Source organism: Lutra lutra, chromosome 5 (assembly GCF_902655055.1).
Source record: "Lutra lutra chromosome 5, mLutLut1.2, whole genome shotgun sequence".
Lineage (NCBI taxonomy): Eukaryota > Metazoa > Chordata > Mammalia > Carnivora > Mustelidae > Lutra > Lutra lutra.
Window position 1 is genome coordinate 128,611,740 of NC_062282.1, and position 72,089 is coordinate 128,683,828.

The window sequence follows — 72,089 nt, forward strand, 5'->3', positions numbered from 1 at the left end:
AGAGAGAGAGAGGGAAGCAGGCTCCCCGCTGAGCAGAGAGCCCGACGCGGGCCTCAATCCCAGGACCCTGAGATCTTGACCTGAGCCTAAGGCAGCGGCTTAACCCACTGAGCCACCCAGGCGCCCTGTTCTTTAAAGTATTTATATGAATATTTCTATATGCTTCCACTTCTCTTGGATAAATAGAATCGGAGTGAATGGATCTCATGGTAGGTGTACAAATTCTCTCTCTCTCTCTCTTTTTTTTTTTTTTTAAGAAACTGACATTTTTCCAAGGTGGCCTATCACTGTGCATTCCTCTCAGAAATGTTAAAGGCACTTTTCACATCTTTTCTAACACTTGACATGGTTTAAATTTACCCATTCTAATAGATGTACAGTATTATCTCATTGTCATCTTAATTTGTATTTCCCAAATGACTGAGGATGTGTAGCATCTTTTCATGTGTTTTTTTTCTATCTATACATATTATTTCATAAAATATCAAAATATTTTGCCAATTTTAATTGTTGTTTTGTTGTTGTTGTTTTCTAAAGTTCTGAGTAAACTAGAGAGTTTGGGGATGTACACAGTTTCCAAATACTTTCTTCCAGTTTCTATTTTGTCTTTCCTCTCCCTGTGTTTTTTTGGACAACATAAATTTTAATTTCAATGAAGACCAATTTGTCAACTTCTTTTTTTATGGATTGTACTTTTGGTGCTGTATTTAAGAAATTGATGCTTATTAATAGATTTCAAAGGTCTTCTCTTTTCCTCTAGGAGTTTTACAGTTTATATTTTACTTTTAGAATTACAAAAGATTTTGAATTTATTTATTTTTTTTTTTTTTTTTAAAAGATTTTATTTATTTGTCGGAGAGAGAGGAGAGCGAGCGAGCACAGGCAGACAGAATGGCAGGCAGAGGCAGAGGGAGAAGCAGGCTCCCCGCCAAGCAAGGAGCCCGATGTGGGACTCGATCCCAGGACACTGGGATCATGACCTGAGCCGAAGGCAGCTGCTTAACCAACTGAGCCACCCAGGCGTCCCTTGAATTTATTTTTGTATATGATATGAAGTATAAGTCAAAGACTTGTTTGTATATGAATACTCAATGGTCCCCAAACCCCTATGCAACAAAACAATCCTTTCTCTAACGATTCATCTGACAAAATTTACACACGTGCCTATATATACAACACACACATACATTTTGTATTATAAGCAAAACATATACATATAAAAACATATTGATAAATCATACATATAAATTGTTTATTATATATAAAGTTTCCTTTATCGTTACATATAGTTTTATTAAAGAATCAGTAAACTTAGCATGTTCACTCAATCAGAGCTCTGCTCCATTATATGGAAAGTGAAACAGAAAATATTTGTGTGCATATATGCTATATTCATTGAGCACTACTATGAGCGAAAGAATATTTTTAAAAATTATGTGGAATTGGGGCGCCTGGGTGGCTCAGTGGGTTGAGGCCTCTGCCTTCAGCTCGGGTCATGATCCCAGCGTCCTGGGATCGAGCGCCGCATCGGGCTCTCCGCGCAGCGGGGAGCCTGCTTCCCCTTCTCTCTCTCTCTGCCTGCCTCTCTGCCTACTTGTGATCTCGGTCTGTCAAATAAATAAATAAAATCTTTAAAAAAAATTATGTGGAATAGACATTACTAGATGTTTTAAAGAAAAATACTTGCTAATCAGAGATTACAAAGGTCTTTAAAGTCATAGATCTTTTAAGTTGTGGGGGTAGAAAGCAAACCCAGATGCCGGAGACTCTTTCCAATACAGCCCATCATGAGGGATTAAATCATTACATCAGTAAACTGACAACCACAGGTGCGCAGTAAACTGAGCACTTAGGTGGCTCAGTCGGTTAAGCTCAGGGAGATCATGGGCATGAGATCAAGCCCTGTGTAGGGCATCCTGCTTATCAGGGGGCCTTCTTCTTCCTCTCCCTCTGCCTGCCACTCCCCCTGCTTATACTCTCTCTTTCTGTCTCTGTCAAATATATTAAATTAAATTAAGTTAAATTAAGTTAATTGAAAACCACAATATAACTGTACTTTGGCCCATAGCTGTTCTAAGATGGCCAAGATGAACCAATATTTTGAATTTTATTACTTTCATTCTTCAAAATATAATCACTTGTTTAAGCTCTAGCTACATAAGGAAAGTGAAGCAGAGAGAGGAAATATATTGTGAATTTTGATCAGGAAGTCTGCAAGTCTAAATTACAAAAAGCCAGGGGCATTTGGGTGGCTCAGTCAGTTAAGCATCTGATTCTTACTTTCAGCTCAAGTCATGATCTCAGAGTCCTGGGACTGAGCCCTCTGTCAAGATCCACGCTCAGCAAGGAGTCTGCTGGAGGATTCTCTTTTGCCCTCTCCCTCTGCCTCTTCCCCCTCTCACATTCTCTCTCTTTAAATAAATAAATATTTTAAATTTTTTTAAATTAAAAAATAAAAATAAATACATTATACACACACACACACACACAATAAACAAAATCCACTTCCTCCTCACTACAGAATTTTCTCTTAATGTAGATTATAAAGTCATTCTTCTTAAATTTTAGGTACATAAAGCCTAACATAGTGGAACTAGTTAAGTGAACCTAACTGAATTCTATATGAGTTTGATTTTCCCCACAACATGAATGCCTTCTTGAGTGATCCCATAGAAGCAACATAACTGACATTATGTGTCCTGGAGAGGGCAGCCATTCATTGATCAATGGCAGTGGTTTTGGCGTTACAGTCTAAGTCAGCACTTTTCCTCATTTCCAAAGCAGAGGTCATCTGGCAAAGTTCAGAGTCAAGAGGGGTGATTGTCTCTGGGAAGCATATCTGCTCTAGGCACTTCATTAAAATCCCAGGTCATCCCTTCATGAAGGGTATGTGTTCCACAAAACGTTTTAATGGTCAAAGAAAATATCTCTCAGTATGTGTCACTCCAGATTTTTAACACAGAGAGAGATTCTTACAAGGACATTGTAGTAATAATTTCAATAAACCCTATGAAGATTCACTTTCAAAATCTTGAGTTAAAGACTATATTCTAAAACACCTGACCAACAAAACCTAAACTGCTCACTAATCTGTCTTATAATTATGGTAATGTGACTCCAGTCACATAGACATGCATTTGATCTAATTTTTCTATAAAACATTTAAGATTATATTCAATTACATAGTTTACTTATTTATTTATTTATACAATTCAAAGCTAGTTTTTATTTTTTTTATTGTGTTATGTTAGTCACCATACAGTACATCATTAGTTTTTGATATAGTGTTCCATGATTCATTGTTTGTGTATAACACCCAGTGCTCCATACAATCCATGCCCTCCTTAATACCCATCACCGGCTCACCCATCCTCCTATACCCCTCCATTCTAAAACTCTCCATTTGTTTCCCAGAGTCCAAAGACTCTCATGGTTTTTCTTCCACTCTGATTTCTCTCCTTCATTTTTCCCTTCTCTTAATGACCTCCATGCTATTCCTTAGGTTCCATAAATAAGGGAAACCATATGATAATTCACTTTCTCTGTTTGACTTATTTCACTAGCATAATCTCCTCTAGTCCCAACCAAGTTGATGTAAAAATTGGGTTGCCCTTCAACAGACGAATGGATAAAGATATGGTCCATATACACAATGGAATATTACTCAGCCATCAGAACAGATGAATACCCAACTTTTGCATCAATTCCATGGTTTTAAACCTTCTGTAATTTTTACTCATCCTTTTTTTGTGTGTTCATTTCAATACTACAGGCCAGAAATAGTATTAAATAAAGAAATTCATTTATAAGCAATTGCATACTCTCTGTGAGCCTTAGTTTCTTCACCTGAACTTGAGAAAATAAAATATGACCTCAAATGGACGTTGTTAATATTCTACAATGGTGTAGTGAGGAAGTTAATAGATACTCTTCTCAGTAAAACAACTGATTAAACAGTACAAACTATTTTTTAAAAAATGTGAGATCTCTGGAAATTTTCCTAAGGACATATATCAAATGTAAATTTATTTAGGAAAGTTTTCTAAAATTCATTAAGAATGGCAAGGGAATGTAGCATTTGAGCCATGAATTTCTCCCACATCATCCTCTTCCCAACTACATGACTGAAGTTCTGTTGTGGATGTAGACTCTGGAATGTATGACCAACAAGACAGAAATTCTCTGTTTTGCCAGCTCCTGGGCTAGGGCTATGGTGATATCCCAGGAGGGGGTAGTGCACCAGAGTCTTTTGTCCTCCCCAGGCCTATATTTAGAAGTGCTATCATCGACAGGCACAACTGAGAAGACTGGGGCTCCCTTTCCCCACCCAACTCCCAATCCTAGGATAAGGGCTCCAAGAATACAGCCCAAAACAGCTTGCTATAGAGTAGAGGATCCACACCCAGAGGAGCAATCCAAGAAGACTAGAGGCTATCACTGTGTTGTTCCTCTATTACCTCAATGCCCATTCTTAGAGCATTGGTGTCACTCAAGGAAATGTGGGTCACTGCCCTCCCCTGCTAACAGCTTCAACAGAGAGGGGTAGAGGTTCTGCCCTGGGGGAGAAGAAAGGCATTACAGATGGGAAGATCTACAGTTCTGTCTTAAAAATTTGATTATATAATCACTTCACTGCTTAAGCCAGTACATGTTACATGTAAGTGGATGCATCCTAACTGGTGTATGCTTGTTGGTAATTTATACATGGTTACCCATGTCTGTTTTTATCTTCTCCTTTAATAATTAGCTATTTGGAAGATTGTTATGCAATTTAAAATAGATTGGAAGTCAGTGTTTGACATGAATGCCGAGTTGAATCTTCTGAATGCCACAGTACCCCTGTTAGGTAACAGCAATCTCATTCTCCTCAGGAAAACAAAGGTTAATAACGCTTGTAAGCCTAGTAACTCCTTTCTTTGCCTCTTGATCTAGTGATATGAGAAGCACAAAATGACTGGATGATGGCTTTAAGTTCAAGTTTAGTGGAACCCCTACAGTGTCTTCTGATAGAAGCATTTTCCCTATTTGGGAATTATGAATTCCAGTTCATCAGAGCCAAAAGTTGTGGGGAAGAAAAGCTCACGTTTCTCAGGGCAATCACAGGAAGAGACAATGAACAGGGACTGTTCTTCTGCCCCTTGAAGACACAGCATTATACCGATCAGGGACTTTTAATGAAAGAAAATGCGACATCTGGAAGGTCAGCACTCTAATTCTACAGGGCATCCAGTGGAATCGCCCATTGGGTCATCCTCTCACAGAACAAGCTCTTGTACATTCTAGCTCCTACCACCCACAAAGAAACACATGGCAAGCAGGTAGGCCTGCTTGAGGTTTGGAGATGTTGCCCACTAAAGAAGGAAATATTACTTTAACATATTCATTACGTGATTTGGAAGGCTGTCAGACCTGAATGACACCCAGATCAAAACACAGCATTAAAATAGCTAAACCTCTGATATAAGTAGCATGCAACATAGGCCATTTAACCAAAAGAAGTATGGCTTTAAAGAACTTGGTGGTAGAAAAGATGCTATGAGGAGTTTCTGCTTAGTTCTTGATAATAATAATGTATGCCTTGTCTCTAATGGTTAAGTATAGTCAACAGGTCTCAGCTGTTCAGGACACTGTCTTTACCACTAACAGTATCAAGTGAACTTCCACAGCAGGTTTCCCTGAAATCAGCTCTGGCCTATAGAGGATGTCACTACTGAACTTCTCAGTGATATTGGTGTCCCCTTCACTAGTGCATTTTTTGTTGTTTTCATAAAAGGATGGTCCTCTGGACCCTCTTCAAAAACACAGCTGGGTTTTCTAGTCTTAGGTAATAAATCTGTTTTAGTATACTTATATCACTGAATATATTGCTCAATATTTTGTCAAGGCCATGACAGGATCTCCATTTTATTAACTGTAGGCCATCATTGTACCCAGATATTCCTACCAAGATGTTAAATACTGACACTTAACTTTTGCTCATCCAGGTTTTTTGTCACATTCTTGATGTCCACAACAGTCAAAGTCATTTCCCAGTCATGTTACCCTAGTACTTTCCAGTACATAGCCAAGTTATTTCAGTTCCTTTCATGATTAGTCTCTTAACTCCTGGATCATAAACAATACTTCTCCAGTTATCCCATGTTGAAATTTGACCCTCGTTATCTAGAAGCAGTAAAGGGCATTTATTTCAGACCTTGAATAAATCAAGTATTAATCTTACAAAAAATCAAGTGAACTCTTCACATGGTCATAGTCATGGTCAGGCCACTTAATCACTTTGTTAAGCTCAGAAGTTCCAAGAAATCTGGGGGTTCAGTTCTCAACTATGTCAATGCAGAGATCCTTATCCCAGATCTCAGGCTTCTACTCCAACCATATCATTGTTCTTACTTCAGCCTCAGAGACTTGACAGTACTCTTTATTTAGCTTTATTTGTATCATTTCTCTTCTTACAATCAGAGGTTGAGCATGAATTTCAGCACAAACTTGTCTTTCAATACAGAAGATCAAGGTCTCTTTACAGTGTGCTAGAGGTTCTTTAACTTTACATCATGTTTAAGATAATAGCTGATTGACCTGACTTTGTTACTTTCTTCCATAAGTGCTTCAGTGATACTTACAACAAATAACTAATTCCATGTTCCTTATCATCACCACTGCCCCGATATCTTTCCATTGTTAGAAGTATCTTATAAGTCATGGATCCTCTTCTGTATGTATTATATACCAACTCATCACATGTGAGAGTTCCAGAAATTGTGATGCTTTAGCCCACAGAGCCTTATCATGACCCACTTACCACTAGTAATATAATCCTCATTGTCATCTGGATACTAAATTACTCAATTTTGAAATCTCATCCTGAAAAACTGCTTCCACAATCCATGACTGTTAATAGTATTCCTAAGTTTGGGTTTTGTTAGAAGATGACTCTTAGGCAAGTAGGATTTAATGCAAGTAGTCTTAATGGAAGATCATCCTTTCAAAAAGTGTTATGGGAAATAAGAAGGAAAACTGAAAGGGAAATGCAAGTAATAGAGTGTGTCGTATTATCAGAGGCAACATGTACTTAAACCACTGAAGAACGCCTAGCCAAGGAAAACCATGGGCTTCAGAATGATCCAAATGGAAGGGCAAAAAAAGCAAAACAACAACAACAAAATTAGGATAACTTCTACAAGTATGTATGAAAGTCTGCTTTTTGGGGCTTATACATTTCTCCCACATTCAGCTTCCCATGTGCATTGGCAGAGAAGACTTCTCCAGAAGACTTCTCAAAAAGCTTTCAGGAGAAGAGATGGAGATGCTGGTCATGAATGTGTGGCCAGAATGCACTGAAATGGTAAGGCACAGAGAGGAATGGGGAAGGCACTATAAGTATCTGCTACATTTATATTCCATCTGAATTTTTTACGTATACCCCTCTTTCTTTTTCATTTTGTTTTCTCCTTCTATATTCCATATTACCAACTGAGCTTTTAAAAAAGGGATCTTTTCTTTGTTTCACTCTTGTAATTGAATCTTTATTTCTGAAATAATTTTCCCATCAGTCTCTTTCCTAAATTCTTGCCATTTATGTTTCCTTTGTTTCCTAGATACCACCTCTTGTTGTTTGCCTGAGTACCTATATTGGCTTTGAGTTATTTCATCACACCTGTACTTGCTTCATTAATTTTTCAAGTTCATGTTGGATTCTTGGGGGATAATATTCCTGTATTTCAGGATAAATTTTTACTATTGAGAGAAATTGATGCTAATCATTTTTCTTTACATGCTTTTCACATACATACTGCAGTTTGATTTCATATTGTTAATACTTAAACAAGTTTGGGTTTTTTGATCACTTATCAGCAGAAAGAACTCATAATACTTTCTGCCACTTAGTTTCAATTAATATGTAAGTTGAAGGGTTTTTTGTTTGTGTGTTTGTTTCTGTTTTTTTTTTTTTTTTCTATTCAATTTGTTTTTCACTATGGCTTCTAAGAAGAGAGTAGTTGGATTCAGATCCAGAATCTGTAAATTTGAGAAGTGTTTTTTTGGTTTTTGTTTTGTTTTGTTTATTTCTGTATGACCTCAGCAAGTTACATAACCTCAATCAGCCTCCATTTCCACTCAATAAAATAATATTAACAGCACTATAAAAATAATAATGGCTACTATTTTGGGGCATTTATTAAGAGCCAGCTGCTGTGCCGAGCACTTTGCTGACATCATAACATGTGTAAAATGAGGATAACAACACCCACCTGCTCTGGTTCTTCTGCATCTTCAGTGATTTTGAATGCATCTAGCATAATGTCTGATTCATTGTGTTCAATAAATGTCAGTACCATTCTCCTATCTCCCTTTCCTTCTCTTCTTCAGCTCTAAGGTTTTCGATTAATTTGTTTAATTTTATTTTTCATTTTCAGAATGTATTAATGATTTTAACATTTTTTTTCAGCTACTGTCTTGACTCTTGATTTTTAGAACCTTTTTTTTTTTTTTGCAATAACTGTACATTCAAACGCAGTTATAAGAAATAACATAGAGAAACCCCATGTATCACAAAAGGACATGGATAACATCCATCATTCTTAGTCACACTTAACCAGCTTCCCATGCTGTGTGTATTTAGTTCTATATGATTTCAGAACACAAATTGCCATCGCAACTGCCACAGTGTAAATATAGAACAGCTCCATCCCAACCATCCCTTGTGCTATTCATGTTTGCCATAGCCACTCCCTCCATCTCTACACCGAGAGAACCCCTAGAAACAGCTAATCTGTTCTCCATCTCTATAATTGTCATTTCAAGAGTGTTATGCAGTCATATAGTATGTAACTTTTGAGATTGTATTTTATCATTAAGCCAGGATCACTCATGATATTATCATCAGCATAATTAAATTAAGATCCGTCCAAATCATAGTGGATATTGATAACTGTTCCTTTCTATTGCTGAATGGTGTTCTATGGTATGGATGATTTCGCACAGTTTTCTAAAGCTTTGATTTCACCCTTTATGTATCAGAATATCAGTATATTTATTTTGGGTCAATTTCATACCATAATGTTATTTATAGCTATTGGAGTATAAATTTTCTACTCCATTCCATCTTCTATTCTCTCTCACAAAAGAGATTGCCAACTCATGAAGTTTTCAATCTTTGGTCATGACCTTTTTTGTTTGTTTGTTTTAATTTAGCTAAACAATTACCTTCTTAGGTAGCATGGGTATTTTATATGAACCAAATAATCTTAATTTCTTCTTCCCATTCTTTATGTCATTGCTCATTTGTTTCACTTCCATATAAGCATACATAAGCATATATGTATATACACACACATAAGATATATACATAAGCCTACATAATTGAATACGTTGTTACTATTATTTTGAACAAACCTGTTAGGTCAATTAAAATTTTTAAAAAGTTTTTATTTTACTTTCACTATTTTTTCTTCAGTAATCTTCTTTTCTTATGTAGATCTGACTTTCTGACCTGTATTATTTGTCATCTCTTCAAAGAACCTGTAATTTTTCTTACAACACTCTCTTCTGGCAGCAAATTCCCTCTAGTTTTGTTTGAGAAAGTCTATTTCTCCTTCATTTTTGAAGGATAATTATGAAAGATACAGATTTCCAGGTTGGTGGGGTTTTTTTTTGTCTCTACTCTTTGAATATTTTATCCCACTCTTTTCTGGCCCACACTGTTTTTAAGAAGTCAGATGTAATTTTTTTTTTAAGATTTTATTTATCTATTTGACAGAGAGATTGATCACAAGTAGGCAGAGAGGCAGACAGAGAAGGGAGGGGGAGGGGGGAACAGGCTCCCTGCAGAGTAGAGAGCCTGATGTGGGGCTCGATCCCAGGACCCTGAGATCGTGACCTGAGCCGAAGGCAGAGATTTAACCCACTGAGCTACCCAGGCACCCCAAGAAGTCAGGTGTAATTCTTATTTATGCCCCTTTACAGGTAGAATGTTTTCTTCTTTGGCTTCCTACAGAAATTTTTGTTTGTTTTTGATTTTCTGTATTTGATAATGATATGCCAAGGCATATTGGGCTTTCTGTTTGTTTTGTTTTCTGTTTTTGTTTTTTGCATATATTCCATTTGGTGTTCTCAGAATTTCTTGGATCTGTGATTTGGTCTCTGAGCTTAATTTGGGTAAATTCTTAATCATTATTTTTTTTTCAAAGATTTTATTTGTTTGACAGAGAGAGATCACAAGTAGGCAGAGAGGCAAGCAGAGAGAGAGAGAGAGAGGGAGGAGGAAGCAGGCTCCCTGCTGAGCAGAGAGCCCGATGCAGGACTCGATCCCAGGACCCCAAGATCATGATCTGAGCCAAAGGCAGAGGCTTAACCCACTGAGCCACCCAGGCAGCCCTTAATCATTAATTTTTTAAAAATATTTCTTCTGTTCTTGTTTCTCTTTCTTTTCCTTCTGGTATTCCCATTATGTGTATGTTATACCTTTTGTAGTTGTCCCACAGTCCTTGGATGTTCTGGTCTGGTCTGGGTTTTTTGTTGTTGTTGTTGTTTTGTTTGTTTGTTTTTCCCAGTTTCATTCTCTTTGCTTTTCAGTAATGGCAATTTCTGTTGGTATGTCCTCTAGCTCAGAGATTATTTCCCCAGCCAAGTCCAGTCTACTAATAAGTATGTCAGAGGCATTCTGCATTTCTGTTAGTTTTTCATCTCTAGCATTTCTTTTTGGTTATTTCATAAGTTTTCCATCTCTCTGCTTATACTTCCCATCTTTTCTTAAATGCTGTCTACTTTATCCATTGGAGCCCTTAGCACATTGATCATCCCTGTTCTCAACTGTCAGTCAGGTAATTCCAACATTGCTGCAATTTCTGGTTCTTATGCTTGCCCTGTCTCTTCTAATTGTGTTTATTGCCTTCGGGTAATTCTTGTAAGTTTTTCTGATAGCTTGATATGTTGTGATAGTTAAAAATATCTGTTGTAAATAGCCCTTTGGTGATATGGGGTAACATGGTGGGGGAAGGGAAGAATTCTATAGGCCTATAGTTAAGTCTCAAGTCTTTTAGTGAGCCTATAACTCTGGGCTGTGAACTTCACAAATGCTTCTCAGTTCTCCTATCTTACCCCTTTGAACTGGACAGAATGGTTAAAGTGGGCTGCAGTAGGCATTCCCCTTTCCCAAGTGAAAAGCTAAGTGTTGGCTGGAGTCAGTATGTTGCTTCCCAAAGGCTGATAAGGCTTTGATAAAAACCCAACAGGTTAGGCTGTAGTTAAGTAGTTTTTCCTGAGGGTGGGCTTGTTAAGAAGACCCAGGTGCTCTGGAGTATTTAAAAATGGTTCCTGTTCCTCTCCCCCTGCCAGAGCCTACAGAGATTTTTCTCCAGCGTTTACTCTGAAAACCTCGTCCACCTCCTGGAGGTAAAACTCAAAGAAGTGTGAATAATGTGGTGGACTCTCTCTACCTGGATCCCTATGGAGTTTCTAACTCTCAGACCTGTCCTCACGGAGCCCCCAGGAGGTCATCAACCTCAGTCCAAGTTTTGCTATCCTGGCGCTGATTTCTGCTCCCGAGTGTCCATCCTGGTAAGTCGGGGCTCTTTGTTCACCTGTCTGTTCAACTTTGGGGGCGGCAGTTTGTCCCATGGCTTCCTCTCTCTTAGGGATCCAAGAAGGGCTGTTTGTTGTTTTGTTTGTTTGTTCAGTTTCTTGTTGTAGGATGCAGTGGTGACTCCAGACTCCTTAGAAGGGAACCTGAAACCAGAGGTGGCTTATTTTTTGAAGTGTTGATGGCTATGGCATGCTGGTGTGTTCTGGGCTTTAATGCATACTCACATGGTAGTTTTGGTAGTGTCATGTTTGTCCCACTTCTCTGGATATCAACCATTTCAGTTACATTAGTTTCTTCATTTTAAGGTTTTCACATTCCTTTAATAAGATGAGTGGTTATTCCACGCAGATGCTCCGTGCAGCCTGAGGTTCAGATTGCGTTTGGATGACTGGTCAAGCATAGCTCGGCTGAGTGGACAGGAAACTCTTGTTCTCAAGCAAATGGGAAGATCCCTTCTAGCCCACAGTTTCACAGAGGGGGAAAATTTTTGTGTCCTGAAACTGGTCAAACCAGGTGATGAATCTCCAACTCACACCCATATGTAGAGAGAAACTGTGTTGAAGGCTTAAAGAAACAAATCCAAAAATCAACACACATTATTATTTTTTTTCTATCAGGGAAACACATTTATATGCAAATAAACCCATACCCAAGGTTGTTCTAAGTAAAATGTAAAGACCTATACAAAGTTTGAGGTAGGGCACAGGAAAAGAAAAGTGCTGTGTGAGCTTTGACTAAAAGGGGAGAGATGTGGCTTGCCGCCGGGTGTCCTTTTCATTGTTCCTAGTACTCCCCTCCTGCTAAAACCCATCCCCATGTAATGGGAAGTGATTACTAATTTTCCTCAAAACCAGGATGGGGAAAGAAGAAAACACACTGCTTTACCAAGCTGAGCAATTGATCATTTACTGTATGTGAACATTTTCCTATTTAAAATGATGCTAGAGATCACAGCACAAGCAAAAGAGAGATGGGGCATGTTTTGGGAAATTGAGGTTGAGACCAGATTATAAGGGGATCTGATCCTAAGGAGTAAGGATTTAATTCTGTAAACAATGGGGCGTTATTGATTATGGTTTGAGCTAGGGATTAATGTGATCTAATTGTACTTCTGGAAGATGGCTTAGGAAGAACTGTAGAATTGATTAGAGAAAAAGGACTGAAAGCAGAAAAGCCTGTTAACAGGTGTTTTGTATATTCTTAAGTATAAAATACACAGCTATAATAAGAAGCAGTTAAATAAAAGACAGGTTAAATTTATGTCAAAAATGCTTCAACTGGATAATACATAGCTGTGTGATATATCCAACAACACATGAGCATTTGGTTTAATGCAGTTTTCTATGGCTAAAACTGTGTTCCTAATGAGCGCATTTCATTGGCCTGATTATTGTATCTGTGAAAGAAGTTGCAATAATAATTACTTCACGAAACAGTTTAAACTTGAGGTATGTATAATAATCTGTTATCGTAATTAGAGTGTCCTTAAAGTATTTCTTTTAAAAGTGAAATCCTATTTTCTTTAACTTATCAGACTGTTACAGTGTTGATAGGAAAATATTTTCTCTTTTCATCTGAAATTCTCCACTATCATTTCTGAAACAACCATATAATGGAAAGGTTGCTACCTTGAATGAGTTTGGGAACAATTTTTGACTGGGTAAACAAAAAATTTAAGTGATCAGAGTATTCACAAACATGAAAAATATTCTTCCATTGTAAGATTTTATAGTTAGGCTCTCCACATGAAGAAAAAACAGTAATTGTTTTAACTCGATTGAATTAAAAAAAAATCAGTTACCGAATAGTTAAATATTAATGGGCATACTATTTGTGTGTAGAATTTTAAGTCTAAATCCACTAATTCATATTTTCATCAGAAATGTTTCCTTAAAAGTGTGTTTTTACCTTGTCAGAAAAGGTCTGAAGCCTTATATGACCCAGTGTTTCTGTTAATTGTCTTTACTCTTGACTTTCCACACATTTCATGTTACCCTCCTTGGTCAGATGTGTTCTTACTGAATGTAAAAAGAGCCTCCACTTCCTATTTTGTTTAATTTTGCATTGATGGTAGTTATTTTGAAGCTACTTCATTTAGAATAGAAGGAGGTATTTGAATTTTCCAAGTAAATGACAACAATCAAAGGTAATTTGTTTTCTGTCAACGTTCTTTGCTATTACGATTGAATATTTTGCTACTCTCTTCTATCTGTTAAATAGTGTGGTGTTTTATCATGGAATCTTTGTCTTCAAAGATTAAAAACATATTTGGTATTAGCATAAATTATTTGGAGAAAGACTAATTTAGTCCACATATTGCCAAAAAAGCCTAGAGTAGAAAAATGATTCAGTAAATATAGGAGAGTTCATGATGGACACAAGAGGCCATGAAAGAGATCCTAATGGAAACTCTGAAAAAATTACCTGAACTGGGGTTACCATCATTGATTCCTGAGAGTTCTAATGTATTGTATAAATTGAGTGCTTTAGACTATCAGAATACTATATTCATGAGGGAAGGGAGTAAATAAAATGAGTAGATGGAAAAATGTATAAGACAAATAAATTTGAAAAGAAAATCACTCAAAGACAGAAAAGCCCATGGGTAAAAAAAAAAAAAAAAAGGGTATTAAGATTAAAGCTCAGCGTAAGAGAATGTAAATAATAAGGAGAGGGTAAATTTAGATAATGGTTTTCCACTTCTGATACTTGGGCCAACTTAGGACTGGTACAGCTACACATAAATCTGTTAGTGAGTGGAGTGGGGAATTTAGACATAGAGTACTTGGATTCTGTTCTAATGATGGAGTACTATGTCAAAGCATTAAATACAGGGGTATGTTCTTGTAAGGGAGGAAGCAGAAAGTGGGGACAGAGAAGTTCATGGGGAAAATATGTGTCAACATTTTTCTTATGTATGTTTGAAACACTGTCTAGGTCCTGACATACATAAGTGCTTACTAATTTGTTGATCAGTGGATGAAGTTCTGAGACCTAAATGTTCTCTTGAACTTCCTAGTGATAATGGCTTAAAAGCTGCAGCCAGACTACATAAAATATAGTAGAATCATGGCAGCTGAAATTTCTTTCAGAATTTAGCCTGTTCATTACATATTGTCCTGTTGTTCATGTGGATCATGCACTTAATCATGGTTGTAGCTCAAGCTTTAAATGTTCATAACACCTGTCAGTAGCAAAATTTTTTTCTTTAATTTTTATCAATTACTGGCTTCCCACTTGTTACTCTTACTATATTCATTCATTTTTTAACATATAATGTTCCCATGTATCTCATGTTAGTTATTTGATGAACATAATATTAGAAATGTAATATACGTGAATTATGCCAAAATTAGTATCCATATTTTTTCTGCAGAACTGATGGGTAAATTACTGAGATATATATTACTATAATTTAACTTATTTGTTTGTAAAAATTATTTATTTTCCAGGAATTTTTTATGAAAAAATTTTCTGCCATAATTTTTTAGTACATAGTAAAATATTTATCTGTTAATACAGACTCGAATGTGCAAACATTATATCTTATTTCTTAAATTTGATGTCTAAGCAGAGATGTCTCATTTTTACTTCAAATGCTTTTTTTTTTGGTCAGAGGAATACTGTTTACTAGTGTTAAATTTCCTAAACATCAGAGCTTGGGAGAGAGACACACACATACACAGTGTACACAGTGTATGTGTATATATGTGATAACTTAATGCCTTCAAGAAGCTTTGTAGCATGTGAATAATTACTTGTATAAACTGACCTTACTGGCTACCATAAAACATTCTAATTATTGCATTCGTAAAGTGACTGTAATTAATGTAATCTCCAAAGCCGTAAAATAGCAATATTTCAGGTAGCAGATTATCTGTAACATTTGTTGCACAAGATGGTAGTTGAATGTGCAATCAGTGCTATAATTCACTGTTAATCTTTTAATATGGAACCTTAAAAGTGCCAGTTCTTAATAAATTGCTGCTGTAGTATCATAGGCTTGAACTCCACTCCCAGTGGGCATGAGCAATTAAATGTGCAACAAAACTGAAACCTGAGAAAAAAAATGGTACCCTTGGAAATGAATGTTAGTATCTATAATATTTCATAAGCAAGAAATTTGGCACCAGATAAGTATCAAACAAAATTGATAGTTAAACTTTCCATTGCAAAAGCTTTGCCATCCTATGAAATTAACAATATCTGTATATGAATTTGAGCACAGTTCAGGAAAACATGATCTATGAAATTTTAAAATATATTTATTTTGGAAATCGTATTCTTAATCAGTGGGTACAAAAAATTGTCAGTTGCAATTGTTTATACATATTGCATAGTTTGGGCCTTTAACCTTGTGGCAACAAAAAAAAAAAAGTGCCAGTGTGGAGTGGGTCAATAACTAAATAAAAAGATCTATAAAGTGTTATTTTTATATCAAAAGTTATCTTAGCCACCAGTGCACCTTGTTCTTGAGACTCTGTTAAGCATGCTTAAAGGATTTGAAACTCCAAAAACTTTTATTAAACTGTGGACTACAGTAAATATGTTATTAAAAAGTAAAGAACAGGCTTCTTTCAATAAAACTGTCCTTGGCATTGGAAGACCCTTTAGGAACAAACTACAGTCGATCTTCTGAGATGATTTTTATTAGTTTTTGCTTTCTTATACTTTTTTAAAAAAAGTGTTTTTATGCTGTTTAATTATGTCAACTAAACTTTTCATTGCCTCTCAATGTTGGACTCTCTTCCATCAAATAGGCACAATGATCTTTCTGCTATCACCTATTTCTTTAAAATCTATAAACAAATTAGAATATTTATCAATTAAACCTATTTAATGTGTATATATCTCCACTGAAGCATTCAGGAAAAAAACAGTTCCTGTAAAGGAAAATGAAGGAATGAAAGAGAAATAATAGTGTGTGTGCTTCTTCCCAAACCCTACTCACCCCCAAATTCTCTATATTTTAAATCAGGAGTATTTATACCTGACAGAAGTGAGAAAGAACATACATTGTATTCAGAGGACAGGCAATAAGACAGTAGCGTAATGACTTCTAATTGGAAAATGGAAATATTGTGTGGTGTGTGGATGGCTCAGTAGGTTAAGCTCAGGTTAGTACCTGGTCATGATCTCAGGGTCCTGGGATGGAGACCCACCTCGGGCTCCCTTTTCAGTGAGGGGTCTGATTCTCCCTCTCCCATTGCCCCTTTTCCCACTGCCCCTTCTCCCTGCTCATGCTCTGTCTCTTTCTCTCAAATAAAATCTTTTTAGAAAGATGGAAATATTGTTTATATCCAAAGAAACTCTAATTTTCCCCAACTATTAGTTTTGTCAGATTTTGAAATAGGTATAGATGTGATAGGAGTTGAATTTGAAAAGTGGTTGGTAAAACTTCCTTTGAGAGGAAGTGGTAAGAGGACTTAAAATGAGGAAAATATTTTCCTTACACAGGTTTACTGTGAATATAGTTTGATTATGTGTATCAAAATATTTCAGGGATATTTAACTAATTTAATGGGCAATGGCTTGAAACTGTTGAAATACAACATACATTTCTTTTCAAAAATCATGGTTGCACATTCAATCAGTTACTATAACCTATTCCTGAGGAATAATTTTACAAATTTTTATTAAAAAAATTACAAATTATTTTCTGGAGACTGGAATTGATTCAAAACCTGAATTCTATACTTTCTCCCTCCTGCCACTTCTCTCTTTCTCTCTCCCTGTCTCCCCCTCTCACACACAAACATACTAGCTCTCTAATGTTTTATATTTCACTGTATTTATAGAAGAAATAGAAAGGTCTAATGATATTTACTGTAGATTAGATGCCTTCATATCCTATATATGAATGCATGCATCGATTTATTTTGTAGTAGAATTTATTCTCCTTAAATAGATTTTTTGTTTTGTTTTGTTTTGTTTTAAAGATCTTATTTATTTATTTGACAGACAGAGATCCCAAGTAGGCAGAGAGGCAGGCAGCAGGCAGAGAGAAAGAGGGAGGAAGCAGGCTCCCTGATGAGCAGAGAGCCCGCTGCAGGGCTCGATCCCAAGACCCTGGGATCATGACCCAAGCCGAAGGCAGAGGCTTTACCCTCCTGAGCCACCCAGGCGCAACTGTTTTGTTTTTGTTTTTGTTTTTTAGGATCATTTCCTACAGAAACATGTTTGTGCCTTAAGACTCCTTTCTATATTTATTTGTTTTTTTATAGTTTTCGATGAAAAGAATGCTTATTAGACAAACTTATTTAGTAATACCGATAAACCATGAACTATGAATAGCTGTGAGTGTAAAAAAGGTGCATTTAATCTCAGATTTCAGAATGTGTTTTCTTGTAAAATTTTCATGAAGTCAAGTAGCTTTAAGTGTAGTATTTAAAAGCTCTCAGGGGGCACCTGGGTGGCTCAGTGGGTTAAAGCCTCTGCCTTTGGCTTGGGTCATGGTCCTGCAGCCCGCGGACCTGGAATAGAGCCCTGCATCGGGCTCTCTGCTCAGCGGGGAGCCTGCTTCCCCTTCTCTCTCTGCCTGCCTCTCTGCCTACTCGTGACCTCTCTCTGTCAAATAAATAAATAAATAAAATCTTAAAAAAAAACCTCTCAGAAGGTAAACCTAATACTGTCTATATTCAAAAGTCTAAGACTTTTTTTTAATGAATTAGTTCTTTTAAACTCAAGCATCTTTAATTTTCATAGTTCTTTACATCTGAAAGATCTTAAAATACACGATTGAGTTTGACTGGATCTCTAGGTATATGTAAGTCAATTCAAGAGAACATGTTTAATAGTTGAATAAAGTTTTATCACTTTATTTCAAAAAGAAATTCATGTATATTTCCAGGATAGTATCAAAGGTTTTGCTCAGGGATTCTCAAGAAGCATTTAGGGGGAAGATATGAAAACATTTAATTCAAGTCCATTTAATTTAATGTTCATTTCCTGGACATCTTATTAGTCATAGCAATATTACTTCAGTTATCCTTAATATTGAGAGCAGATGGCAATACAAAACATCCTGAGTTAACATAAAGAATATAAGCAGATCCTAAATCCTGTTCATTCTTCCACTGTCAGCTGTGAGGTCTCACACATGTCTAGTAAGCTCCTTTGGATGCAGTTTCCCCATGGTTAAATGAAAATATTGGACTAGTTGAATAGAGTATTTTCCATGTATGCGGCTGTAGGGACCAATAAAATTGAAGACTCTGAAGGCCCAGTGTATTTCTCTAAATAGAGGACTATTGTATTTTTAAGTTCTAAGTAATCATCATGTGTCTAAAGGCGGGATTAAACCAAATACTAATTTTCAACTTGTATATAATATATTTCTACTTCATGTATAATGTTTCTATATTAGGCATTGCACGTATAAAAATAAGATACTAAAAATGTAGATATAATTTCTACGTAGATGGTATTTTGTTTCATAGTGAAGGATAAATAATACTTTAAAAATTACATTTAATTCAAGTATGGTTCACATGCAATATTATTATTAGTTTCGGGTATGCAACAGAATGGTTTGACAATTACATATATTCTGAAATGCTCACCATGATTAAGTGTAGTTATTACCAGTCAACATACATGTTACTATAGTATTATCAACTATAGTGTCAATAACATGGGTGTTAGGAGCACCAACTTCCCTTGCAGTAGAAAATCTGCATGTAACTTTTGACTTATGCAGAATTTTACCAATAGCCTAGTGTCAACGAGAGTCTTAAAAAAAAAAACCCACTTGATTAAAACATATTTTGAATGCTATATATACCACATACCATATTCTTAGAGTAAAGCAAGTTAGAGAAAGAAAATGTTAAAAAAAATACATGGAAGGGAAAATACATCTATAGTACTATACTGTATTTATTGATATTGTTTATATCCTCTTTTGATAAAATGAATCATCTGTCAGTAACTAAGTCAATATCGTCCTACATGATAAAAACACTAAAGAACTTACCCAGATTAGCAGCATTGTATATCAGAAATGCAAAGGTGATATGAAAAAAACCTAGTTATTTATAGGTGTAATGAGTTATGTGTTTATAATGAAGAAACAGCAATTTGCTTATTCTGTGGTGTCCTAATAGAATCAGTTAGATTCTTGATAGCATAGCCTATACACTAATGAATAGATCCTTACAAAATTCTTATGACCTACAGTGTTACAGTAATACAATCCAGTATTGATGACACAAGTTAATTTAAAAACAGCAACAACAAAAAACACTAGCCTGTGATTGACAGGTATGGATATTCTTGAAATATGAGACTGGTGTACTGTATGGAATGTAATTCTTCTAAAAGCAAAGTTATAAAACAGTAAGAAAACTAATCTATTATATATTGTATGTTAAATATCTCTCACTTTATGCCTATGTAAAGATAGGCTATCCACTTCCACACAAGTCTTGCTGGCATTAAATACTCCAGGCTTAGATCCTTCCCCTTCATTTTGCTTTAAGTTGTCAGGTAATGACTTGGCTTTTTCTCAAAACTGGAGACTATAAGTATGTCTTTCTTACTGCAAACCTGTACCCACATAGAAGCTACATTTTCAATAGAAGATAAAAAGGTATTTTGCAGAAAGTGCAAGGTTTTTCTACCTACCTGTGTGGCTGTAGGGAGAACCTCATAAATACTTCCCCCCCCTTTTTTTAAGTAACTGTTCTCATGCTGGATTCATCCTGAAATGGTGGGCAACCACAGCTGCAGACCTCAGAACGCAGTACAAGTACACATCCAGCATTTCAATTTATCCTTGTAATGCCAGGACTTTCCTCTGCTTTTGGGAGGATTTCCCATATCGCATCATAGTGATACTTCATATAGTCCAATGGTATTACTTAAGTTTGTGATCTTACACTAAGTTCAGTGAAAAATACATAAGAACTGTGAGAAGTCTTTTTTACTGTGATAGACAATTATTGGATTGTTCTGTGGAGATGATTAGCATCACATGGTGTTTTAAATGGATACTCGCAACACTTGAGCTCATCATAATAGTAATAGGCAGTGGCTACAAAATTATTAGAGTAGTATGGTTTACATTACAGTTAATTTTATGCACTTACATTTTACATTTAAGAGCTCTTTAAGAGAAGAGTCTGAGTATGCTGTAGTCCTGGGTCTGTCCTGGAGGTAAGCCCGGCAGATTTTCAAAGCCAGACCTTGCAGGGGCTTGTCTTCCTGGTGCAGATTCCCAGGGCTAGGGTGACCACTTTGGGTCCTAATCTTTTTGCTCCTCTTGGAAGACCTCTTGTGCCTGTGATATCCCTCCCATTTGTGGGTCAATCCCTTAGGAGTTTGGTTCCCAGCTGCATGCCTGCCCCTCCTAGCCTTCTCAGTATTGTTTTTCTTTATTTCCATAGTTGTGGAAAAGGCATTCTGCTAGTCTTGAGGTCATTTTCAGAGGGAGTTGCATTACATGCATTTGCAGCCTTGGTGTATTTATGGGAGGAAATGAGCTAAGGATCCTCCTGCTTTAAATCTTTCCTGCAATTCTGAATTAATGGTTCATAGTAATATAAATATAAACTTTAAAAACATAAGTTTTTATTTTTCCCTTTTATCCTTAGTAGTTGAATATTTACATGGAGAAGAATTTTTCTTAGGAAATACGCCTTAAGCAATTCCATAAAGGCAAAGACTGTGATTTTTGTTATCTGAAAAAATCTTTGTGGGATATTTCTACCAAAAATATGTATAACATTTCAGTACACAAAAACACTAAATATGGAATAATGCTGTTACCATGTCAGTGCATTTTACTAATTAATGTAAATAATGATTTAAAGCTCAGTAGAAAATTTAGGAAAGTATAGAAAACTAGCAAAGGAAATAAAAGCAAAAAACACGCAGGAATGTATTCATTCCTTTACCATAAAAGAAATCTTAAAATTAGAGGTATAGTTCCATCTTTCAAGTTAATAAAGATTGGTGATGAATAGTGTTAGTAGACATGTAAGGAAATAGACACTGGAGAGAGGTTTGTCAGCATGTGTTAGAAGTATAAAAATGGATATCTTGGCACATAGCAACTCCACTTTTAGGTATTTGTCTTAAACAACTGTGCACATGTGCCGTGATGGATCCATAGACTTCACCCCATCAGTGCTGCTTTTAATTCCTGAGCTATCACAACATCTTGACCAGACACCTACCTGCTGAGCTTTGGGGTTCCTGGCAAAGTTTGACTAAGGTGGGACATATCTCAAAAGATCGTAAGGTCCTGATTAGCATAATTACAAAGTTAATCTAAGATTTAATGACCTGCATTGTTATTGATGCTGTTTAAGTAAAAATGGCCAACTATTCATTTAAATCAATACAATTAGTATTATGTTTAGAGATTAAATCAAATCCCAGCTCAATCCAAGAATTATTGTTTATGCTGTTTGCAGATAACTATGCCATCTGTATTTGTAACACAGAAAATGACTTGTATCTGTTTTATAGGGAGTACTCTGTCCTTTACTGCATACATTTCTATGCTTATCTCAACCATTTTAGGAAAACTAAAATTTACTTATGGCTAGGATTGTTTATAAATGTGCCAGAATACAAATTCTCATGTAGGATGTTAAAATATGGAATTATAAATTTGAATATTTTTTATAATATTTAAATCCATTTATTGTGACCTCGGTGTCTTTCACCTGCTATTTACCAAATTTGATCCCAAAGCATAAGCACTACTTTATTTCTTCACTGAATTAATATTGAAAATTTATGATATTGATAATGCTTTTCCAAAAAATTTTCATTATTCCTTCAACAGAATAAATAATAGTAATAATAAACAGAAATAAATTTGCAGTTATGTGTTGAGAGTATGACACTGTTTTCCTCATACCTAATATTTTTGCTTCAAAAACTAGATAGAATCAACTGAATAAATCTAATATTTAAGTTACTCTAGAAACAAAATAAATTTATAATCTTGTGTTTCATTCTCTATCAATGAGGTCAACCAAGGGAACATGAATTTTACCAATATTCTTGTTACAGATATTTAGACACAAATATGCTTTCTAAGAGAAATGTTTTTTTCTTTCCTGTAGGTGTCATTTTCAAATGCAAGCATTTCAAATGCATGCATTTCAAAGAAAAAGCCTTCAATATAGGGAAAATGCTCATATTGTCATAAGTGAAAACATCTTGCTAAATCTCCTTTAATAGAATAAATACGCAGTGTAGTAGTATTCCGCATTCAAAAGGAATGAAACACTGCCATTTGCAGTGACGTGGATGGTACTAAAGTGTATTATGCTAAGGGAAATAAGTCTGAGAAGGACAAATAACATACATTCTCACTCATATGTAGAATTTAAAAAAAGAAGGCAGATAAACATATGGGAAGAGAGAAAAGAAACAAAAAAGAAAAAAAAAAGCCGGGGTTGGTGAGAAAAGCTGTAAAGAGACTTTTAACTATAGAAAACAAACTGAGGGTTGATGGAGGGAGGTGGGTGGGGGATAGGCTACATGGGTGGTGGGGATTAAGGAGGGCACTTGTTATAATGAGCACTGGGTGTTGTATGGAAATGAAGAATTACTTAATTGTACTCCAGAAACTAATATTGCATAGTATGTTAACTACCTAAAATTTAAATTAAAAACAACAACAAAAACAACAAAATAAACAAGCAAAGGACAGTGGAAGTTTATAACTAGAGTTAACAAATGCATGATATATAAATCAATTGGGATGTATACATGATCCAAGGAAAATTCCCCTTAGAATATTTTTATTGAAATAGGATTATTTTTGTTGTATTGTTTTATCATCACTAGAACGTTTCCAAGACCTTAAGACAATCTTGATAAATCTCTATTTGGACAAAGTAATTGCTTTTGAACTGATACAGAAACTGAATCAGGAAGGAAATATTTGGTAGAATAGTACAAAAATTCTTTACATACAACACACAGACACACACACACACACTCAAATACACTATGCCTATCTTCCTGGTAGCAGTTGTCTTGCTATTTTGCAGAATTTCACACTCATCATTTAGAATCACCAACAATTCTTAGTCCCTCATGTGATTTTGCTCAAAAGGAACTTACTTTGCCCTTAAATTCCAATAGTAATTATAATTACTAATATTGGTCCATGGCTTGAAGCATTATTGTACATTACATTATTGCAGTTTTTTTATTGTTGTTTTTCTTAGAGTTCTGCCACTTTAGTTCACTCTAGTGGAGTTAGTAATGGAGCAAAGTTACTACATAGTATGGTCCCAAACTTGATCCTTACTCAAAACTCCAATTTTTTACTGGGTGGTGGGCATTAATCTGTTGCCATGATGATAAAAATTTTCAAGGAAATTAAAATGCAGGATTAAAATACAATAGTCAAAATTTGATCCTAATTATTGCTTAGGGAAAATTTATTAACTGCTATCATACTAGTAAAACTTAGAGTAACTAACTCGATAACTTATATCATGACTTAAACAGAAAATATCAGAATGTTCATGACATGTTACTTTTCCACTGAAATCAAATGTAGAAAGAGATTTGATTATAACCACATGCCATTCCCCCTCCCCACCCACTGCCATGTGCATTTGGAGAAACAAGTAAAAAACATTACTTCTCTCTGTTTCCATTTTGACCAGTGCTGTTAATGGTTACAAGAGGAAAATAGAAGTTATTCTAAGTTGCTAATGATGTTTTTTGACGTAAACTGCTTCTTGAAAATACATTTTCCTGAAAACTATTAAATAAATTTCAAATGACACACAGCTTGATCAAGTCATTTAATTCTAAAAGGATATATGAAAAGTTAACTAAAATATTGTTCTTGAATTGTTCAAATTGTTCTTTTAAATTTTTGGTAGAATTCATTCTGAAACCATCTGGGCCTGCTGTTTTCTTTTTGGGAAGGTAATTAATTATTGATTCAGCTGATTGAGGTTAATAGACATTGGTCCATTCAAATTATCCATTTATTGTTGTGTGCATTTTGGTGTTTTTCATCTTCAATAAATTTGTCCATTTCATCTAAGTCTTCAAATTTTGGAGACTAGACTTGTTTATAATTTTTATTTATTTCTCTAATGTCCCTGACATAAATAGTGATGACTTCATTTCATATATTAATTTGCATTCTCTCCCCCCACCCCAGTGTGGTTAGAAATCATTAATTTTACTGTTCTTTTCAAATGACTAGCTTTTGATTTTGTTGATTTTTCTGTTATTCTCCTGTTTTCAATTTTGGTGACTTCTTCAATTTTTAATTTGTTTTCTTCTACTTGCTTTAAGTTTATATTGGTCTTCTTTCTTTACTTTCTATGGCAGAAATTTAAATTGTTGTTGTAAGATATTCCTTCTTTATAAAATATACATTGAGTATTATATGTTTTCCTCAGGACTATATTTATTGCATCCTACAAATTTAGATATATTGAGTTTTCATTTTCATTTAGTTCTAAATATTTGTAATTTATTTTTGAGATTTTATCTATGTGTTGTCTAGAAGCATGTTGCTGAATATTCACATTTTTGGGAATTTCCCAGCTATCTTCTGTTACTGATTTCTAGGTGTCTTTGTCCATTTGGGCTGCCAAAACAAAATATCAGGGACTGAGTAATTTATAAACAACATAAATTAATTTCTTATAATTAATAAGTTATTCTTAATTATAATTAAGTAGTTCTGATGTGGTAGCTGGTGAGGGCCCACTTTCCAGTTCATAGACAATGCCTTCTGTTATGTCTTCACATGGTGGGAAGTACAAGGTGTTGGTCTCTGTGGAATCTCTTTTATAGGAGCCCTAATCTCATTTATGAGTGCTCTACCTTCATGACCTAAGCACCTCCCAAACGCCCCACCTCCTAATACCATCACAATGAGGATTAAAATTTCAACAGAAGTATTTTGGAGAGACACAAGCATTTTGATCATAGTATTAGTTTAATTCTAATGTCTGAGAACATTTTTTATATAACTTTTATTGTTTTAAATTTCTGTGAATGTTTTATAGCCCAGAGTGTTGCCTATGTTGGTGAGTATTTCATGAGAGCTTGAGAAGAATGTGTATTCAGATATTGTTGGAGTATTATGTGAATGCTATTTATATTAAGTTGATTGATAATGCTGTTTGTATCAACAGGATCCTTCCAGGTTTTCTGCTTGCCTTATTTTATAATGGAAAGAGGGCTGTGACATCTTCCACATTTAGTGTTTTCACTTTGTTTTTGACTCTCATTATTTAATGACTATTACTAATGATTTCCCTTGTTTTGATTTTTTTTTCTTTTCTTTTTTTTGGTGATGGGGGGGTAAAATTCATATGGCTGTCCCAGCTGGCTTTTGATTAACACTAGCATGTTACATATTTTCCTCTTACTTACTTTCACCCAGTTCTTTGTTTAAAGGGTGTTCCCTGTACACAGCATGTGGTTAGGTCCTGTTTGTAGTACTTAAACAGAGGGGCTTCAGAACAAGGAAAATCACCAGGAATAAAAAGGAGTATTGCATGATGTTCAAAAATGGATGGAAATGGTAGAAATAGAGAAGTCTACTATTACTGTTAGTGCTGCCTATACCCCTCTTCGGGGCTTCCTTGTTTCTGATTCTTTTCTGAATAGATGTCCTCCTCCTCAGAGAGAGCAATTTAGTACCCATTCAGCTGTAATCTACTGTTATTATACTGAACCCCTTTTGATATGTTTTTCAGTTGTTAAGTAGAAGAAGCATTCTATAATCTTCTATTAAAATCTTAAGTCTTGTAATGGACTGACTCCATCCCAAGGGCCCTTCCAGTGGCAGAGTTGACTTGTTCTCCCCTTTAGATGAGGTGGGTAGATAAAGCATGCTTCTGTGGAAGGAATACCCTTCTCCAGTGGGGTAAGGTTTTAGAAGATTCTCTCTTGGAGAGTAGAACTTTGGTATGGAGAACATGCTAGGAATTATTCACAAGGATTATGTTTCTTTTCCCTCTGCTAGATCCTTCAGAGGACCTTTATCGGCACTTTACCTTGAGAATCAGCTGGTTCCTATAGTTAAAACCATTGAAAATATGGTCCCCTCTCCCTAGACTTGGGCATCCAGAGGTTTTTATTCTTAGTCTCATTAACACTCAACTTCCAGCAACTTAAAAAATTACCATGTGTTAATACTAGTTCTTCTGTAGTTACTCAGATCTGTAGGCTGATGTAAGCGTTGACTTTTTTTTTTTTTTAGATTTTTATTTATTTATTTGACAGGGAGAGAGCACAAGCAGGGGGAGCAGCAGAGGGAGAAGCAGGCTCCCCACTGAATAGGGAGCCCGATGTGGGGCTCGATTCCAGGACCCTGGGATCATGACCTGAGCTGAAGGCAGACGCTTAACCATCTGAGCCACCCAAGCACCCCAGCTTTGACTCTTTGTATCTAGCTTTCTCTCCAGATTTGAGGGTGACTGTCCTGCAGCCACAGTTTTTTGATAGTTTCAGGAAAAATAATACATGTTCAATGTGTTCAGCTTTTTCCCCTTATAAGAATGAGAATGGGAGGGGTGCCTGGGTGGCTCAGTGGGTTAAAGACTCTGCCTTCAGCACAGCTTGTGATCCCGGGGTCCTGAGATGGAGCCCTGCATCCGGCTCTCTGCTCAGCGGGGAGCCTGCTTCCTCTCTCTCTCTCTGCCTGCCTCTAATGCCTACTTGTGATCTTGGTCAAATAAATAAATAAAATCTTAAAAAAAAAAAAAAAAAAAGAATGAGAATGAGAGCTTCTAAGTTCTTCAAATGTTGAGGCCAAAACCAGAAACTGACATTATTGATTTTGTTGCTTAAATTGTTCCAATTTTGGACATTGGGAAATCTTTCAGATTTTCCTCTATTTCTTTAAATGTGACATTATCATCTTCATCATCATCTTAGCATTTCTTTACTTTCTGACAGTATAAGAGGTTCCACTCTCTTCTATTTTCACTGCCCTTGCATAGAAACAGCCATTTCTCCACAGAATTCAGGGTTCATTTACTGGAGAATAGACTTAGAAATCAAAACGTGGTCTCTAAATATGCTTATTGCTACTGCAGTTCTAGAACTTTTCAACTTTGCCTCCTTCCAACTCTACCACACAATTTTTACTTTTCCAGAAATTAACTGGTTTTGAGTGTAAGAAAAAATACACAGAAAAAAAGCAATGCTGCTTAAAATTGTGTGTTATCCTACTACCTGTAAAAACCTAACTCAGAATATCTGGGGGTGAGACAAAGTGATTTTTATTTTTCAGATACTCTAAGTTGCTCCTGTATAGTCTTCAGTTAAACTATTGTTTTAAAATACTTAATGAGGAGGTGCATTGGTTGGTTAAACACCTGACTCTTGGTTTAGGCTCAGGTTATGATCTCAGGTTATGATCTCAGGTTAGGCTCAGGTTATGGGATCAAGCCCCACGTTGGGCTCCATACTCATTGGGGAATCTGCTTGAGGAGTCTCTTTCTCTCTGTGTCTTAAATCTTAAAAAACAAACAAACAAAAAATAAAATATTCAATGATCTCCACACTAGTAGGAAGGATTTTAATATTTTTAATATTTCCTTATTACAGGAGTGATCTCTGTAAAGTAGAAATATACCCTTAGGAAATCTGAGGAAGTAGTCACTATATTCAGCCTAGCAATTTTAGGAGACTAGTAAAATGAACAAATGTGAATTCATGTTGTATTCAGGTTTAATCTATCATTTTAATGATATCAACCTTTAATTTTTAATCTATCAACCTTTACCATCCCTTTCAAGATAGAAGCACTTTTTCATACTTGTTAGGAGTGTTGGTGGCTGATATCTGTGTACTTCTGTTAATTTCCCTACTTGAAAAGAACAACTTATACCAAGGTTACATGCCTCCATTTTTAGAAGGTCAGTAGGGGGCTAGGAAGAGTGATCTTCCCTCAGTTGGGGACAACTCCGAAGAGTCATGCCAGCTCCACCACCACTTTGAGAGTAGCGTAGGCTGCTGTAATGTGAAGTGTTTCTCTGCCCAGTCCTGCTTTTTTATACCCGACTCATACTATTTTTGAGAAAACGTCTCTCTAGATCTGTGCCCAAATCTTAGGACCTCAGATTCTGTGTCTAAGGATCTCGACCTGTGACAATGTTATTTTCTTATATTATGTGATGAAACAATGGGAAGATAACAGAATTCTTAATTTTATTGTGCATTTAGGATCTGGCTGTCCTATATACTTATTATTTCCATTTAATATTTCCAGTAACACCTTGAAGTTAGTTTATGAAATAGACATCCATCCTAATTATGCCATCATTCAAATAGCATCTATTTTGAACTTTGATTCTAGTCAGGATGTTGATTAACATACTTTCAAATAAATAAAAGATACTTTCAATATTTAAAAGGCACTTTGAAATAAATAAATAATGCATCTGAAATTATTTTTCCTGACTAGAAAAAAATTAGCAACCTGAAGTTTACAAAAAGACTACAAAAAGGTTAATGACCCAGAGATTGCCAGAGCTACTTTTATTCCATTTGCCATCAGGTAGAGAAAAGAGGAAAATAATAATTCTTTTGTTAAGTGTTTTTTTCCTTTATACATTCTCATAATGATAAATGTAGATGATAAGAGAGAAGGAAAGCTGAAATAATTGAATCACTGAACTATTACCACTGTTAATGCTTTTGTGCATTTTTCTTTGTTTTAGTTTTAACTGAACTATGATTATAGTGTAAATATGTTTAAACCCATTTTATACTCTATAGTTCAAAATTTTATGATTATTAACCTATTGTAAACATCGAGTATATAAATAAAAACTATTCTGGAATACTTTGAATATAAATGTTCTGTTGAATGGGTACTTCATAGTTTATTTCCCTAGTGTTATTTTTATGTTGTTTTGAATGGCCATATTATAGTAGTGCTACAGTATGTACTTTTGTGCATGATTCTTTTATAACATTTGATTAAAATTGTTATAGTGTCTCTGAAATGGAATTAGAAGTGAAATGGTATATTACTACTTTTTATCTTGAAATATATTACATATGTTTTAACAAATACATTTTAAAATACTTAAAATGTTGTATCAGATAGATGGTACCTATTTTATAGTTTCCTCACTAGCATTATGTATTCAATACAGGATAATTTTAATAATGAATGTAGAAGTTGGTGGACAGTCATTGCATGAATGTAAATGTTAGAGTTGTTTAATTGGAATTGTATTCTAAAATAGTTACACAGTTCAAGTCATCCAGGATAGATAGGGCAAAATAGGCAACTTGAAGAATGTTAGGATGTAGATAAATGATGGCATATCTAGGTGGGTGACAAAGAAATTGGGAATATACAGGCAAATTCCAGATTGACGTTTTTAGGTGATGAATTAGGATGCAGTGCAGAAAGAGCAGCCTTAGACCTTTCAGAAAATGAGCCAGCATTTGAAAGTGAGTTTTTAGTCTGTGTCCTCACGATTTCATTTTTTGAGCATTCACACTCCAGGTCTGAAAGAAGTATGTATAGTATGCATTCTTGAGAGCACATGAGTGTCTGCATGTAAAACTTGCATGGGTGTATATGTTAATGAGTACATATAGGGGATGTGTGTGCATTTGTGTATCTGAGTGTCAAGAGTGATGCATGTATGTATGTATGTGAGCGTGTATGGGAAATGCATGTGTGTCAGTTTAGGGAATGCCTGTGCACAAGTGACTGTGTGTGCAGGGTTACACATAATTTATAGGATTGTCTTTTGGTAGTGTCTGTGTCTATATATGGATGTGCAGCAACATGCATATTTCTATGAGTGTCTGTTTATATGGGGATGTACATGTGTGTATGGGACTGTGTGTGTGAGATGTGCCTGTGTGAGTTCATGTATCTGTTTGAGGTTGTGCTTGTGTGTGTGCTTTCTGAGGGCATATATACTTGCATTTGCTCATGTGAAGTATGAGATGGCCTTGGAGATTGAGATGAGATGATCACATAACGGGGGGATTTAAGATTTGGCACTTACCACAGATGCAAAGGGAGGAAAATATTTAATGAAATAAAGAGTTCTCAGAATCAACCAAGATGTAGAATGAGTTGAAGTTACAAAAGGTGACTAGATTACACAAAATGAAATCATTGGTCACCTTGGCCAATATAACCCAGATTGGAGGATGTCTAAGAATAATCAAGGAATTGAGGAGATGGTACATATAGACTATTGTTTCAAGAAGTGTGGTTATGAAGAACAGAGATAGGAGTTTTGTGTAATAGACAAAAGATGTGGCTGGGTTTTTTAGTTTTACCTTAGGATATGAATAGTAGGCTATGTTTTAAATTTATAGGAATAATCTATTAGAAATGGAGAAAGAAAGGCATCTAAAGATTAAGGTAAGGAGGATAGGATTCAGAAGACAGAGATTTTGGCTTTTGTAGTTTTAGGGACGTTTCTTCTTCTGAAATAGGACTGATATAAAGAAAACATGCTTATTGAATAGATTTTAAGAAGTGGTGAAGGGAAGGTAAGAGTTACCCAATCTGATGGCTTCTATTTTGTCAACAAATAAGATGATACTCTAAATTATATGAAATAGCTGTTGCCAAAGGGAAAAAAAAAGAAATAAAAGACAAATATGATAGATTTGCAGGGAAGTTTTGAGTGTCCTTTTAACCCTAATGGTCTTTAATGTTTTGGACCCAAATCTGAATGCTTAATTTTCAGAAGTAATGCTCACCTAGTCAGAGAGGAGTGTGGGAAATGGAATATATTGAGTTCATCATGGTTATAGATTATTAGGTAATTTCAACTTCATCTGAAGAATATAAAGACTAAAGATTCAAGCCAGTTGCAAAACTGTATTTATAATTGATGTTCATTGAATAGAAGCTGAAAAATGAGAACATACAGAAAACGATAGAAAAATAGTTTGAGCCTACTACACTGGATTGTTTAACTACATTTTTTACGTTTTACATTTCTTACTTTCTTCAGTGAAGTCTGTGGTGATCAAAAGCAAGTGGACCAAAATATAGGATGTTTCCTTTGTTATTTGTGAAGGTCTCTAATTCTTACTGTTGACCAAGTGTTCTAAGTAATAGAGAAACTGTACAGAATAAAGAAACAAAGGTAAGAATAAAGAAAAATAAAAATCCCTCAGTCCTTGGACTTTATATCCTAATGCCAATGGCAGGTGATAAATAAATAAATGTTTCTCTAATATGCTGAAACCAATAAATGCTATAAATAAAACAATATAAACATAGCTAATGACTGAAACATCTATTCTTTAAATTGTGTTGTTGGACTAAACTAAAAAGTAACATTTAAAAAGCAATTTGATAAATGAAAAAATAAGCGATTAAGAATACTTGAGAAAAAAACAACACTTGATAAAGTACATTTAGGCAGAGGGAACAGCAAGTTAGAGGTCCTTAATTTGTGGCACACTCGACAAGTTTGAGGAAGAGCAAGCAAGGAAGGTAATGTGGCTGTAGAAGATTGCATGCAAATTTTTAGAGATAGCCAAGGACCTATGATGGAACAGTCAGGTTTTATTATCACGGTGGTGGAAACTTACTGAAATATTCTTACTAGAGCAATGCCATAATATGGCTCATGTGTTGAAATCACTGTGGTGGTTTTGGTGCCAATAGGAGGACAAGAGTAGAAACAGAGGCTTTGGGAGATTATGGAAACATTCCAGTCAAGACATGTATGGAATATGGTAGTGATGGTTGAGAATGGTTGTATCTCAGTTAACATTCTTAAGAATTTAACCATTGACTCACCATGTGCCCCAGCCATTGTACTCGTAGGAATTTATTCGAGAAGTGAAAAAATGCCATATTCTGGAGAGGAAGGCTAACGGTATTGCTTGCATAAACAAGTAAGAGCCATAACTGCATAGGAGCAGTTTTACTGAGCAAAGCACAGATCACTTTCTATATTAGGTTCCTTACTTCGAGTTTGCCGATTGATACAATTGGTATAGTGCTGGGATGTTGCTGAAAATACTGACAATCGGTATAATGATGGGTTGTTGCTGAGAGGGATTGGTTGAATCTTAAATGCAGAGAAGGAGAACTTCGATTATTGGAGCTGATAATGGATATCTTTCAAAGAGAGGGGGTACTTTTAATTTCACTCTTGATTTTTATCATAAACCGTTACCTCTACATTGAAGTGTTTAAGTTCTGTGATAGCTAAGATGTGGTAACATGAAGAATTTGGAAGATGAAGTATAAGCTACACTTTTGACTTAATAATGAGAAGAAACACACATTTAAAACAAACATGCAAAGGTCAGTTAATGGAAAAAAAATTCTACTAAAAAATAATAATAAAAATACACATAAAGGGGCACTTGGGTGGCTCAGTTGGTTAAGCAACTGCCTTTGGCTCGGGTCATGATCCTGGAGTCCTGGGATCCAGTTCCACATCAGGCTCCCCGCTCTTCTCCCTCTGACCTTCCCTCTCATGTTCTCTCACTCTGTCTCTTACTCTCTCTTAAATAAATACATAAAATCTTTAAAAAAAGTACGCATAAAAAGTATAACTCAGGGAGTTTGGCTGGCTTAGTCAGTAGAGTATACGACTCTTGATTTCAGGTTCCTGAGTTTAAGTCCCCCATAGAGCTTACTTAAATAAGAAAGAAAGAAATATGACTCAGTAGAAAGTACACACTTTTTCCCTGAGGAAAAAAAATAAATGGACATGTAAAATATTATTGAGAGGAAAGGAATGTAGTGCATTATTCATTTTTCCAACAAGGTAGATTTCTGAGACTACAGAATGTTGGGACTTGTGTTGTACTTTACTAGACATGTGTGAGAAAATGAAGGATGGTAAGCCTAATTTAGAAACTTGAGGATTTGGAGGGCATCTTTTTGTAGATGAGATAATTGTTATAAAATATCATTTAAAAAATATAATATATTTTACTTTCTTCTAAATTATTATTTTATGGCCCTCTGGGGTATTTAACCTTGTAAATCTCATTCGTTTCAACATTTGCCATTGACCTACTTCTCCAGAAGGCTCTATTTTAATGTATTTATGATCATATTTATATTTTATATGCTGCTAATTGGTCTTGTAGTACCTTGAGCAGGAACCTCATTTATCTTTGTCCCAGGTCTTTAATGCAATTTTAGGTAGCCTATAAGAACTCTGTGAAGACACTTCAGGGACAAGAAAAGTTTTTTTAGAGTAGGCAGGAACACATTAAACCTTTGTAACTCATTCCATTTAAAAACTATGTAAAAAATTATAGCAGTCCTAGGTGCTGTATTTCCTGACATACTAAAATGCCCTACATCAAAACAAATGAACCAAACAGCAACAGCAACACACACCCACACACACACAAATAAGCAGAATAGTATTAGCACTGGGTCTTCATTCATTTAATGTATATTTGTTGGAGACCTAATATATGTCAAGCTCTGGGTCATATGTAGATTTATATGACATGCTGTGGTATTTTAAATGATACCAATTTTTAGATTGCTTAATGAATCAATTACTTTGTATTAAACAATTTAATATGAAATAGAAACACAAAATTATAATAGAATATTCATTTATGAAATCTTTTCCAAAACATTATGTGATAATGCCTTTAAAAAGAAGAAAGGAGATGAATAGATAAAGAAGATGGAATATGTTTGTGTACATACAAGCACATGCGCACGTGCACACACGCATGCACACACACACACACACACACACACACACACACTGGAATATTACTCAGCCACAAAAGAAATGAAATTTTGCCATTTACAATAATGTGGATGGAGCTAACGCATATTATGCTGAACAAGTTAATCAGGAAAGACAAATACTATATGATTTCATTCATATGCAGAATTTAAGAAACAAAACAAAGGTTAAAAAAAAAAAAAGACAAGCCAAGAAATAGACACTTAACTATAGAGAGCAAACTGATGGTCACAGAGAGGAGGTGGGTGGGGGAAATGGGTTGAATAGGTGATAAGGTTTGCATTATTTGTGAATGAACTATTTATATAATCTTTGCCTCCCTTCCTTTTCTAATTCCCTGATAACAAAAACAAAAAACAAAACAAACAAACAACCCATAAGAATCTCTTGACAAGTATTGTATCTCATTGTTAAATAATTTAGGACCTAGGAACTAGCTGTCTTTGATGTATATCTGGAAACCAAAAAATGTTGAAAATGCCCCCCAGTTTTTGTCAGCACTCTTGATTTTCTTTATACAAGTATGACCATATTTTCTTTATTATATTAGAATTCACATTGTTAGAAGTTTTTGATACAAACATGTCATATACAGAAATCATTTTTCCTTTAATTTCCCATAATTTGTAGAATCTAAAATAAAATTTGGCAGTTTATCTAGCTTTACCTCCTATTGTAATTAAATTCAGATTCTATGTTTTATTTCCACAATTCAATTTGAGCTATATGAAGTTTCTGATTTTGAATCTAAAATTAAAATTGAACTTAAAGTTTCTAAAAATGTCTGCATGCAAGACACAGCTGAAACATTTTGAGAGACTACATACATGGAGGGAGGAATTAATATATTTACCAATTATTTGCCTCAAATTTTATTCTACATAAAAAACAATCTTTAGCATTATAACAGATAAAACTTTGTTTTAAAGAAATCTGGATTTAAATCCTAGATCTCATAAAATAACTGTACCTCAACAGAGTGATTTAATAAATAGATAAATGATATGCAGCCAAGAAAAAAAAAGCTACCCTTTAATTTCAACAAAATTTTCTGATGATTGATTGATTTTTTTTTTTTTGGGAATATAAATTATGCTAAGGGATCTGAAGAAGATAGTTGAGTGCCAGAGGCAGTTATCCGTAAGATATTTTATATTAGCATATAAGCTATTAGAATTATTTGATTTGATTAAATACTAAAAACCTGTCCCCAATTGTCTGGTTATTAATAACACATCATTATAGCATAGAAAGGTAATATTGCAACATGTGACTTTGTTTTTAATGGCTTAAAAACACTGTTTTCTGAATTTCCTATCACATCTAGAGGAATACATGGTAAAAGAAAAATAATCTGACCCCTGATTTCTGGGACAGAATTTTGGGTCTGATAGTATTGTTTGGAAATCAGCTAAAATTGAATCTGTCCTTGACTGCTTCCATTAGGAATTTAAGATTGAAATGACAGCTTACATATTTAGTTGGAATAGACTAACTCTCTTTCAACTGATGAGAGATTTGATTTAAAAGTGGAGGTTTGGGGGTGCCTGGGTGGCTCCGTTAAAGAGCTGCCTTTGGCTAAGGGCAAGATCCCAGGGTCCTGGGATCAGGACCTGCATAGGGCTCCCTGCTCAGTGGAGAACTTGCTTCTCCTCCCTCTGCTGCCCCCTGACTTGTGCGTTCTCTCTCTCTCTCTCTCTCTCTGTGTCAAATAAATAAATAAAACCTTTTTAAAAAGCTTTTTTTTTTTCTGTAAAATGCAGCAGAATCTTCTTTTACCAAACTTCTTTTCTATTTTATAAGAGATAGACTTTTGTTCTAGGAAGTATATCCTAGTATCCAATTCTTGATAAGGTATTTTCACCGTTTCATTTACTAGCCTACATAATCATCTGCTTTAATGAAACATGGTGTTTTTTAATTATAGTGACTAAATTTTGAATAAAACTTAAAATGTGAGAATTAAAAAATACTCTGTTTAAAAGCTTCCACATCTTGGGACACTTGGGTCACTCAGCTGGTTCAGCCTTGGACTCTTGGTTTCAGTCCAGGTCATGATCTCGGGGTCCTGGCATGGGGCCCCCATCCGGCTCTGTGCTTAGAGCCCAGTCCGCATGTCCCTCTCCCTCTACTCCTTGTCTCTCTCCCACCCCTCCACACGCTCTAAAATAAGTCTTGGGGAAAAAAATTTTTTTCTGCATCTTCTAAAATAATTTTAAGAAATATCTTACTTTTGGGGGCGCCTGGGTGGGTCAGGCACTAAGCGTCTGCCTTCGGCTCAGGTCACGATCCCAGGCTTCTGGGATGGAACCCTGCGTCAGGCTCCCTGCTCTGCAAGAAGCCTGCTTCTCCCTCTCCCACTCCCCAGCTCGTGTTCCCTCTCTTGCTGTCTCTCTCTCTGTCAAATAAATAAATGAATCTTCAAAAAAAAAATTTTTTAAGTGATAATGTGCCTATGATATATCTAACCTGTACAATGTTAACCATTTTTTTTTTTTAATTTCCTATGGACATTATATGATCATTCTTGAAAATGCTTGAAGTTGTGATTTGCTTGTGAAATCCTTCTTTGATGGGGGTGGAATGGTTAGGCCAGTAATACTGAATGAGCACATTCTATGAAAACTAGAGGGTTAATGGCACAGAAGCACATGTCCAAAGCAAAGTTTATTTTCTCATTTTCACTCTGTTGTTTTCTGATTTAGAAAAAAGTACTTGAGTTTCACAGGACAAAAGGAGGCCATTAATGAAGAAGGACAGAGGCCTCAGTCTGTGAAATGAACCAGGTTTGGTACCGTCTTCTTATTGCCTACTCTTTTATTCCTTGATGAAGAACTGCTACTTCCCACAGTGACCTAGGTTTAAAAAAGTTCTATTACTCTTTTAAAATTCTTTTTACCTTTCTTTATGATAAAAATACTTTAATTCTACTCCTTTAGCAAATTTCAGTTATAGAATATAGTAGTATCAACTGTAGTCACCCTAATACACATTAGATGTTCAGAATTTATTGATCTTAGAACTGAGTTCTAAGTTTAAAAATTTAAATTTCTAAAGTTTTTGTTTTGTTTTGTTTTGTTTTTAGGATTCTATGTACAGTTGACACTTGAACAACTCAGAGGTTAGGGGCACCAACCCCTTGCACAATCATGTATAACTTTTGACTTCCCCAAAACCTAATGACTGATAGCCTATTGACCAGAAGCCTTTCCAAAAAAATGGACAGATGATTAATGCATATTTTTATGTTCTGTATAGTATGCTGTATTCTTAGAATAAACTAGAGAAAATGTTATTAGGAGAATCATAAGGGAGAGAAAATATGTTTATAGTACTATACTACAAAATACCTTTGTTTAAGTGAATCTGAGCAGATAAACCCATGTTATTTAAGGGTCACATGTATAAATGATTTCATGTGGTATTTGTCATTATCTGTCTGGCTTATTTCAGTTAGCATAATACCCTTCAGTTTCATCCATGTTGTTGCAAATGACAGTTTTTCCTTAATTTTTAAGGCTAATAGTATTCCAGCATATCTACGTGTATGTGTATGTATCCGTGTGTGTGTATCACATTTTCATTATCCATTAATCTCCTGGCAGACATTTAAATTGTTTCCATACCTTGGCTATTGTGAACAAGGCTGCAATGAACATGGGAATACTGGTATCTCTTAGAGACCGACTGAGTTTGTTTCCTGTGAATATACACCAGGGTTGGCTTGCTGGATCATATGTTAATTCTATTTTTAATTTCTTTAGGAAATTCCATACTGTTTTCCATAATGGCTGTAAAAATCCACATTCCCACTGGTGTGTACAGTGGTTCCCCTTTCTCCACATCATCACCTTTGTTTACGTCCAGTCGGTTTGATCATAAAGATCCTAATAGGTGTGAAGGGATAGCTTCTTGTGGCTTTGATTTGCATTTCTCTGATGATTAAGCTTGTTAAGCACCTTTTCGGGTACTTGTTAGCCATCTATATGCCTCCTTTGGAAATATATCTATTTAGGTCCTTTACCCATTTCTTAATTTCAGTTATTTGGGTTGTTTAATATTTAGAGAGTTTTTTGTATACTTTTGATATTAATCCCTTACTGTATTTCATCCTTTACTGGTTTGCAAGCAGGTTCTCATTTTCCATAGGTTGCCTTTAATTTTGTCGTTGCTTCCAATGTGGAAGCATTTGAGGTTGATGTGCTTAACCTGTTTATTTTTGTTTTTGTTGACTTTGCTTTGAGTCACATCGAAAAAAATCATCGCCAAGACCATGGTCACAGAGCTTACCCTCTATTTTCTTGGAGGTGTGGTTTCAAGTCTTATATTCATGCCTTAGTTAATCTATGGTCAGTTGATTTTCGTATGCACTACAAGATAAAACTCTGGTTTCATTCTTTGCATGTGGATATGTATTTTTGCCAGCTTGGCTGAAGAGGCTGTTCATTCCCCACTCTATATTCTTGACTCCTTTGTCAAAAAATAATTGACCATATAAGCATAGGTATATTTGGGGGCTCTCTATTCTGTCCCATTGATCTATATATTGTTTTATAGCAATACCATATTGTTTTAATGACTCTTGCTTTATTTTCCCCCCCACTACTTCATTTTTTTGAACATTTAAGAAGACCCTTTTACCAAAATAAAATAAAATAAAATACACTTTTACTTTCCATAAATAGATTCTTGCTTTGTAATACTGTTTGAAATTGGGAAGTCTGATGCCTCCAGCTGTGTTCTTCTTTGCCAAGACTGCTTTTGGTTTTCACGGTCTTGTGGTGTTCTATATACATTTCAGGATATTTTTTCTATTTCTGTGAAAAATGACATTGGGCTTGTAACAGATTGTATTGAGAATGTGAATTGCTTGGGGTAGAATGGATATTTTGACAATATTTTTAATTGCAGAACACAGGTTATATTTACATTTTATGAGTCATCTTCAATTTCTTACATCAGTGTTTTATAGTTGTTAGTATACAGATCGTTCATCATCTTGGTTAAATTTATTCTAAAGTTTTTTTTTTATTTCAAAGCCATCATAAATGGATTTTTTTTCACAACTTCTTTTTTTGATAGTTCATTGTTAGTGTATAGAAATAAGCGATATTTGTAGGGTTTTTTTTTTTTTTTAATCTTGCAACTTGACTGAATTCATTTATTCTAATTGGTTTTAGGTGGAATCTTTAGGATTCCACATTAGAGATGATGTCATCTTCAAGCAGATAATTTTACTTCTTCTTTTCTTTTTTTACTTCTTTTACTTCTTTCTTTTCTTTCATTTCTTGATGACTTGCTCTGGCTAGGATTTCAGGTACTATACTGCTTCAAAGTTATAAGAGTGGGCAGCCTTGTCTTGTTGTTGATCTTAACAGAAAAGCATAGAGCTTTCTACTGTTGAGTATGATGTTAACTGTGGGCTTCTCATATATGCACTTTAAAACATTGTTCTACATACCTTCTTTAGTCACTTTGTTAAGAAGGTTGTTTTTTTAAATCTCAAAATTGTGTTGTTTTATCAGGTGTTTTTTGCACATCTACACAGATGATTATGTAATTGTTACCTTCTATTTTGTAGGTGACGTATCACATTTATTGATTTGCAAATGTTGAACCATCCTTGCATCTCTGGAATAAATCCCACTTGAGCATGGTATATGGTCCTTTTGATGTACTGTTGAAATTGGATTGTTAACATTTCGTTAAGGATTTTCATCTTGATATCCACCTGGGATATTGGCCTGTAGCTTTCATTTCCTATAGTAGTATCTTTATCTGGGTTTGGTATCAGGATAAAGAGGCCTCATAAAATTAATGTGGAAGTTCCTTTTCATTCTGCTTTTTGGAAGGATTAGTATTCATTCATTGAATATCTGGTAGATTTCACTAATGAAATCATGTAGTCATGGCCTTGCCTTGTTAGACGGCTTTTGTTTATGGATTCAGTCTCTTCATTTACTGGTCTGTTTAGATTTTTTTTTTTTTTTTTTTGTCACCATTCAGTCTTGGTCCTAGATTTCTAGGAATTTATCTAGTTCCCCTAAGTTGTCCAATTTTGAAACATGTAATTGTTCATAGTATTATCTTAGGAACCTTTGTATTTCTGTGGTTATAGTTACATCTCCTCTTTCATTTATTATTTATTTGGTCTCTTTTTTTTTTTTTCTTGGTAAATCTAGCTAAGATTTGTCTATTAATTATATTTTCAGAAGACCAGCTTTGTTTTGTTAATGTTTTCCATTGTCTCTTTTGTCTCTATTTGATGTATTTCCAGTCCAATCTTTAATATTTTCTTTATTCCTTTACTATTTTGAGCTTAGATTATTCTTTTTCTAGTTTTTTGAGATATGGTTAGGATGTTTGAGAGTTTTTTTTCTAACTCTTAAGACTACTTTTGCTGCATTGCATATGTTTTGTGTTTCCATTTTAGTTTATCTCAAGATATTTTTTTATTTCTTTTTTTACCTGTTGTTCAAAAATGTTTTTTAAATTATTATTACTTTTCATTATGTTATGTTCATCACCATACAGTACATCATCAGTTTTTTTGTTTTTTTTTTTAAAGATTTTTATTTATTTATTTGGCAGAGAGATCACAAGTAAGCAGAGAGGCAGGCAGAGAGAGACGGAGAAGCAGGCTCCCTGCGGGGCAGAGAGCCCAACACAAGACTCAATCCCAGGACCCTGGGATCATGACGTGAGCTGAAGGCAGAGGCTTTAATCCACTGAGCCACCCAGGCACCGGACATCATCAGTTTTATTTTTTTTTTTAAAGATTTTATTTATTTGACAGAGATCACAAGTAGGCAGAGAGGCAGGCAGAGAGAGAGGGGGAAACAGGCTCCTCGCCGAGCAGAGAAACCCATGCGGGGTTCGATCCCAGGACCCCGAGATCATGACCTGAGCTGAAGGCAGAGGCTTTAAACCACTGAGCCACCCAGGCACCCCACATCATCAGTTTTTGATATAGTGTTCAGATGATTCATTCTTTACGTATAACACCCAATGCTCCATGCAATATGTGCCCTCCTTAATACTCATCAGAGGGCCAACCCATCTCCCACCTCCTCCTCTCTAAAACCCTTGGTTTATTTCTGGAAGCCCTCAGTGTCTTTTGGTTCATCTTTCCCTCCAATTTCCCTACCTTCATTTTTTCCTTCCTTCTCCTAATGTCCTCCATGCTATTCATTATGTTCACTTACTTGTGGAACATAAAACCATAATCTCCACATTTTGTGAATTTAGTCTTCTTCTTCTTTTTATTTTTTTTAAAGATTTTATTTATTTATTTGACAGAGATCACAAGTAGGCAGAGAAGCAGACAGAGAAAGAGGAGGAAGCAGGCCCCCCGCTGAGCAGAGATCCCAGGACCCTGAGACCATGACCTGAGCCAAAGGCAGAGGCTTTAACCCACTGAGCCACCCAGGTGCCCCAATTTAGTTTTCTTCTTGTATTTGATTTCTGGTTTTGAACCATTGTGGTTTGAAAAGATGCTTGATAGGATTTCACTGTTCTTAAATTTGCTAAGAGTTGTCTTGGGTACATGACCTTGGAGAATGTACCGGGTGTGCTTCAGAAATTTTGTTTTCTTATGCTTTTGGCTGGAAGGTTGTATTTATCTCTCTTAGATCCATCTTCTCCAAAGCATAATTTAAGTCCCTTGTTTCCTTGTAAATTTTCTGAGTGACCTATCCATTATTGAAATTGAGTTATTGAAGTCCCCTATTATTGCTAGTTATTTCATCCTTCAGATCTGTTAGTATTGGCTTTATATATTTAGGTGTTCTGATGTTGGATGCATAAATACCTACTATTTATATATTTCTCTTGCTGAATTGGCCCTGTTAGCATTATATAATGACCTTCTTGGTCTCTTGTTAAAGTCTTTGGCCTAGTCTGTTTTTTCTGATCTACCTACCCATGCTTTCTTTTGGTTTCCATTTGCATGGAATATGTTTTCTCATACCTTCCCTTTAAATCTGTGTATATCCTTTTTCCATTTAGCCACTCTTTGTCTTTTATTGGAGAACTTAGCCCTTTCACATTTGAAGAAATTAATGATAGGGATTTACTTCTCCCATTTATTGTTTTCTGGATGTTTTGTGCTTCCTTTCTTTCTCTTTTGTGCTATTCTTTTGTGATTTGATGATTTATTACAGTGGTATGCTTTAATTCCTTTTGAATATAGATTTTTGGCTTTGTGATGACTATAAGGCTACATAAAACATCTCGTTAAAATAGTGTATTTTAAGCTGATAACTTTGAATACTTACAAAAGTTATACGATTCTCCATCCTCCTCTCACATTTTGTTTTTAATGTTAACATTTATATTTTTTATATTGTGCATCCATTAACAAATTGTTGGTTATAGTGATGTTTTATACTTTTGTTCTTTAACCTTTACTACTAGAGATTTAAGTCCTATGTTTACCAATACAACAACTCTAAAATTTCTGTACCAAACTATCCATTTACCTACCAGTGACTTTTATACATTCATATGTTTTAATATTACTAATTAATGTCCTTTTATTTCCACTTGAAGCACCCCCTTTAGCATTACTTGTCAGGTTAGCCTATTGGTGATTAATTCTTTCAACGTTTGTTTGCCTGGAAAATAATTTCTCCTTTGATTCTCAAGGCCAGCTGTGTTGGGCAGTGTTTTTGATTGGCAGCTTTTTCTTTGAAAATTTTGAAAATTTCCTCTTTGAAAACATTGCCTTCTGTCCTGCACAGTGGGTATTTTTGCCTGTTCTCCTGTTGGGATAGCTCAGGTGGGATAGCCATGGTGAATGGTCATGCATTCATTTAGAACTACTATTTTACTTGCCATTGTGCTGTGGGATTTTTGACAAGCCTTTTTGGTTCTTAGTCTGATGTTTCAAAGGTCCATCTCTGCTGGGAACCTTAAAAGTTGGAGTATTAGAGGTATTGTGTAAACCCTTAACTATTCAGGGAGAAGCAGGGGAGTGGCTTTCCTTCCTAACTAATGGTGTTGTGCAAGGACAGGGTTTATGATAAGAGTGTGTCTCAGCCTTTACTATGCACCATGATGTGGATATTTTCTTAATTGTCCAGTGTATAGGAGGAGGCAGTCAGCTAAATTGTGACTAATTAATTCCCTCAGAAGGGAATGCTTTCTGTGTGCCTGTACATTGAGTATATCCATGGGAGAAGGGAGGTTGAGGAGTCCATTTATCCATTGTGGTCCCCCCATTAAAATTCTTCCTTGCTAGACATCTCTTGGTTGTCATGATGGAATATTTATAAATATACTTAAATACTTTAAGTCTATAAGTATACTTAAATACTGATTTAGGGACCACAAACTTAAGGAATATATTGTATGCAGCAAACTCTGTGCTGGGCATTGGTGATAGGGAAATAATAAAACAAAGTCCTTGGCCTCATGTAATTATTGGGAGCAATATATACATGAACTTAAAGTGTGTTATAATTAATGCTAGAATAGAACAATGCCCTTTAAGAATGCACAAAGATGATGTCCTTGACTGTGATGGAATAGGCGGAGCCACGGAAATATTTATGGAACAGGTAACTTTTGATCTAACTTGAGAAAATTCACTCTGAACTCTGAGTGCAAAACATGGGATTAGTAAAAGGCTAGAATACATAGAGAATAGAAATGCATCAAGACTGCAACATTTCATGTGTACTGGAGAACAATGGAAAATGCACAGAAAAGATAGGCAGGAGCCATATATATTGACTTGTATATCATATGGAAGAGTTCCCAAATTATCCCACAGACAGTGGGGAGTTAAAAAAAAATTTTTTTTTGAATTTTTTAAAAGATTTTATTTATTTATTTGACAGACAGAGATCACAAGTAGGCAGAGAAGCAGGCAGAGAGAGGAGAGGAAACAGAGAGCAGAGGGCTGAGCAGAGAGCCTGGGATCATGACAGGTGCCAAAGGCAGAAGCTTTAACCCACTGAGCCACCCAGGCACCCCAGAGTTAAAAAATATTTTAACATGGGGACAATGCAACCCTTTTCTAGCCCCAGTTTGGTAAAAGCAGTAGGCTTTCCTGATGGCCAGATCAGGTCTGAAGCCCTGTCAATAGAGTAAATTCACCTTTCTCCCTCTCCTCTCTTCTAAGAATCAGTCCATTAGCCATAACAAGAGATACAGGAGGTAAATCCAGCTTAATTTCTCTCCGTGATTAACACTGAGTGAGGATAGGGTGAGTGGCAGAAGTAAACCTGTACAACTACAGATCTTCCCAAACATGCATGCTTTAATGTGTATTTCTGTAAGAAAAGAAAAGGAAAACAAAACAAAACCTCTGTTAATTAACTCTTGACTCCAACCATGTTTCCTCAATGTTTCTTACTCATAAAATAATCCTTAAAACAGATTTCAAGCATAGTAGTCAAAGGTATCCATATAAAACATAATACCAGACTCCTTGTGATTATGATTGTGATTTACACAGAAAGGGAAAGAACAAAGATAGGTATATCCAGGTATCAGCTTGAAAGCAATATAGAGAGGAATTTTTTAAAATGGTAAGGGGATTTGTAGAGAAGGGAGATGTCAAATTCTCAGGCATAAAGACTAAATAAAGAATTTCCATAAAATTTGCTATTGAAATGTTAATATTTTCTGAATAAAACAGTAATTTATTCTATGGAAAATTTAGAAAGTATAATATGGCAACATAATCATTTAAAATCTTATCTATAGAAAATCTGAATATTTCCTGTTTCTTTTAAACCTTTTCCTCATGCCCTCATTAAAACTTGTTTTGTATATTTAAGATAAAATTTTATTTTAGTACCTGTGCATTTATGAGAGCAGGTCTGTTTTGTTTTTGGTTTTTTTTTCAGTTGTTGGTTATTAATGGAATGTCTAGAGCCATAGCAATGACCCTTGGCCAAAGTAAGAATGCAACTTTGGGATGTCCACAAAGTGCCTGACCAGGATATTTTCCTATACGTCTCAAGCATTGGGTCAGTAGCACCAGACTCTCAGCATTTTTTAAAGTTAACATAAAAATTAATGATAGGCACCTTGTATCTGCTTTGATACAGCACATTGCTATTTCTCCAGCTCTTTTAAAAACTATACTTAGGGGCACCTGGCTGGCTCATTGGAGGAACATGTGAGTCTTTGTCTTGGCGTTGTGAATTTGAGCCCCATACTGGGTGTAGAGATTGCTTAGAAATAAAGCCTTCTAAATACATCCGTACCTACATACCTACATACCTTACACTTATAGATCCAAGTAGGCTTCCAACTAGAAAGATTTGGAACTGAAGGGAAAGTAAATCCTTGAGACACGTGAAAATGCGTCAGTGCCTAACCTCTCAATCCACACATGTATGTATGTATTGTGGAGTGACTGAATTGCACTCCCTAGAATTCATATATTAAAGTCCCAACCCTCATTATCTTAGACTGGCACTGTATTAGAGATCAGCCTTTAAAAAGAGAATCAACATTAAATGAGGTCATACAGGTGGGTTTTACTCCAATCTGACCAGTGTCTTTATATTGTGGATACCTTCTTAAGCCACACTGAATATTTTAAAGAAAAATAATAATTTTTAAGTGCATAAATATATTGCAATTTTGCTAAGTTTTGTTTCATAACTGTATAAATTTGCATTGCCAAATAATGGATTTACAGGGATTTTTATCTCATTGTCCTTTTCCTTAAACTCCTTTATTTGTTAATGTGATTTTTTTTTTTCCCCTTGATGAAATGAGATTGCAGTGATGGGGTTGGGGAACGATTGGATGCCCTTTTGGCTCTTCCTTAATTTTATATTTCCCCTAATAAATTTGAGATTTTCAAAAATCCTCTGTATCCACACATCACATGACTTTGTGGGCTAACTTTTTTCTCCAATCTGTTACTTTCTAGGGACTATGATCCTTTTCCTATTTCTTCTGATTTTATTTCTCAAATATTAATAGAAGCTTGATGCAATAGGTAAGTACATAGATTAGCTAGATAGATTAGCTAGATTATATAGATAGATAGCTGTTGAGACTGGTACAAAAGAAAGTAAAATATTTGGTTATGATCTTGTTTAGAATTACATAACATTGAAGGACTAAAGTGAAGTCAATAATAAAAAAATCTATGTGCAACAATAAATTTTAAAAAAGGTATAGCTTATTTCCAATATTTAGTGGTTTCATATCTTGAGTTTTGGATGACCAGTCAACTTTATGAAGTATCACTACTTTCTTTCACGCTTTCTGGCCAAATAGCTAAACTGTAGCATTTTCTCTTGTGCCATGGTATCTCTTTAATAGATTAGGGATAATTCAGGGGTATTGTAGAAAAATGATTGAAGACAATGTATTTTATTTTCTGTATATATGAAGAATAAATGCTTTAGTAAGTGGAAAGTCTCTTATGCTTGCAACTAATTTATTTAGATAATTTAAATAGTAAATAAAATAGAAATGGACTAACTTGTAAATTTAAAGTAAGTCTGGATTGTGGTAGTATTATTGTCCATTGTATTTGAGACAATACTTTACAATATGAATATAGGTGAGTTAAAGAGTGTCCTTAACTTGAAGAAATGCCTTTTTTGGTGAAGGTTGAATCAATAGATTCTTTATGTGTATGATCTCTGTTTGCCAACGTCTCCTCCTGGTGTGTTTCTTTCTCTTTCACCCTTAAATATATCCTACTTGTGGAAATCTTGTAATAGAATATAAAACCACTTAGTAAAGAGAAATGAAGTCAAATTTTGCAACAAAAAGTATAATTAAATACCTTTGAAGCCATTTACATTGATGAAATTACACTGGTCTTTGATTAATCATTCTTTTCTGAAACCTTGTCTATCTCCTGGGGATAAAATATTTGCAGCATTACTGAGTTGGAAGCTCAAAAAGCTCAAAAAGTTGAAATTTTGACATTTTGCCTACAATCTACAAGGTATCAGTGGTCATGACCATGATTATTTTCCACATTCAAGGAAAGTTAATGCAAAACAAATGTTTACATTTTTATTCAGGGAAATACTTGGCAGTTGATATGAAAGTATAAATGAGAAATAAGATATGAAATTGAAAGCTTCCAAAGATCAGGTCACTATAGTCAAAATAAAATAAAAAATAGAAAAAAGCAGTTATTTAATTTGGAGAAAATGATCACCTTCTGTTACTGTGTTCCCGATTCTAAACATGTGTATTAATTACACCTGCTCATTAAGTTATATCACCCAGTGATTGTCTACTTTTCAAGACTATGAAAAATGGTAACGTGCATACACATATCTGTGTACTATTCGTGTGTGGGTATCAATGACGTTTTGATATATATTTGAGCTGATTGTACTTAAATGAGTTAGATTTTTTTTCTACTGCTGAATCGTAAATAAGCCTTCCTAGTACGCAATGATTTTGTCTGTTGGCTATAGTGCTGCCACATTTGTACAAAAATATGTATTAGGGCTTTCCAGAGAAACAGAACCAATAGGATGTGTGCGTTTATATGTTGTATGCATGTATTTATTGATACTTACATGTATAAATACATAAAAGAGGTAGGATTGGCTCACATGTTTGTGGGGGCTGACAAGTCCAAAATTTTCAGCCTAGAGATCCTGGAAAACGTTGATGATGTACCTTGATCCCGAAGACAGAATTCCTTCTTTTGGGGAAGGTTGGGCTTTCTTTAAGGTCTTCAATGGATTGGATGAGGCCCATCCATGTAAAGGAAGATAATCTGCCTTATTCATAATCTACTAAATGTTAATCTCATCCAGAAAATATCTTCACAGTGACATATACTCTGGCCTTTGACTTAATATCTGGGCGTGGTGGCCTAGCCAAGTTGACACACAAAAGCAACCGCCACAATGGCTGGCTAATCCCCTAACTTCTGATTTTCAAATGCAAAGACAGGAAAGAAACCCAGTTTGGTGAAGTAATTATATTTATTCAATATATTTTGTTTAGCATTGCCTTGGATAGTTTTGCTAGGATAAAATGAGATACAGTTTTTATTGTTAAAATATTTGTGGAGAAAAGTGCTGAAACAGTGAAAAACAAAACAGACACACACAGTTTGTTTTTTCTTAATGGGTTTATTACTAACTTTTCAGCATTTACTCATAATCCAGAAAGATGTTAGCCACATTTCACATTTTCAGAATATATTTCCCAAGCTAGACTGGAAGATGTTGTATAACTAGATTTAACACACATGGTTTTGCCTATCTGTTCACGCTAGAATTTACATTGGACCTACAGTGGTGTGACCAATAGTAAATAGTTGTAATTTGTCTTAAGACAAAAGTAGAAATTAAAGCTTCAGCAAATGTGTGCAGCATCATTCAAGCCTGTGTTCTTGTATGGAGCATCTATAACGTTACATCATTATGCAAATTAGGGGCTGCTACACTTTTTTTCTTCTATTTTCAAGTTTTTCATTCATTGTTGTAATATTTCTGTATACTTAGAGTATATTTTTTTTATTACTTTTTTTTCCAAGGGCTTGTCCTTCTATCACATTTTTCCCAGGTTAAAAAAACAAACTTTTTCCTGATGCTTTTCAAATAAAACCTACTACCTCGATTGATTCTAAGATGCACTTTATACAAATGGAAACAAATGGAGTCGTTAAGCAAAAACATGGCACCCTTCTTTAAGTATACGGTAGATATTTTAAGAGCTTTAAAATACTCAATTACTGCGTTGTTAACTGTGAATTGTGGCCAGAGAAAAAAGAAATGTGAACAAACATCTAGTCTGATGAAAGCTATTTCTATTCATTAAAAAAATCCTCTGAAATGTTTTTCCCCAAGACCAGTGTACTCCTGACAGTACGGCTAACAAATTGTATATTCCTCACCATTTATTTTCATGAACTTAATTGACCATTTTAGGAAAGAAATGGCCCTTTATGATAACAACAAGATAAAAGCTGGTAATTGACTGAAATGCTTGAGTACAGCTAGCTAAAACCACTTTCGACTAATGGAGACCTGAATGAAAGGCATGGAAGTTTCAGCCGATTGCAGAGAAGGTCAGAAGATTTTTTTAGCTTCTTTTTTTGAAACGCATAAGAAAACAAAATGTTTTGATGATGCATCAACTTTAAAAAGGTATGAAAGAAAAGAGATCACATCAAAAATTGTTTTGTAGAGCAACTTATTATCATACACCATGCATGATGTATTATGGAAAATTGATATTATTTTAAAAGCCTTTTTCCAGTATTATGCTGTCAGCACAAGGTTATTTCATGTGAATATAACCAAGAAGATTCATTAATATTTTCTGAAGTTGGTAACAAAAACATTGTAGGAAACAAATGTTTGATAATCTAAATTATGGAAGTTTTAAAACAAATGGTCTTATACATTATTAAAGATATTATATTTATTGACCAAAAAGTAAGAGATGAAATGATTAAAGTAAATTTTAGAATTATTTGTATAAATAAATTTCAAAATAACAAAATTACTAAGCATTTCATTACATGGTTTAATTTTTTCATATTCATCTATTTTTTAAAATGTGTTAAAGCTAATAAAGTCCCTCACTAAGGATAAAGATATTTAATAGTTTACATTTACTTATGATTTAACTTCTATTTAGTCATTTATCGAAGACCTTATTTATTTATTATTTGCATAAATTAATTGCATAAATTGAGTACCCAAATCATTAGTCCTATTAGAAAAACACTCAAGGTACACATTAATTTATATTCATGCTAATTAATTTAAGTAAACATTCTCAATGAATAAGAAATCGTAATTATTTTGCCATCTTTATTTTTTATTTTATAGAAAACTTAAATGAGGATATGTTGCTCTATTAACAAAAAGAGGATTTCTAAAAATGTATGTGCTTATGAAGAAAATCATAGAGAAATGTAGTAATAGAACACACTAATACCAACCCCTTAGAATTATAGATAAGACATGGCTTTTTGTAACTAATCAGATGTCCTTCTCTAGACCCCACAGATATAATCCATATCCTACAAAATGCAGAAAATAATGAAGAATTTTTTTTTGTCATCCTCTATGAACTTGTTTTCTTTTCTACTTTTGCAAGTTAAGACTAAGGAGTCTGCATGCAATAAAAACGTGTGTTCCCCTTTATTCTTTCCTAAAACAAGTCTCTTGTCAGGAAACAGATTTTCTGTTTTCTTGAACTTTGCCATTTTCATTTTAATTTTAAAATCTACTGGATCCCCTCCTAACCCCACTTTGAGACAATTTCACAGTACTTTATACTACTGATCATAGAGTTCTTGGTAGTTTATCCTATTCTGGCTGTTGGAAATAATCCTATTATACGACTTTCATGACCTTTTCCTTTTTGTGTTTCCACAGTAGGTACAGGCTATGCTTCCACTTTCTTCTTGAGAATAGTGACTAATGCACATGTACCCGTAAATCCAGATAATCTGTTCTCTTTTTTGTTAATTCTGTGTTTCAACTATTACCCTAAAGTGAATGATTCTTCTTTTATACCACCAGGCCTCCTGAGTTCTGTTTCAGCTTCCTACTAGAAAAACCCTCACGTGTATATTTTTATATTCATATGGGGTCCACAAAAATAGCCTCATTTTTCCCTTCCAAAACAAGTCAGTAATTCTTGTTATCATCATGAAATCAGATTTATCTTCAGTTTTTGAGTTTTAATAAATTCTATCAGTCAGATGACACAAAACTCCTTTCATGTACTAGTGTTACTTGACAAGTATTAGTTTCACCTCATACCTGCTACTCTTTCTTCCATGTTTTATCAAGTGAGTAAACTGAGCTTGAAAAAGCTAAAACTCCTTTCAAGTTACTATGTGGAATTCCCAATACATTACTGATGATAAATGTGAAATTGATAGAGACAATATTAAGATGCCTTAAATAGATGGTGGTAAAAACTAGAAAATTGATAAGACTAGGAAAAGAAAGTTATGAGATGATAAAAACATGGACTAGGTGAATGACACTCTAAGGAAGAAGAAATTAAATAGCATTAAGAAGGCTGAATTACTAAAATTATTTAACTGAATTTATCCTAATGCCTCAAAGAAGGTTAAATATCTGCAATTTTCTTCCTTTAATTTTGATTAGAATGACCTAATCTTTTGAAGTATTCAACTTTGTATTTCATTTCTCATTTATACACTCTCCCTGTCAGCTGCCAAGATAATTTTAAAGTTTGAGACATGTAAAATCCCTGTGGCAAATTCCACAGGAAGATTGTTCTTACTGACAATTCACTAGAAGAATTATGTATAGAGTTTGCCCAATTATGTGACTCAGAATGAGGGAGGAGGAAACTAAAGAAAAAGCTTAGCTGATTAATCTCAGAAATCTGGACCTGTGTAAGTTAATGATTAATGCATTCTTTAACTTCTTTTGTAAACTTAAGTGATGCTTTCTTGGACACCACCTTTGTCCTCAGCAGGGCTTGACTCAAAGGTTAGAGAGGTACTGCAAATATGCCAATCCCTCCATATTAATCTTCTATAATCTCCCACAATGAATGCTTTTAGTCGAGGCAATGACTTTCATTGACATTTTTTGTCAACTGTATAAATTGATAGTTTCTTACATCAAGTTCTTCGAGAGTATAGCTAACTTTAGAACTGCCTGATTTAAGTGTATACTCATTCCAATGCTTCAGCTGGAAGAATTTTCATACAATCAATTCTATATTTATGTTGAAGTCCTTATCTCTTATTGAGCTTTGCAAGCAAGCAAATCCTGAAACCAAGGGATTCTTGGAAGTTTCTAAGTTTATATTGACCATTCAATAATGTTAGGATGGTTACTGTAGTTTGCTAGGGCTGGCATTACAAAAGAGCACAGATTGGGTGGCTTAAACAACAGAAATGTGTTTACAGTTCTGATGGCTAGAAAGCCAAGATCAAGGTGTTGGCAGAGTTAGTTTCCTATGAGGTTTCCCTCCTTGGCTTGCAGATGGCTGTCTCCTTGTAGTGTCCTCACATGGACTTTCCTATGTGTGCATTCCTGCTGTCTTGTCTCTTTATGTGTCAAAATTTCCTCTTCTTAGGACAACAGTCAGATTGGATTAGAGCCTACCTTAATAGCCTCATTTTTAAACTAAAGCACTTTTTAAAAGGCCCTCTCTCCCAGACAGTTGTATTCTGAGGTACTAGGGGTTAGGGCTTTAACTAAACTTTGAGTAATACAATTGAGCCCATAACACTCCACACTCAGGACCCCCAAAATTCATGTCCATGTCACATGCAAATGACTTTCATCCCCATCCCAACAAGACAAATGTCTTAACCCATTTCACCATCAATTCTAAATCCCAATCTCATCTAGATTAAAATGTAGTTGAGACTTAAGGTATGATTCATCCTTCCTTATCATTCCTCTCCAACTGTACACCTGGGAAACCAGACAAGTTATTTGCTTCCAAATACACCAGCAGCACTGGCGTAAGATAGATGGTTCCATTCCAAAGGGGAGAAATTGGAAAGATAAAAAGGGTCACAGGAACCAAGCAAATCCAAAACCTAGTGGGGTGAATTCCATAGATTTGAAGGATGGAGAATGATCTTTTCTTTTGGTCTCAGTGCTCTGTCCTCTGAGCAACCACAGTGGTACTTCCACTTTGAAACCCAGTGGGGCCATAGTAGGAAGTGGGGAGTAGAAAGGAGGTGGAACTAAAGAGGAGAAAAGTCCAACAGTCTTCCTTCATTTTATCTCATCTCTGCCTCCTTTAGTCTAAACTTGCAGGATTTCTACTGATACTGGTACAACTCCAACTCTATTTTTGGTTTCTGATAAGAAGACTGATTAAATCACGAGTCCTATACATAATCTCTTTATCAACTAATTATACAAGCACAAGCTTGGTGTCCTCTTCAGAACTTGCTTTCTTATTTTTTGGGATATGCATCAGTTGAGAGTTTTTCAAATCTTGAAGTTGGGTTCCATTTTGCTTAACAATTTCTTAGGTTCATAACTCTCCTCTCACATTTTACTATAAGCAGTGAGGAGAAACCAGGCTGAAGGTTCAATACATTCTAAATTCTTAGCAAAATATACAGCTTCATCTCTTACAAATTCTACCTTCCACAAAACAGTCCAGCACAATTCAGTTCATTGCTACTTCTTAACAAAGATCACCTTTCATCCAGTGTCCAATAGCATAATCCTTATTTCCATCTGAGGCTTCACCAGAAGCACCTTTAATACCATCGTTTTCTACTAACAGTCTTTGTAAATACTCTAGGCTTTATCAAACATGCACCTCAAAACTGTTACAACATCTACCCATTACCTAGTTCCAAAACCTCTTTCACATGTTTTGATGCTTGTTTTAGTAGCACCCCAGTTCCTGGTACCATAATCTATATTAAGGTTTTTCTAGAGAAATAGAGCCAACAGGATGTGTGTGTGTGTGTGTGTGTGTGTGTGTGTGTGTGTGTGTGTGTGTGTGCCTGAACATATGGAGGAGAGAGAGATTTTAAAAAATTGGACCATGATAATGTGTGTGTTTAGTAAGTCCAAAATCTGGAGGGTAGGTTGGCAAGCAGGGGACCCAGGGAAGAACTGGAGTTTGAGCCCAAAGACCATCTGATGGCATAACTCCTTGCTTAGAGAATGACAGTCTTTGTTTTATTAAGGTCTTCAATTGATTGTATGAGGCACCCACATCCATATCATAAAGGGTAATCTGCTTTACCTATTTAAATATTTATCTCTTCCAAAAAGCATCTTTTACAGAAACAGCAATAATGACAATTGAGCAAATATTTGGGAAACATGGCAAAGCTTTATTAACATATAAAACTACTTATCACAATTATGCTGCTTTTAAAGTTTGTAATACCCATTGGATAATATTTAGAATTTACTTGACCTTTAACTTTAGAAGTACATTGAATTGATGTCATTGAACTTCCTTAATTAGTGCAAGTCTATACATAGAACGATTAGAATTACCTTCCAAACATGTGCAGAGCCACAGTCATAAACTATATATTGTGAAATTCATCTGAACTTGTCCCAACTTGATTGGTTAATAGTATCTGCTTTCATTTCATTTTATTCCAGCCCATGCTATATCACATCCTTCATAGAGAAATTAAGTAATTTTTATCACTTGATATTTTTATGATCAGTCTGAAATTTTTACTTAGCTAATATGGCTGTAGTCCATGTGGATAATCAAGTGAACTGACCACACAGTTCTGACCAATTCTGCTTTCTTCTCTTTTTATTCAACTTTGAATTTATATATTTTGCATCTACAGTGTGTGTGTGTGTATTTTTTTTTTCAATTAATTGTCTACTAAATTGAAATATATAAAAGCACACACAGACAAAGAGGCCTCATTTGTGCCCAGGTTATCCTACATACCATTTATTGATTAGTCTACAAACAAGCAATTATAGTATTGTGTTTTGTAAGACAGCAGTTCAAGTAGAACTGGCCTAACAAAGAGTTTTAAAATTATGCATGGACCATATAGATAATGGTATTTCACATAACTTGACTTCAGTTATAATTCCTCTTTATAAGGAAATAGGACAATAGAACAATATCTTGGTGATTTCAGATTCCTAAAGTGTTACACCAACAAGATCGGTATGTGTGTGTACTGCATATAAATAGTATGTCTGTACTTTATATTGTCTCATAATTTTATACTGTCAAATGATGCTGATGTATCTCTAGATAAAACCTGTCAGAATAAGTGAGCATATGTAATCAAATCATTCTAGGTAAAAGTGATGCCAATCTCATCTAAACCCTTTCTTCCCTTTACATTTTTTTTTTCTTTAACCCCTGAAAGACCTGTTTTACTTGACTTAAAATATCACACATAAATAAAGGACTATTATAGGATTTCAAGTATAAAGTTTGCAAATAGAGAGTGGTGTCTGACATGATAGAGAATGTTGCAAGATGTGCCTATACCTGTAGAAGTTCAACTGATCTGTTGAATTATCTTTTATTATCTCTGGAACATACTGTCTTTTGTTGCCTGATATCTTTTGTGAACCGATAATAACAGAGGAAAGCAAACTAAAACTTTGAGAAATTATATTTGGCACGTTTATTCTGATTTTCTGCATTGATAATAGCCTTACATCAGATAAAATGAACATCAAAACATGCTATAGGTACTTCCTATTTTCCTATTTTCAGTAGAAAACAAAAGAGACGTCTAATTTATTTTTCTATTATACATATTAAATACTCCCATATATTAGTACAGAAAGCAAGTCATTAGGAGAGAAGATTTGAAATAAAACTTATGCTCATTGAAAAAGCCACTTGTTTCAATGATTATATATTATTTTCACTGCAATACTATAGGAGAGTTGCTAACATGGTCTAAATTTTACAGGTTTAAAGAGGAAAAGGAAACAGTGAGGCATCTAGAGACCAAAGGTTCAAAGGAGAGATTGCTACAGTATGTTATTTTGTTTAGCAAAATGATACAGACATTGCATGGCCCTATCTATACTTGGCTGTCACACTGTCCAGAAATATAAGGCTAAAATGTTTCTAAGTCTTAAAACCATTATAGACTTTTTAACAAAGGGAAGATTGGACATGTTAAGACCTGTAAAAATATATAATTATGATCTTCCTGATTTGCCTGTTACATAATAATCAGAAAATTTACATTTTGGGGTAAAAAATTTGTAAGTTTCTTGAGGACAGGAATTCATTTATGTGTGTATATATTAATTGTTCACAACATTTTGTAAACTGCTAGGCATGTAAAAATTAATCAATATATATCTGTTTATGGATTAACATTTGAATAGATAATTCTAAATCAGCAGGGTTTCTGTTTTAAACAGAAATACACAAAGGAAAATCACAAGTTATATAAAAAGAAATCCAAGGATGATATTTAACATTTGAAAGGATTCCATTAAATAGGACATTCAATAGTACATTACTAAGGGAAATTACTTAGCATATTTATTTAGGTATAGTTTTATGCCTAATTTGCAATAATTATATCATCATGTCTAATGAGATGATGATTTTGGATTTTTCCCCCAAAAGTAAAAATCTATGCTTTGTTCCTGATGAGAACAGTAAAACAAAATTCTAGGATAAAATGGCACTGTCAGCATTGGTCTTGAATTCTGCTTCCACCTCAACTGCATAGATAAAACATGAACAAGGCACAGTTAATAATAATAGAAAAGCGTAGCCACAATGAAAAACAGAGATAGGGTGAGCAGAAACACAGAGGCAGTCTGGGACTGAAACAAAGGAACTCTTGGGTTCCAAGATCATAAAAAGTCCTAGGCCTTAGGGAGTTTGACTCTCGTAGGCAAATGGAGACTAAGTTGACCCAGATGGTAGATGACCACAGTCTGTGTCGGTCACTGAAATTAGGAGCTAAGGAATGTCTGGAGGGAAAAAAGCAGCACCAGAAAAAAATACAGCCATTTATAGCTGAATACTTTTTTAAAAATTTTTAAATATTTTATTTATTTATTTGACAGAAAACACAAGTAGGCAGAGAGGCAGGCAGAGAGAGAGGAGGAAGCAGGCTCCCTGCTGAGCAGAGAGCCCCATGCAGGGCTTGATCCCAGGACCCTGAGATCATGACCTGAGCTGAATGCAGTGGCTTTAACCCACTGAGCCACCCAGGTGCCCCATATAGCTGAATACTTAAAGTGGTTGGAAATCAACAGAAAAGCCTTGCAGTATAAGTAGCTTAGGTCAGTGACTGAATTTCTTGTATACTAAGTATCACTTTTCACAAGAAACACTTTTTGGCTAATAACCAAAAACATTTAAAAAACAAAAAACAAAAGACAACCAACTACATTTGCATTTGCACTTTGGGCTTAGTATTGTATTCATGAAACCTTGGAAGAAGGAAAAGAAAAACAACAAAAATGGAATGATAATGAAACCTCCCACCTCAGAAGAGCCTGCACTGGCACTGACTGCCCTCTGGTCCGGGTAACTTTCCCTAGGATGTTTATAATTAACAGCCTTGGAAGATACAGTGTATCTTTCTGGAGCAAAGAGCAAGAATTCGAGTCTGGTTCCCCCAGCTCAGGGATCCTTTCTTGTAATGCTAGCCACTGCAACTGTAGGTATCCGTCTGGAACCATGGATCATTGCCACTAAACTCTTTGGATGCAAGGAGAAGATGCAAATATGCTGATAACTACAAAATTCGTTATGCTTTTGACTCAAGTCTTATGTGTTTGGTCGGCATCCATGAAACCGTAGCTGGCTAATTTGCAATAGATTGCAAAAATAGACCTAAGCCACAACATGGTGAATTTCCCAGGTTTTATTTTTGCCTTATATATCCCTGATGGGGTACAGCAGAAGCCAAGAATGGTCAAACTGTGCAAACAAACAAAAAATGCCTCAACGAAAACATACTGTCTCTAAACAAAGCTCAAGAAAGGGGCAGCCTATCAAGACAAAACATTTAGGCCATAACTACTCCAGCTAAACAGCACAGAAAATACCGTGGTCCTTCTCCCACCTCCCTCCTGTGCCAGCAAAGACCCTAAGTAAATCCAGACTTTCATGCAAGGTACAGTGAAGCACCCTAACTTCCTGCCAGGCTATTACAGCATAATACTAAACATTTCAATGTTTCAGTTAGAGATCACTCCTTGAGCTCAGAACCAGGGAGACCTCAAATGGAGTGTACAAAGACAATAATAGGTGTCAATACTGAAATGACAGAGGTTAAAGTTATCTAACAAATATTTTAAAGAAGCCATCATAAAAATATTTCAATAAGTGATTATAAACAAGCATTAAAAATGAAAAAAAAAAGTCTGAGTAGACAAATGTCAGAAAAAAATCAGAGCCAAATAGAAAGTTTGAAAGTAAAATAAAAGAACTGAAACAAAAAATAAAAACTTGAATGGGTGGTCTCAACATTAAAATGGAAAGGACAAAAAGAATTGGTGATTTTGCGAAGAGAATAATGGAACAACAAAAAACAAACTGCAGACATGTTTCTACAGGACCATATGGGAATATAACAAAGATTAATAATTGTGTCACTAGAGTTTGAAGATAAGAAAAAGGGCTGAAAAAAACTATTCAAATAAATAATGGCTGAAAACTTAGCAATTTTGCAGAAGATACGAACCTACAAATTCAAGAACCTGAGCAAACCCAAGTGGGAAAACTCCTACGCATCAAGGCGTATGTCACAAACTTATAAAAATAAAAAGTACAAATCTTGGCAGTAGTGAGATAGAAAGGGTATCTTACCTAAAGTTGAAAAAGCAAATAATGGCAGATTTTTATCAGAAATCCTGGAGGCCAGAAGAAATAATCATAACATTTTTTTAAGTGGTGAAAGAAATGTCAACCCTATATGTAGTAAAAATGTCTTCAGGAATTAAGGAGAAATGGAGACCTCAGATGAGAGAAAACTAAGATAAGCTGTTACCAGCAGATCTGTTCTGAAAGAAATGCTAAGGAGAGTGTTGTAAACAAGAAGAACATAGCAACAGAGTAACCATGGAATATCGTGAAGGAAGAACAGAGCAATAAGCAAAAACATGGCTAAATAAAATTGATTTTCTTTCTCCTCTTGATTCTCCTAAACTATGTTTGACAATCAAAGTAGAAATTATAAAACACTGTTTGATGAGGCTCTCAGTTTATATAGCAGACATACCTGAGACCATTGTAAGTAAGGGAGAGTGAAGAGATGTAAAGGGGATAACATTTGTTAAACTGCTCGAATGATGCCAGTAGACTGTGTTAAATTATGTATCTAATATGTAGAACTACTCAGCTATATACACACACGGCAAAAACAACGCTATGGGGATAAAAGGCACAGCATAGGGAATATAGTCAGTAGTATTGTAATAGGGATATGTGGTGACAGATGACAGCTACCCTTGTGGTGAGCACAGCATAATGTATAGACATGCGAAATCAGTATGTTTTACACTGGAAACTAATGTAATGGGTGTCAACCATACTTGAGTTAAAAAATAACCCACTGTGCATGAATCCAAAAGGAAGTCCAAAAAAATCATTTAACCCATAAGAAGGTCGGAAAAACAAAGCCCAAAGAAAACATAGAAAAAAACAAAACTTTAAACAGCAGACTTAAACTCCAATGTATCAATGTTACATTATAAGTAAATGGTCTCAGTATACTACTTAAAAGACTGATAAATGCAGAAGAGATTTAAAAAACTCCCAAATTACTATTGTGTATAAGAAAATCCCATCAAATATAATGGTCTAAACAAGATGAAAAATATATCATGAAAATATTAAATCAGAAGTGACTTCATTGATGTCAGATAAGGTAGGCTTCAGAATAAAGAATTGCCTCAGAGAAGGACATTATACAATGATAAATAAATAATTCTCATTCTACATAATGTTTTCAGAAAATTCAAGAAGGGGGCCCCTACTCAGTTTATTTTATTAAGGCTGTATTACTCTGATGTCAAAAACAGGTACAAAAAGAAAAAAGAGAACCACTCTGTCATTCATGAATATAGATCAATATCTCCTACATAGAAATCTTTAACAGCAAATAGCAGTCAACAATTCTCTCAGGATTGTATGGGATCTGTTTTAGAGATACACAGCTAGATACATACTCCAAAAATAATGTAACCCACCTTATTAAGAGGATAAAAAAAAAACTATCAATGTAGATAAAGGAAAGCAGAAAAAATAAAGCTCACCACCCACACTTGTAACATCCTTCAGAAAAATAGGAATATGTGGCATCTCAGTGTGATAGATAGTGATAGAAATTCTAGCCACTGTGATAAAGCAAGAATGAGAAAAAACATACAGATTGTAAAGAAAAAAATAATACCGTCCTTATTTGAGGATGCTGTATTTGTCGAATCAGAAAATCTTACAGAATCTATAAAAACAAACTTCTGTTACTACTTGAAATGAGGTTTAGCTGTAATAGTCAATTAAATTTCATTCATTGTTCAATGAACATAGGCACTGGAATGTGAAATTAACTATCATTTATAATCCCTAAAAGGTGAAAAAATTAGAGGTATACCTAATAAAACTTGTACAGGACTTGTATCCTAAAAACAACATGTAATAAAAGAAATCAAACGAGATCTAAAAATTGGAGAGAGATGCCATGTTTATAGATTAGAATACTCAACATAGTAATGATATTTGTTCTATCCAAATTGTATACAATTAACAGAATTCCTATCAATATCTAAGTAAGACTTTTTTGAGCTATGGACAAAATTATTCTAAAACTTACATGGAGGGGTACCTGGGTGGCTCAGTGGGTTAAAGCCTCTGCCTTCGGCTCAGGTCATGATCACAGGGTGCTGGGATCGAGCCCCGCATCGGGCTCTCTGCTCAGCAGGGAGACTGCTTCCTCCTCTCTCTCTGCCTGCTTCTCTGTGATCTCCATCTGTCAAATAAATAAATAAAATCTTAAAAAAAAAAACTTACATGGAAAGTCAAACTAGAATACTTAAATCAATTTTGAAAGTGAATAAAGTGGGACAAAATCGTCTACCCTGTGTAAAGAATCACTATATAGCCATATTAATCAAGAACATGTAGTGTTGGTGGAGGGATAGAAACATAAATCAGTGGTACAGAATAGAGGACCCAGAATAAAATCCACACACATCTTCTCAATTGATTTTTTTGACAAAGTTTAAAAGGCAATTTAATGGAGGAAAGAGCCTTTTAGTAAATGATGCAGGAGTAATTGGATTCCATAGGTACCCCCCCACAAAAAAAGCCTCAACCTAAGTCTCACATGTTATAGAATAATTAAATCAAAATAGTCATGTACTTAAATTTAAATACAGAACTATAACACACTTAGAAAAAAAATTTGAGGATCTAGAACTAAGCAAAGAGTTGAGTAGAACTGACACCAAAAGCACAATCCATAAAAGGAAAAAATAATATAAATTTTATTTATAAAAATTTTTTATTTTTATTTTTTATTTATAACATTGAACATCATCAAATTTAAAAACTCTTATTCTGATAAAGAACCTGTTGAGTGGATGAAAATACTATCTACAGACTTGGAAAAAATATATGTAATCCACATATCCAACAAAAGACCATTATCTAGAATGTGTAAAAATCAAACACAACTTTAAAACAAGGAAATAGGGACGCCTGGGTGGCTCAGTTGGTTGGACGACTGCCTTAGGCTCATTAATCGGCTCAGGTCATGATCCCGGAGTCCCCAGATCGAGTCCCGCATCTGGCTCCCAGCTCCATGGGGAGTCTGCTTCTCCCTCTGACCTTCTCCTTGCTCATGCTCCCTCTCACTGTCTCTCTCTCAAATAAATAAATAAAATCTTTAAAAAAAAATAAAAATAAATAAAACAAGGAAATAGACAAAAGATGTGAATAGACATTTCACCGAAGAGACACAGATGGAAAATAAGCTCATGAAAGATTTGGAATCTCTTTAGCCATTATTAAATATAAATTAAGACCACAATGAGATATACTCTATCAGAAAAGCTAACTAAAAAGCAGTGAGAACACCAAATGCTGATGAAGATTTGTAGGAACTGGATCATTTATACATTGGTTATAAGAATGAAAAATGGTAGAGCCACTTAGAAAACAGCTTGGAACTTAAAATACTGAACATGCAATTAATAACCCAGAAATTTCAGAAAAATGAAAACAGATGTTCACATAAACACCAATACATATATTTATAGCTGCTTTATTCATAATAGTTAAAGGAAACTATTCAGATACCCTTCAGCAGGTGAATAGTGACAATAACTGTGGTACATCCCTACTCTGGAATATTATACAGCAATAAAAAGGAACAAACTATTGACACATGCAATGAGCTGTATAACTTTTCAGAAAATTATACTGAATGTAATCCCAATAGTTTATATACTATATGATTCCATTTATACAACATTTTTGAAATGACAGCATTATGAAAATTGGTTGTAGATTAGTGGTTGCTTGAGGTTAATGAAGCATGAGAGTTAGAATGAAGTAGTTGTGGTTATAAAAGTGCAAACTAATTGCCCTTGTGGTGATGGAAATCTTTATCTTCACTCTGTCAACATCCTTTTCTTGGTTATGATATTATACTATAGTTTTGTGAATGTTATCTGTGGAAAAGAAATGGGCAATTGTACTTATTATCTCTCTGTGTTATTTCTTATATTTGCATTTGAATCTAGAATTATCTCAAATTTTAAAAAGTACCTTTAGAAAGCTACATTACTTTCTGTCCAAAATAAGTTTTTTTGGCAGTCAATTTGATAATTCAAAGGCTTTAGGAAAACTTCATTGAATTCTCACACTCTTAGATTTACACTGAGCAGACTTATTAGAACATTTGATTATAAAGATTTATTGTCTATTTGGCTGCCTCACAAGATTCTGGATTAGATTTAACCTATTAAAGAAAATGTATAATCATCATTACCATATTGCATAGTTTTTTTACTATCTTTATATCGTACAGGGAACTATGCAAAGACTTTTTTGATTAAGAAGAGTCGTTAGACGACACCTTGGTGGCTCAGTGGGTTAAAGCCTCTGCCTTCGGCTCCGGTCATGATCTCAGGGTCCTGGGATCGAGCCCCGCATTGGGCTCTCTGCTCAGCAGAGAGCCTGCTTCCTCCTGTCTCTCTCTGCCTGCCTCTCTGCCTACTTGTGATCTCTGTTTGTCAAATAAATAAATAAGATAAAAAATCTTTAAAAAAAAGTAATTAACCTCAAGATAAAATTCTTTCAAGCCTATTTATTGATCATATTGCTGTTTTTAGTCACACACATAGGAAGTGGCATAGTTATCAGCTTTGCCCCTCATAACAAACATTCCAAATCAAAATATAAAATTGTGACTTAGAATATATTCCTCCAGTACTAGTGTCGCACCATAGATATAAATATCTTTATGAAACCACTACAACATACCTGACTTAATTCGGACATTGAATTTAAAATTTTTGTCATTATTTTGACTTCATTCAAGTTGCTTTTGAGCTTGTTACAATATGAAATATTGGAAATTCACTAAATTCAATACTTGAATACCAGTATTCAAGTTCAACTCTCCCCCCAATATCAAAAACACAAAAGGAAGAAGATAATACAATGTCTATCTCACAATGTGGTTTTGCAAAATCACATTGCAAAATCAATGAGAGCACACTTTTTAAAAAATATATTTATTTATTTGACAGAGCTCACAGGTAGGCAGAGAGGCAGGCAGAGAGAGACGGGGAAGCAGGCTCCCCGCTGAGCAGAGAGCCCGATGGGGGGCTCGATCCCAGGACCCTGAGATCATGACCTGAGCCGAAGGCAGAGGCTTAACCCACTGAGCCGCCCAGGTGCCCCGAGAGCATACTTTTTAAAAATATTACTTGTTCCATTCACATTTTCACTTACCACAAATATTTTCTATTTAAAGTACTCACTTAGGTGCCTGATACTTTAATTCAACTGGCAAGGGTGGTGTGTTTCATCTGTTATTTCAGATCCCTAACAGATTGTGGGTCACAACCATCTTACTAGTTGTTGAATAAATAAATAAATGAATGCAGAGATAAGTCAATTTGATTTTAAAAAGCTCCAAATTGTTTGCTTATAACCAACTTGATTTTGAAGCACATAAAAAGTACTTTTTAACTTAAATCCCGAACCAAAGCCCGCTTCATTTTTTTTTTTCCTAGCAAAAGGAATTTAATTCAGAAGGTTTATATGTGAAATCAATTTTGAGCCGTATCTCTTTCCAGTGAACAGTGTGGTATATCATGTGAAGGGCATTTGCAATCATTTCACTCTCCACTTAACCCTCGACTGCCACCCCTAACCTGAGTCAGTATGAATTTAGAAAATCTGGCTTTTTTTTTTTTTTCCTGTAAGAGGATTGACCTGAAGAATCCCATATTTTTCTCAGGGTTGGAGGTGAACACTTTATTCATCAGGCAGTTTAGCAGATTCTTTTTCAAGTTACTTCCAAGTTCCTACCTTCAACAAATGGTCTTAGAAATGATGTTCAAAATAAACCTCAGTAGTTCACTTTGGACTCATTTCCAGTCCTATTCCTAAAAAAGGATATATTGACTTGATGTTTTAGTGCAGGTACTCTGCAAGGAGTTCACCAGGATGGGATAGGACAATAAATCTCTGTGAAGAATAAAGGGTCAGGGGAGCAGGGGTAGCCAGGAAGAGAGAGCCCATTGACTTCAAGCAGGTCTGACACCTGTGAGGGAAGACGACAAGGACAGGTCAGTTCGACAGGTAGAGTCAGATTCCTGTGCAGTTTGCAGAAACATTTGACCACGTTGATGGATAGTCATCAAGCCAAAGGCTCCTGGTAGAGTATAAGTAGTCCCACAATGCATAGAAATTGGCAGAGAGAAATAGGATTTCAGCACAGATGTGGTTGTGGGCTCTGAGAGGTGGCAGCTGGGGCTCTCTGAGAACTTCATTTTCATGACTGTGACACGTGAGTCTGAGCAGAGTATATAGAATTGTGCCTTTTAGGTAATTAATTTTGACAATCATTACATTTTTATCCTCAAGGAAAATAAAGCTACTTCTAATCATTTAACAGATCTAAATGCTATTCGGTTGGTCATCAAACATAATGTAGAAGAGCTTCACATTTAAAGAATGCAGTCATCATTTTCCTGCAATTTTTATCACCACTTTTAACAAAGTATAATAAAAAAGTATTTGTTACTTGAAGTATTCCTGTGCATATTTTAGAGGATTGGGAATAATCTGTCATCATAACTCAAATGTCCTTCAATCTTATATTTGCATTATTTGCATTTAATGCCCTCTATTAAAAAAAACTAATAATTGTTCATTTAAATGGCCCCAAATCCCTAATTTAATTAAGGTCTTTCAGAGATAACAGACCTTGCCAGTTTTCTGACATAAATAAATCCCGTGAAATACTTATTATATAAATTGAAGCAGTGTACACTGCTGGGAAACAGTGTAGTAGTAAATAGAACTTAGATCTTAGAGTCAGAATTGGATGGATCTGTAATGCTTCTGATAAGTAATTAAGTGTCTTTGATTGTTTTTATTGTCTATTAAATAGGAAAATACACCAACTTTTTAAGGTTTAGAGGATTATTTGAGATATACTTGGTAAAGAATTTCATACAGTGTTGAGCAAATGGTTAAGTCCTCAAAAAATGTACACTTGGGAGTCCAAGTATGGTTACTGGTCTTATTAAGGTACTCTGTTTATAAGTTAGTATTGGTAGAAGTTAATATATCTAAAAACTAGTCAACATTTTAATAAGCACCCCTAATTTATTAATTGCCAAATGCTGACATTAATAGTTCATACTTTATAGATGGCTGTGAGGATTGTATATGAAGGTGACCATAAAAAATGAATTATCTATCTATGTATCTATATATATTGAGCTTGTAGTATTTAACAAACATTCAAAAGAATATTAACTGTGGTCATCCTTACTGTCCTTATTGCAGTAATCCTCATCTTCCCATTCTTTTATCATCATAATCAGCATCAATTTCCCTGAGGGATAATGTGGTGTCACATAGCAAAATATCTACTAGGTAGAAAAGTCTCATTAATTGTTATATTGATGACACTCTGAAAATGAACATATCTATTATAATTCATGAAGAGTACGTGACAATTTGAAAAAGGTATATTAGAAAGGGAAAAAAGATGGCAACTTCTTTCCAACTCTTTTTTATTCTTTTCCCTTTTTGTTAGGTTTAATAAAAAGTAAAATCCTAAAAAAAAAAAAGTAAAATCCTATGAAATAAATTGAAAACAAAAAGGACCAAACAGAAGATCAAGATAGACCTAAGTGGAGTCTTGATATGTTATACTCATTGCTAGTTTAGTGTATTGTCAATTTTCCTTCACTTCAGAAGGGATAATAGCATAAGAAAAAAAATGCAGCAAATTGAAGCAGTATTGAGAGAAAGTCAATTTGAGGTGGCATGAGAGAAATTAAAATATTTAAAGTAATGAAATTCCAACAAAGAGAAAATAAAAACCTCTAATGCACTTTACCAGGCTTAGCTCCCTGTACCTGTGATATAATTACTGTTAATTTTAATACAGAGTTATTAGTAATAGTACAGTTCTTAAGTAGTGAGGTATATAACATAAACATGTAATCACTTTTCCTTGATATCTTGATCTCATTTGTAGTGGAGATAGGATGGGGAGACAGGGGAAATATTAGTATCCAGGAATACCTCTGGTAAAACTATTTCAGTGCATAGTAAAAACCATAAAATTAACTGTACACATCATTTTGCCTATTGAAAGGTATTTTGCTCTTTGATTGCAATGAAATAGACAAAAGCAAAAAAATACTATTTTTGTTAAGTATGGAATCACAGAATTTAGTATAAGGGCTATACATAATATGTGTGGATTCAATAATGTATTTGCTATTTTAATTCCTTAAGCCTTTTCTCATGATCAATTATTAATGATAGCTATTTTTTTATGTAAGTGCAATAAACTAGCCAAATTCTCCAAGCTAAAATAGATTATTTAACAGTGACCATGCAGCTTTATCTTATTTAATTGTAAAACTTGTATAAAGTGTTCTTAAGAGTGTTCTCTTACATAAAGAGCTTAGTTTCTCTATCCACTATATAGAGAATTGGAATTCTGTATTTCCTTTTCGTATTCTCTACCAGGTTGTGAATATAGTCATTGACTTGGTTTGGTATCTGTTGTTCCATCATGTACACTGTTGATGTCCAGACTCCATTGTTAGTAAAAGCTTTCCAACTAAGTATGTTTGATTTATATTAAGTAAAACTTTCACCAAGTCCTTTTTACAAAGTTCATAATCAAAATCATAAAATAGTTTATATTAGGCATATATATGAAATTTTAATTTGGTGTGGTGTTACTGAAAGGGTGATTAAGATAAACATATACTGTTGATTCTTGAACAACATGGGGGTAAGGTGTGCTAATGATAATGCAATCTAGTATCTGCATATAACTTTTGATTCCCCATAAACTTGGCTACTTATACCCTACTATAGACTGGAAACCTTACCAATAACACAAACAGTAAGAGAGCACTTACTTTGCATTTGTATTATGTACCACATTCTTTAAAAAAGTAAACTGAAGAAAGGTTACTGAGAAAATTGTAAGAGAAAATACAGTACTGTACTCTATCAATAGATACTGTGAGTTTGCCATGTGTTTACAGGATACATTATCTGTCATTATCTACATCTGTATTATCCTTTACGATACAAAACACTGTAGATGTTACACATAATACTAACAGTATACTTCAAAAATAAAAAATAATGTGAAAAAGAAAAATTTGTTAGTATAAGATCTCATTCACTGATAATGATAAAGCAGCAATATGATTGCTTGATGGTAGAGTAATGTAATCAATGTTATTGCTTCATGGTAGTCTAGCCTATACACTAATGAATAAATTCTTAGTAACTCTCTATGGAATACTATATTATAGTCATATTGATAATATAGTTTTGGAAATATTGTTCCATTTAAAAAAACCCACCTGTGGTAGACTGGAATGTCATTTCTTGAATTATGAGACAGATGTACCATATGGTAATGTAATTCGTTAAAAACAAAGTTATAAAACAGAAAACTAACCCAATGATTTTATGTTAAGTATCTCTTCTCTTATGCCTATGTATAAGTGGGCTATCCAACTCCAAACAAGTCTTGCCCACAATGTCCTACACAATGAATACTCACATCATGATGATGATGATGGCTCAAAAATGTCTCTTCCAGTTCTTGCTGTACAGTTACTTGATTTTCACATGAAGATGATCCTGTACACAATAGTAGTATATTAACTGTAAGGCATAATGATTATTTGCTTTTCATTAAATAGACATGGTTCCTTAAAAAGGTATTCATGTCATTGTCACCTTGAGTACTGAGGAGGAAGAGGCGGGGCTGGTCTTGCTGTCTCAGGGATGGTGGAGGCAGAAGAGGTGAAAGAAGTGGAACAGAAGGCTGGAGAGGAAGGAATGTTTGGTCTAACTCTGCAGAAATACATTGTAATTTCTATCTGACCTTGGCCCTTTTGTTTCTGTAAAAATGTTTCTCGGGGCTCCTGGGTGGCTCAGTGGGTTCAGCCTCTGCCTTCGGCTCAGGTCATGATCTCAGGGTCCTGGGATTGAACCCCACAACATGCTCTCTGCTCAGTAGGGAGTCTCCTTCCCTCTGTCTTTCTGCCAGCCTCTCTGCCTACTTGTGATCTCTGTCTGTCAAATAAATAAATAAAATCTTTAAAAAAAAAATGTTTCTATACAGTACCAATCTAGATGCCTGTCACCTTTTGCTTTAGTTTCAGTGTTTGTAAAATAGAAGGATCCATGTTGTAAAAGAAGTTAAAAGTGGGTGAGCCTGGTGGTGGGTATTAAGGAGGGCACATATTGCATGGAGCACTGGGTGTTATACATAAACAATGAATCATGTAACACTACATCAAAAACTAATGGTGAGGGGCGCCTGGGTGGCTCAGTGGGTTAAGCTGCTGCCTTCGGCTCAGGTCATGATCCCAGGTCCTGGGTTCGAGCCCCGCATCGGGTTTTCTGCTCAGCAGGGAGCCTGCTTCCTCCTCTCTCTCTGCCTGCCTCTCTGCTTACTTGTGATTTCTCTCTGTCAAATAAATAAATAAAATCTTTAAAAAAAAAAAACTAATGGTGACTAACATAACATTAGTTTAAAAAAAGAAGTTAAGAGTAGTCAGGACAGCATACTTCTGCCATATTGTATAGTATCAATTTGTTTTTGGTCACTGTTTCTATGTTTTTTTTTCCCATTATCTGGCACTAGTTCAGAATCACTCTTCTCCGTCAAGTCAATCTTTTGTTAATTCTGCTGGCATTGTGTCTGTTAGCTCTTGAATTTCTTGAAGATTATATCTTGAAACACTTTACTCCCAACTGTTTTTTTGCCATATTCATAGTCGCTAATGATTGACTTGATTGGCTCTGTTGTAAATCATGTCAAGTTGCACTCAACATCTGGACACAGTTTATTCCAGAAAAAAAAATGTGTTTGCTGTATTGGTTTTGATGGTCTTTTCCCTAACTACGATGGCATCTTCAGTGGTGTAATCCCTCCATACTTTGATCAGGTTATCTCTATTGGGGTCCTCTTCCTTGACATTGACAACTCTCTCCAGAGTATCCTAATAAGACTTAAAGGTCCTTATGACTCCTATGATCTAGAGATGTTGTATTTGGGAGCATGTAGACTGCTATGATGCCCCTGGTCTTTAATTCATGGGGTTCTGGGTGGCCGGTGCCATTGTCCAATATCAAAAGAACTTTAAAAGGAAAGGTACTTCCCATCCTCAGGGACAAAGCCTTGATGGAACCAATCCAGTAGAAGGGTTTTCATTGTCCAGGCCTTCCTGTTGTACAAACAAAAGGCTAGCAGACAGTGTTTATCTTTTCTTTCAAGGCTCAAGTGTTAGCAGCTTTACCGATAAAGGCAATACTGATCATAAACCAAGCTGCATTTGCACAAAACCGTATAGTTAACCCATCCCTGTCTGCTTTAAAACCTTCTCTTCCTTACTAGCAAATGTTCTTTGTGACATTTTCCCCCCTAGAATAGGTACTTTCATCTGCATTAAAAACCTTTTCAGGAGATATCCTTTCTCTTCAGTCATTATCTTAATGGAGTCTAGGAACTCATCTGTTGCCTCTTAGTTGACAGAAGCTATTTCCCCTGTAAGCTTGACACTTTCAACCCATACCTCTTTAAACATTATCAAACCATCCTTTGTTGGCATTACATTCTCCAACTTTAGATCCTTTGCCTCCCTTTTGCTTTATGTTGTCATGTAATGACTGTTGCCATTCATTACATGTTATATTGTCATGTAATGACTGTTTTTTCTCAAATCCTATTAGAGTGTAGAGGTATGTCTTTTTTTTTTTTAAGATTTTATTTATTCATTTGACAGAGAGAGATCACAAGTAGGCAGAGAGGCAGGCAGAGAGAGAGAGGAGGAAGCAGGTTCCCTGCCAAGCAGAGAGCCAGATGTAGTACTCGATTCCAGGACCCTGAGATCATGACCTGAGCCAAAGGCAGAGGCTTAACCCACTGAGCCACCCAGGTGCCCAAGGTATGTCTTTCTTATAGCAATCCTGCATCCACATAAAATCTGCATTTTCAATATGAAATAAATTATATAATCCAGGATGATGGTTCTTATCTTATTTTAGAATTCATAACTTTAATTATATTAGCAAAGTTCCTTTTTTAATATTATGTAACATATATTCACAGATTCCTGGGATTTGTGAATAGAAATCTCTATGCAGATGTTATTCTATCACACTCCAGAATCAAAATTATTTAAAATATTTTATTTATTGCATATTCATATATTTGCACTTATTTTAAGACTATTAAATAGAGTACAGCTTGCATCAACTTGTTCTGTTTTTTTTAAGACTACATGTTGCTTTCTTTTTATTTTTGATTGCATCTCTAATGATAAAGATTATGCTACATTTTGCTTTATTCCATCCAGTATTTGGAAGAGCATAAAGTTCTTTTTAGTCATTGTAGTGTAGGGTTTCTCAAATGAGTGTCTCTTCATCTCAAAATTGGAACAAGAAGTGTTAACTTAATCCTGCCAGATTTTTATAAAAAATACTTATTTTGTACTTAGTTTACTCAAGCACTTTGGCACTTAAGATGCCTCTTTCAAAGAATATGAAATTGCCATATTTAAGTTTCTTTATCTAAAAAGTGAGATTTTAAAATTGGTACCACTCTTCTTGTCACTTTAAGAACTACACATTCTTGTAAATATATCAGAAATGGGTGTGTGAAAATCTGTTTCCACTACTGCCTTCTTGTACAGTTTCCCCATTCTTCTTAGACTATGACTTTGCTTGCATCTAATTTTAAACAAATTTTGAAAAAGGGAGAGAAAATATAAATTCTATAAATTCTTCTAGCATTCATGGATGAAATCTTTTGTAGATTAAATACAGCATCATACTCCATGAATATTTAATTAAAACAGTTATTCTCAGTTTGACTTGGAAGGGTTTTTAATTCTTTGGAATATGGGGTTTTGATAAATGCGAGGATATTGGTAAAATCATACAAGGGCATTCTTAATCAATTCCAAATTTTGAATTAAGCACTTTTAATGGTACCATTAAGTAGAGTTATATTGTGTTAATTGAGCATAGTTTTACATTTATCAACCAATTTGTTTCCCACATCCACCACAGAATGAGAAGGCAAATAAATTGCAAGGTGTTGCTTTTCCACCTCAGAATATCTGTTTAAAATGCAGATTCTGAGCCAGTAGTTCTGGGATCTAGACAGCTCTTCTGCATGTGTAACAAGCTCACCAGTCACACTGACATTGTTCCTTCAGGGACGATACTTTGAAGAGCAAAGCCCTGAAAAAAATTAAACTCAATGTCTGGAAATGTAAACTTTAGCCTCAGCTCTAATTTTTTAGTTGACAACCTAAAGCAAATTATTTGGCTGGGCCGAGTCTTTTCGCTTCTAAATTAAAGGTCTTTGAGTTATTATTTTGTGATTTCTTTTTATTAATTAAGAGACTGCTTTCATGGAGGTAAAGATATTTCTCAAATTCACACGTTAGTAACAACTCCTGTTTTCTGGGTCCAGGTTTTCTGATGCCAAGGTAGAGCTTTTCATTTTACCATACCAGCGATACACCTGAACCCATTTATATAGAGCATAATAGCTGAAAATAAGAGAAATCATGCAGAGCTATTTTACAAGATACCTTGAGAAATTTTAGCAGATTGAACTGTTATTACTTTAATGGATTTTATATTTT